This window comes from Salmo salar, chromosome 26, assembly GCF_965601325.2.
Source record: "Salmo salar chromosome 26, fSalSal1, whole genome shotgun sequence".
Classification (NCBI taxonomy): domain Eukaryota; kingdom Metazoa; phylum Chordata; class Actinopteri; order Salmoniformes; family Salmonidae; genus Salmo; species Salmo salar.
The window spans coordinates 30513752-30585840 of record NC_138316.1 but is presented as its reverse complement, the minus strand read 5'-3'; positions in this window follow the sequence as shown (position 1 = coordinate 30585840).

Sequence of the window (72089 nt, the reverse complement as noted above, 5' to 3'; positions counted from 1 at the left end):
TCCTGATTCCTGCTTACAAGTAAAAATTAAAGCAGGAAGCACCAGTGACTCGGTCTATAAAAAAGTGATCAGATGAAGCAGATGCTAAGCTACAGGACTGTTTCTGCTATCACAGACTGGAACATATTCCGGGATTCTTCCGATGGCATTGAGGAGTACACCACATCAGTCACTGGCTTTATCAATAAGTGCATTGAGGATGTCGTCCCCACATTGACGTACATACCCCAACCAAAAGCCATGCAGTACAGGCAACATTCGCACTGAGCTAAAGGGTAGAGCTGCCGCTTTCAAGGTGCGGGACTCTTATAAGAAAATAAATAGCTTATAAGAAATCCTGCTATGCCCTCCGACGAACCATCAAACAGGAAATGCGTCAATACAGGGCTAAGATTGAATCGTACTACACCGGCTCCGACACTCGTCTTATGTGGCAGGGCTTGCAAACTATTACAGACTACAAAGGGAAGCACAGCCGGGAGTTGCCCAGTGACACAAGCCTACCAGACGAGCTAAATCACTTCTATGCTCGCTTCGAGGCAAGCAACACTGAGGCATGCATGAGAGCATCAGCTGTTCTGGACGACTGTGTGATCACGCTCTCCATAGCTGATGTGAGTAAGACCTTTAAACAGGTCAACATTCACAAGGCTGCAGGGCTAGATGGATTACCAGGACTTGTGCTCCGGGCATGGGCTGACCAAATGGCAGGTGTCTTCACTGATTGAGTCTGTAATACCAACATGTTTCAAGCAGACCACCATAGTCCCTGTGCCCAAAAACACTAAGGCAACCTGCCTAAATGACTACAGACCTGTAGCACTCACGTCTGTAGCCATGAAGTGCTTTGAAAGGTTGGCAATGGCTCACATCAACACCATTATCCCAGAAATCCTAGAACCACTCCAATTTGTATACCACCCAAACAGATCCACAGATGATGGAATCTCTATTGCACTCCACACTGCTCTTCCTCACAAGGACAAAAGGAACACCTACGGGACAATGCTATTCATTGACTACAGCTAGCGTTCAACACCATAGTACCCTCAAAGCTCATCAGTAAGCTAAGGATCCTGGGACTAAACACCTCTCTCTGCAACTGGATCCTGGACTTCCTGACGGGCCGCCCCCAGGTGGTGAGGGTAGGTAGCAACACATCTGCCAAGCTGATCCTCAACACTGGAGCCCCTCAGGGGTGCGTGCTCAGTCCCCTCCTGTACTCCCTGTTCACCCACGACTGCGTGGCCAGGCACGACTCCAACACCATCTTTAAGTTTGCAGACGACACAACAGTGGTAGGCCTGATCACCGACAATGACGAGACAGCCTATAGGGAGGAGGTCAGAGACCTGGCCGGGTGGTGTCAGAATAACAACCTATCCCTCAACGCAACCAAGACTAAGGAGATGATTGTGGACTACAGGAAAAGGAGGACTGAGCACACCCCCATTCTCATCGACGGGGCTGTAGTGGAGCAGGTTGAGAGCTTCAAGTTCCTTGGTGTCCACATCACCAACAAACTAGAATGGTCCAAACACACCAAGACAGTCGTGAAGAGGCCATGACAAAGCATATTCCCCCTCAGGAAACTAAAAAGATTTGGCATGGGTCCTTAGATCCTCAAAAGGTTCTACAGCTGCAACATCAAGAGCATCCTGACTGGTTGCATCACTGCCTGGTACGGCAACTGCTTGGCCTCCGACTGCAAGGCACTACAGAGGGTAGTGCGTACGGCCCAGTACATCACTGGGGCTAAGCTGCCTGCCATCCAGGACCTCTACACCAGGCGGTCAGAGGAAGGCCCTAAAAATTGTCAAAGACCCCAGCCACCCCAGTGATAGACTGTTCTCTCTACTACTGCATGGCAAGCGATACCGGAGTGCCAAGTCTAGGACAAAAAGGCTTCTCAATAGTTTTTACCCCCAAGCCATAAGACTCCTGATCAGGTAATCAAATGGCTACCCACACTATTTGCATTGTGTGCCCCCAACCCCTCTTTTACGCTGCTGCTACTCTCTGTTTATCATATATGCATTGTCACTTTAACTATACATTCATGTACATACTACCTCAATTAGCCCGACTAACCGGTGCCCCCACACATTGGCTACCTGGACAATCTGCATTGTGTCCCGCTACCCACCACCCGCCAACCCCTCTTTTACCCTACTTCTACTCTCTGTTTATCATATATGCATAGTCACTTTAACCATACCTACATGTACATACTACCTCAATCAGCCTGACTAACCGGTGCCTGTATATAGCCTCGCTACTGTTATAGCCTCGCTACTGTTATTTTTCACTGTCTTTTTACTGTTGTTTTTATTTCTTTACTTATCTATTGTTCACCTAATACCTTTTTTTAACTTAAAAATTGCACTGTTGGTTAGAGCCTGTAAGTAAGCATTTCACTGTAAGGTCTACACCTGCTATATTCAGCGCACGTGACAAATAAACTTTGATTTGATTTGATTTAGTAGTTCTAGTGTAGAGAGAGGAGAAAGGCTGGGTAGTTTGTGTGTAGAGAGAGGAGAAAGGCTGGGTAGGTTGTGTGTAGAGAGAGGAGAAAGGCTGGGTAGTTATATTGTAGAGCGAGGAGGCAGGCTGGGTAGTTCTATTGTAGAGAGAGGAGAAAGGCTGGGTAGTTATATTGTAGAGCGAGGAGGCAGGCTGGGTAGTTCTATTGTAGAGAGAGGAGAAAGGCTGGGTAATTCTAGTATAGAGAGAGGAGGTTGGGTAGTTCTAGTGTAGAGAGACAAGGCAGGCTGGGTAGTTATATTGCAGAGAGAGGAGAACGGCTGTGTAGTTCTAGTGTAGAGAGAGGATAAAGGCTGGGTAATTCTAGTGTAGAGAGAGGAGGCAGGCTGGGTAGTTCTATTGCAGAGAGAGGAGAACGGCTGGGTAGTTCTAGTATAGAGAGATGAGGCGAAAGGCTGGTTAGTTCTAGAGTATAGAAAGCAGGCAGGCTGGGTAGTTATGGTGTAGAGAGCGGAGAAAGGCTGGGTAGTTATAGTGCAGAGAGAGGAGGCATGCTGGGTTGTTCTATTGCAGAGAGAGGAGAAAGTCTGGGTAGTTCTAGTGTAGAGAGAGGAGGCTGGGTGTTTATAGATTAGAGAGTCGAGTCTGGGTAGTTCTAGTATAGAGAGAGGAGTCTGTGTAGTTATAGTGTAGAGAGAGGAGATGGGGAATTATAGTGTAGAGAAGGCTGGGTATTTGTGGTGTACAGTGAGGAGGCTGGGCAGTTATAGTGTAAAGGAGGCTGGGTAGTTATAGTGTAGAGAGAGGAGGCTGGGTAATTATAGTGTAAAAGAGGCCGGGTAGTTGTGGTGTAGAGAGAGGAGGGTGTGTAGTTATAGTGTAGAGAGAGGAGGCTGGGTAGTTATAGTGTAAAGGAGGCTGGGTAGTTGTAGTGTAGAGAGAGGAGGCTGGGTAGTTATAGTGTAGAAGAGGCTGCATAGTTATAGTGTAGAGAGAGGAGGCTGGATAGCTATAGTGTAGATGAGGCTGGGTAGTTATATTGTAGAGAGAGGAGACTGGGTAGTAATTGTGTGGAGTGAGGAGGCTGGGTAGTTCTATTGTAGAGATAGGAGAAAGACTGGGTAGTTTTAGTGTAGAGAGAGGAGGTTGTGGAGTTCTAGCGTAGAGAGAGAAGGCTGTGTAGTTCTATTGTAGAGATAGGAGAAAGGCTGGGTAGTTTTAGTGTAGAGAGAGGAGGCTGGGTAGATCTAGTGTAGAGAGAGGAGGCTGGGTAGTTCTAGTGTAGAGAGAGGAGGCTGTGGAGTTCTATTGTAGAGGGAGGAGGCTGAGTTGTTCTAGTGTAGAGAGAGGAGGCTGGGTAGTTGTAGTGAAGAGAGAGGAGACTGGGTAGTTGTAGTGAAGAGAGAGGAGGCTGGGTAGTTGTATTATAGCGAGGAGAAGCTGGGTAGTATAAGTATAGAGAGAGGATACTGGGTAGTTACAATATAGGGAGAGGAGGCTGGGTAATTGTAGTGTAGAAAGATTAGGCAGGTAGTTCTATTGTATAGAGAGCAGGGTTGCTGGGAAGATCCAGTGTAGAGAGAGGAGAAAGCCTGGGTAGTTCAGTGTAGAGAGAGGAGGCATGCTGGGTAGTTCTGTTGCAGAGAGACGAGAAAGGCTGGGACGTTCTAGTGTAGAGAGAGGAGGCTGGGTAATTCTAGTGTAGAGAGATGAGGCTGGGTAGTTATAGTATAGAGAGAGGAGGATGGGTAGTTCTAGTGTAGAGAGAGGAGGATGGGTAGTTCTAGTATAGAGAGAGGAGGCTGGGTAGTTCTATTATAGAAATTGAAGGCTGGGTAGTTATAGTATAGAGAGGGGAGGCTGGGTAGTTCTAGTACAGAGAGAGGGGAAAGGCTGGGTAGTTCTAGTGCAGAGAGAGGAGAAAGGCTGTGTAGTTCTAGTGTAGAGAGAGGAGGCTGGGTAGCTCTAGTGTAGAGAGATGAAAATAGCTGGGTTGTTCTATTGTAGAGAGTGAAGAAAGGCTGGGTAGTTCTAGTGTAGAGAGAAGAGGCTGGGTAGTTTTAGTGTAGAGAGAGGAGGCTGGGTAGTCCTAGTGTAGAGAGATTTAAAAGGCTGGGTTTGCATAGTGTAGAGAGAGGAGGCTGTGTAGTTCTCGTGTACAGAAAGGAGGCAGGCTGGGTATTTCTGGTGTAGAGAGAGGAGAAAGCCTGGGTAGTTCTAGTGTAGAGAGAGGAGAAAGGCTGGGTAGTTCTAGCATAGAGAGAGGAGGATGGATAATTCTAGTATAGAAAGAGGAGAAATCAAATCAAATCAAATCAAATTTATTTTTATATAGCCCTTCGTTCATCAGCTGATATTCTCAAAGTGCTGTACAGAAACCCAGCCTAAAACCCCAAACAGCAAGCAAAGCATGTGAAAGAAGCACGGTGGCTAGGAAAAACTCCCTAGGAAAAACTCCCTAGAAAGGCCAAAAACCTAGGAAGAAACCTAGAGAGGAACCAGGCTATGAGGGGTGGCCAGTCCTCTTCTGGCTGTGCAGGGTGGATATTAAAACAGAACATGGTCAAAATGTTAAAATGTTAAAATGTTCATAAATGACCAGCATGGTCAAATAATAATAATCATAGTAGTTGTCGAGGGTGCAACAAGCACGTCCGGTGAACAGGTCAGGGTTCCATAGCCGCAGGCAGAACAGTTGAAACTGGAGCAGCAGCACGGCCAGGTGGACTGGGGACAGCAAGGAGTCATCATACCAGGTAGTCCTGAGGCATGGTCCTAGGGCTCAGGTCCTCCGAGAGAAAGACAGAAAGAGAGAAAGAGAGAATTAGAGAGAGCATATTTAAATACACACAGGACACCGGATAAGACAAGAGAAATACTCCAGATGTAACAGACTGACCCTAGCCCCCCGACACATAAACTACTGCAGCATAAATACTGGAGGCTGAGACAGGAGGGATCAGAAGACACTGTGGCCCCATCCGATGATACCCCCGGACAGGGCCAAACAGGCAGGATATAACCCCACCCACTTTGCCAAAGCACAGCCCCCACACCACTAGAGGGATGTCTCCAACCACCAACTTACCGTCCTAAGACAAGGCCGAGTATAGCCCACAACGATCTCCGCCATGGCACAACCCAAGGGGGGGGGGGGGGGGGGGGCGCCAACCCAGACAGGAAGACCACGTCAGTGACTCAACCCACTCAAGTGACGCACCCCTCCCATGGACGGCATGGAAGAACACCAGTAGGCCAGTGACTCAGCCTCTGTAAAAGGGTTAGAGGCAGAGAATCCCAGTGGAAAGAGGGGAACCGGCAAGGCAGAGACAGCAAGGGCGGTTCGTTGCTCCAGCCTTTCCGTTCACCTTCACACTCCTGGGCCAGACTATACTTAATCATAGGACCTACTGAAGAGATAAGTCTTCAGTAAAGACTTAAAGGTTGAGACTGAGTCTGCGTCTCTCACATTGGTAGGCAGACCATTCCATAAAAATGGAGCTCTATAGGAGAAAGCCCTACCTCCAGCCGTTTGCTTAGAAATTCTAGGGACAATTAGGAGGCCTGCGTCTTGTGACCGTAGCGTACGTGTAGGTATGTACGGCAGGACCAAATCGGAAAGATAGGTAGGAGCAAGCCCATGTAATGCTTTGTAGGTTAGCAGTAAAACCTTGAAATCAGCCCTTGCCTTAACAGGAAGCCAGTGTAGGGAGGCTAACACTGGAGTAATATGATCAAATTTTTTGGTTCTAGTCAGGATTCTAGCAGCCGTATTTAGCACTAACTGAAGTTTATTTAGTGCTTTATCCGGGTAGCCGGAAAGTAGAGCATTGCAGTAGTCCAGCCTAGAAGTAACAAAAGCATGGATTAATTTTTCTGCGTCATTTTTGGACAGAAAATTTCTGATTTTTGCAATGTTACGTAGATGGAAAAAAGCTGTCCTTGAAACAGTCTTGATATGTTCTTCAAAAGAGAGATCAGGGTCCAGAGTAACGCCGAGGTCCTTCACAGTTTTATTTGAGACGACTGTACAACCATCCAGATTAATTGTCAGATTCAACAGAAGATCTCTTTGTTTCTTGGGACCTAGAACAAGCATCTCTGTTTTGTCCGAGTTTAAAAGTAGAAAGTTTGCAGCCATCCACTTCTTTATGTCTGAAACACAGGCTTCTAGCGAGGGCAATTTTGGGGCTTCACCATGTTTCATTGAAATGTACAGCTGTGTGTCATCTGCATAGCAGTGAAATTTAACATTATGTTTTCGAATGACATCCCCAAGAGGTAAAATATATAGTGAAAACAATAGTGGTCCTAAAACGGAACCTTGAGGAACACCGAAATTTACAATTGATTTGTCAGAGGACAAACCATTCACAGAGACAAACTGATATCTTTCCGACAGATAAGATCTAAACCAGGCCAGAACTTGTCCATGTAGACCAAATTGGGTTTCCAATCTCTCCAAAAGAATGTGGTGATCGATGGTATCAAAAGCGGCACTAAGATCTAGGAGCACGAGGACAGATGCAGAGCCTCGGTCTGACGTCATTAAAAGGTCATTTACCACCTTCACAAGTGCAGTCTCAGTGCTATGATGGGGTCTAAAACCAGACTGAAGCGTTTCGTATACATTGTTTGTCTTCAGGAAGGCAGTCAGTTGCTGTGCAACAGCTTTTTCTAAAATTTTGGAGAGGAATGGAAGATTCGATATAGGCCGATAGTTTTTTATAATTTCTGGATCAAGATTCGGCTTTTTCAAGAGAGGCTTTATTACTGCCACTTTTAGTGAGCTTGGTACACATCCGGTGGATAGAGAGCCGTTTATTATGTTCAACATAGGAGGGCCAAGCACAGGAAGCAGCTCTTTCAGTAGTTTAGTTGGAATAGGGTCCAGTATGCAGCTTGAGGGTTTGGAGGCCATGATTATTTTCATCATTGCGTCAAGAGATATAGTACTAAAACACTTTAGTATCTCCCTTGATCCTAGGTCCTGGCAGAGTTGTGCAGACTCAGGACAATGGAGCTTTGGAGGAATACCCAGATTTAAAGAGGAGTCTGTAATTTGCTTTCTAATGATCATGATCTTTTCCTCAAAGAAGTTCATAAATTTATTACTGCTGAAGTGAAAGCCATCCTCCATTTGCGAAGGCTGCTTTTTAGTTAGCTTTGCGACAGTATCAAAAAGAAATTTCGGATTGTTCTTATTTTCCTCAATTAAGTTGGAAAAATAGGATGATCGAGCAGCAGTAAGGGCTCTTCGATACTGCACGGTACTGTCTTTCCAAGCTAGTCGGAAGACTTCCAGTTTGGTGTGGCGCCATTTCCGTTCCAATTTTCTGGAAGCTTGCTTCAGAGCTCGTGTATTTTCTGTATACCAGGGAGCTAGTTTCTTATGACAGATGTTTTTAGTTTTTAGGGGTGCAACTGCATCTAGGGTATTGCGCAAGGTTAAATTGAGTTCCTCGGTTAGGTGGTTAACTGATTTTTGTCCTCTGACGTCCTTGGGTAGGCAGAGGCAGTCTGGAAGGGCATCAAGGAATCTTTGGGTTGTCTGAGAATTTATAGCACGACTTTTAATGCTCCTTGGTTGGGGTCTGAGCAGATTATTTGTTGCAATTGCAAACGTAATAAAATGGTGGTCCGATAGTCCAGGATTATGAGGAAAAACATTTAGATCCACAACATTTATTCCATGGGACAAAACTAGGTCCAGAGTATGACTGTGGCAGTGAGTAGGTCCAGAGACATGTTGGACAAAACCCACTGAGTCGATGATGGCTCCGAAAGCCTTTTGGAGTGGGTCTGTGGACTTTTCCATGTGAATGTTAAAGTCACCAAAAATTAGAATATTATCTGCTATGACTACAAGATCCGATAGGAATTCAGGGAACTCAGTGAGGAACACTGCATATGGCCCAGGAGGCCTATAAACAGTAGCTATAAAAAGTGAGTGAGTAGGCTGCATAGATTTCATGACTAGAAGCTCAAAAGACGAAAACGTCATTGTTGTTTTTTTTTTTGTAAATTGAAATTTGCTATCGTAAATGTTAGCAACACCTCCGCCTTTGCCGGATGCACGGGGGGTATGGTCACTAATGTAACCTGGGGGTGAGGCCTCATTTAACACAGTAAATTCATCAGGCTTAAGCCATGTTTCAGTCAGGCCAATCACATCAAGATTATTATCAGTGATTAGTTCATTGACTATAACTGCCTTGGAAGTGAGGGATCTAACATTAAGTAACCCAATTTTGAGATGTGAGGTATCACAATCTCTTTCAATAATGGCAGGAATGGAGGAGGTCTTTATACTAGTGAGATTGCTAAAGCGAACACCGCCATTTTTAATTTTGCCCAACCTAGATCGAGGCACAGAGGCTGGGTAGTTCTAGCATAGAGAGAGGAGGATGGGTAATTCTAGTATAGAAAGAGGAGAAGGCTGGGTAATTCTAGTGTGGAGAGAGGAGGCTGGGTAGTTATAGTGTAGCGAGAGGAGGCAGGCTGGGTAGTTCTATTGTAGAGAGAGGAGAATAGCTGGGTAGTTCTAGTGTAGAGAGAGTTGAAAGGCTGGGTTGGTATAGTGTAGAGAGAGGAGGCTAGGTAGTTGTAGTATAAAGGAGGCTGGGAAGTTCTAGTGTAGAGAGAGGAGGCTGGGTAGATCTAGTGTAGAGATAGGAGGCTGGGTAGTTCTAGAGTGGGGAGAGGAGGCTGGGTAGTTCTAGTGTAGAGAAAGTAGAAAGGCTGGATAGTTCTAGTATAGAGAGAGGAGAAAGCCTGGGTAGTTCCAGTGTAGAGAGAGGAGAAAGACTGGGTAGGTCTAGTGTAGAGAGAGGAGGATGGGTAATTCTAGAATAGAAAGAGGAGAAGGCTGGGTAGTTATAGTGTAGCGAGAGGAGGATGGGTAATTCTAGTTTAGAGAGAGGAGGCTGGGTAGTTCTAGTGTAGAGAGAGGAGGCTGGGTAGTTCTAGAGTGGGGAGAGGAGGCTGGGTAGTTCGAGTGTAGAGAGAGGAGAAAGGCTGGGTAGTTCTAGTGTAGAAAGAGGAGGCTGGGTAGTTCTAGTGTAGAAAGAGGAGGCTGGGTAGTTATAGTGTAGAGAGAGGAGGAAGGCTGTGTTGTTCTAGTGTAGAGAGAGTTGAAAGGCTGGGTAGGTATAGTGTAGAGAGAAGAGGCTAGGTAGTTGTAGTTTAGAGAGAGGAGGCTGTGTAGTTGTAGTGTAGAGGAGGCTGGGAAGTTCTAGTGTAGAGAGAGAAGGCTGGGTTGATCTAGTGTAAAGAGAGGAGGCTGGATAGTTCTAGAGTGAGGAGAGGAGTCTGGGTAGTTCTAGTGTAGAGAGAGGAGGCTGGGTAGTTGTAGTGTAGAGAGAGGAGGCTGGATAGTTCTAGTGTAGAAAGAGGAGGCTGGGTAGTTCAAGTGTAGAGATAGGAGGCTGGGTAGTTCTAGAGTGGGGAGAGGAGGCTGGGTAGTTCTAGTGTAGAGGGAGGAGAAAGGCTGGGTAGTTCTAGTGTAGAAAGAGGAGGCTGGGTAGTTCTAGTGTAGAGAGAGGAGAAAGGCTGGGTAGTTCTAGTGTAGCGAGAGGAGGCTGGGTAATTCTAGTTTAGAAAGAGGAGAAGGCTGGGTAGTTATAATATAGCGAGAGGAGGAAGGCTGGGTAGTTGTATTGTAGAGAGAGGAGAAAGGCTGGGTTGTTCTAGTGTGGAGAGAGTTGAAAGGCTGGGTAGGTATAGTGTAGAGAGAGGAGGCTAGGTAGTTCTAGAGTGGGGAGAGAAGGCTGGGTAGTTCTAGTGTAGAAAGAGGAGGCTGGGTAGTTCTAGTGTAGAAAGAGCAGGCTGGGTAGTTCTAGTGTAGAGGGAGGAGAATGTCTGGGTAGTTCTAGTGTAGAGAGAGGAGAAAGGCTGGGTAGTTCTAGTGTAGAAAGAGGAGGCTGGGTAGTTCTAGTGTAGAAAGAGGAGGCTGGGTAGTTCTAGTGTAGAAAGGGGAGGCTGGGTAGTTCTAGTGTAGAGGGAGGAGAATGTCTGGCTAGTTCTAGTGTAGAAAGAGGAGGCTGGGTAGTTCTAGTGTAGAGAGAGGAGGATGGGTAATTCTAGTTTAGAAAGAGGAGAAGGCTGGGTAGTTCTAATATAGCATGAGGAGGAAGGCTGGGTAGTTCTATTGTAGAGAGAGGAGAAAGGCTGGGTTGTTCTAGTGTGGAGAGAGTTGAAAGAGTGGGTAGGTATAATGTAGAGAGAGGAGGCTAGGTAGTTGTAATTTAGAGAGAGGAGGCTGTGTAGTTGTAGTGTAGTGGAGGCTGGGAAGTTCTAGTGTAGAGAGAGGAGGCTGGGTAGATCTAGTGTAGAGAGAGGAGGCTGGGTAGTTCTAGAGTGGGGAGAGGAGGCTGGGTAGTTCTAGTGTAGAGAGAGGAGAAAGGCTGGATAGTTCTAGTATAGAGAGAGGAGAAAGCCTGTGTTGTTCTAGTGTAGAGAGAGGAGGATGGGTAATTCTAGAATAGAAAGAGGAGAAGGCTGGGTCGTTTTTGTGTAGCGAGAGGAGGCAGGCTGGGTAGTTCTAGTGTAGAGAGAGGAGGCTGGGTAGTTCTAGTGTAGAGAGAGGAGGCTGGGTAGTTCTAGAGTGGGGAGAGGAGGCTGGGTAGTTCTAGTGTAGAGAGAGGAGAAAGGCTGGGTTGTTCTAGTGTAGAAAGAGGAGGCTGGGTAGTTCTAGTGTAGAGAGAGGAGAGAGGCTGGGTAGTTCTAGTGTAGAGAGAGGAGGATTGGTAATTGTAGTTTAGAAAGAGGAGAAGGCTGGGTAGTTATAATGTAGCAAGAGGAGGAAGGCTGGGTAGTTCTATTGTAGAGAGAGGGGTCTGGGTAGTTGTAGTTTAGAGAGAGGAGGATGTGTAGTTGTAGTGTAGAGGAGGCTGGGAAGTTCTAGTGTAGAGAGAGGAGGCTGGGTAGGTTAGTGTAGAGATCGAAGGCTGGGTTGATCTAGTGTAGAGCGAGGAGGCTGTATAGTTCTAGAGTGGGGAGAGGTGGCTGGGTAGTTCTAGTGTAGAGAGAGGAGAAAGGCTGGATAGTTCTGGTATAGAGAGATGAGGACTAAGACTGGGTAATTATAGTGTAGAGGAGGCTGAGTTGTTATAGTGTATAGGATGCTGGGTATTTTAGGTGTACAGTGAGGAGGCTGGGTAGTTATAGTGTAAAGGAGGCTGGGTAGTTGTAGTGTAGAGAGAGAAGGCTGGGTAGTTGTAGTGTAGAGGAGGCTGGGTATTTGAGGTGTACAGTGAGGAGGCTGGGAAGTTATAGTGTAAAGGAGGCTGGGAAGTTATAGTGTAAAGGAAGGGGGTAGTTGTATTGTAGAGAGAGGAGGCTGGGTAGTTGTAGTGTAGAGGAGGCTGGGTAGTTCTAGTGCAGAGATTGGAGGCCGGGTAGTTACTGTATAGAGAGAGGAGGCTGGGTAGTCTTATTATAGTGAGGAGCAGCTGGGTAGTTTAAGCATAAAGAGAGGAGGCAGGGTAGTTGCAAAATAAGGTGAGGAGGCTTGGTAGTTCTAGTGTAGAGAGATGAGTAAGGCTGGGTAGTTCTATTGTATAGAGACCAGGGAGGCTGGGAAGTTCTAGTGAAGAGAGAGGAGGCTGGGTAGTTCTATTGTAGAAAGAGAAGGCTGGGTTGTTCTAGTGTAGAGAGAGGAGGCTGGGTAGGTTAGTGTAGAGAGAAGAGGCTGGGTAGTTCTAGTGTAGAGGGAGGAGGCTGGGTAGTTCTATTGTAGAAAGAGAAGGCTGGGTTGTTCTAGTGTAGAGAGAGGAGGCTGGGTAGGTTAGTGTAGAGAGAAGAGGCTGGGTAGTTCTAGTGTAGAGAGAGGAGGCTGGGTAGTTCTAGTGTAGAGAGATGAGGCTGGGTAGTTATAGTGTAGAGAGAGGAGGACAGGTAATTTTAATATAGAGAGAGAAGGCTGGGTAGTTTTATTGTAGAAAGAGAACGCTGGGTAGTTATAGTGTAGAGAGAGGAGGAAGGGTAATTTTAATATATAGAGAGAAGGCTGGGTAGTTCTATTGTAGAAAGAGAAGGCTGGGTAGTTCTATTGTAGAAAGAGAAGGCTGGGTTGTTCTAGTGTAGAGAGAGGAGGCTGGGTAGTTCTAGTGTAGAGAGGAGGCTGGTAGTTCTACTGTAGAAGGAGAAGGCTGGGTAGTTTTAGTATAGAGAGATGAGGATGGGTAGTTCTAATGTAGAGAGAGGAGAAAGACTGGGTAATTCTAGTGTGGAGAGAGGAGAAAGGCTGGGTAGTTCTAGTATAGAGAGAGGAGGCTGGGTAGTTCTAATTTAGAGAGAGGAGAAAGGCTGGGTAGTTCTATTGTAGAGAGAGGAGGCAGGCTGGGTAGTTCTAGTATAGAGAGAGGAGGCTGGGTAGTTCTAGTATAGAGAGATGAGTAGTAAGACTGGGTAGTTCTAGTATAGAGAGAGGAGGAGGCTGGGAAGTTCTAGTATAGAGAGAGGAGAAAGGCTGGGTAGTTCTAGTGTAGAGAGAGGAGGCTGGGTAGTTCTAGTGTAGAGAGAAGAGAAAGGCTGGGTAGTTCTAGTGTAGAGAGAGGAGGCAGGCTTGGTAGTTCTAGTATAGAGAGATGAGTAGTAAGACTGGGTAGTTCTAGAATAGAGAGAGGAGGAGGCTGGGAAGTGCTAGTATAGAGAGAGGAGAAAGGCTGGGTAGTTCTAGTGTAGAAAGAGGAGGCTGGGTAGTTCTAGTGTAGAGAGAGGAGTAGTAAGACTGGGTAGTTCTAGTGTAGAGAGAGGAGGCTGGCTAGTTCTAGTGTAGAGAGAGGAGTAGTAAGACTGGGTAGTTCTAGTGTAGAGAGAGGAGGCTGGCTAGTTCTAGTGTAGAGAGATGAGTAGTAAGGCTGGGTAGTTCTAGTGTAGAGAGAGGAGTAGTAAGACTGGGTAGTTCTAGTGTAGAGAGAGGAGGCTGGCTAGTTCTAGTGTAGAGAGATGAGTAGTAAGGCTGGGTAGTTCTAGTGTAGAGAGAGGAGTAGTAAGACTGGGTAGTTCTAGTGTAGAGAGAGGAGGCTGGCTAGTTCTAGTGTAGAGAGATGAGTAGTAAGGCTGGGTAGTTCTAGTGTACAGAGAGGAGGTAGGGTAGTTCTAGTATAAAGAGATGAGGAGAAAGGCTGGGTAGTTCTAGTGTAGAGAGAGGAGGCTGGGTAGTTGTAGTATAGAGAGAGGAGAAAGGCTGGGTCGTTCTAGTGTAGAGAGAGGAGGTTGGCTGCATAGTTCTATTGTAGACAGAGGAGGCAGGCTGGGTTGTTCTAGAACAGAGAGAGGAGAAAGGCTGGGAAGTTCTAGTGTAGAGAGAAGAGGAGAAAGGCTGGGTAGTTCTAGCGTAGAGAGAGGAGGCTGGGTAGTTCTAGTATAGAGAGATGAGTAGTAAGACTGGGTAGTTCTAGTGTAGAGAGAGGAGAAAGGCTGGGTAGTTCTAGTGTAGAGAGAGGAGGTAGGCTGCATAGTTCTATTGTAGAGAGGAGAAAGGATGGTATATGTTGTGGAGGCTGGGTAGTTGTAGTGTAGAGAGAGGAGGCTGTGGAGTTCTAGTGTAGAGAGAGGAGGCTGGGTAATTCTATTGTAAAGAGATGAGTCTGGGTAGTTGTAGTATAGAGAGAGGAGGATGGATAGTTCTATTGTAAAGAGAAGGCTGGGTAGTTGTAGTATATAGAGAGGAGGCTGTGTAGTTCTATTGTAAAGAGAAGCCTGGGAAGTTGTAGTATAGATAGAGGAGGATGGGTAGTTCTAGTGTAGAGAGAGGAGGCTAGGTAGTTATATTGTAGAGGAGGCTGGGTATTTGTGGTGTAGAGTGAGGAGGCTGGGTATTGATAGTGTAGAGGAGACTGTGTAGTTCTAGTGTAGGTAGATGTCACGTCCTGACCATAGTAAGCTGTTATTTTCTATGGTAGAGTAGGTCAGGGCGTGACAGGGGGGTTTTCTAGTTTAGTTTTTCTATGTTGTTATGTTCTAGTTTTGTATTTCTATGTTGGGTTGTTCTAGTTTTGTATGTCTATGTTGGACTGTGTTTGGGATGATCTCCAATTAGAGGCAGCTGGTCATCGTTGTCTCTAATTGGAGGTCATATTTAAGTTGATGTTTGTCCCACATGGATTTGTGGGAGAATAATTTTGAGTAGTGTATGTTTCACCTCTTCGTCACGGTTTGTTGTTTTTGTCATTACGTTTATTTATGTATTGCATAGTTTCACAGTATAAATACAATTTGGAACGACACACACGCTGCACTTTGGTCCGCTCCTCTCTACGACAAAATCTCCCACCACAAAAGGACCAAGCTGCGTGCCCAGGAGGAGCAGGGATCCTGGGCCAGGGAAAGGAGAGAGTGGAGGACATCCTGGACATGGGAGGAGGTAATGGCAGGGGACAAGACCCTGCCATGGAAGCAGGTGGAGACAGCGAGGGAGGAATGGCAACGTTACGAGGAACAGTCACGGCAACGACGGAAGCACGAGAGGCAGCCGGGGAGATTGGCAGAGTCAGGGTGGAGACCTGAGCCAACTCCCCGTGCTTACTGTGGGGAGTGAGTGAAGAAGCAAGCACCGTGTTATGCGGTGATGCGCACTGTGTTGCCAGTGCGCATTCACAGCCCGGTGCGATCTGTGCCCGCGCCCCGCATTTGTCGAGCTTGGTTGAGCATTCAGCCAGGATGGGTGGTGCCAGCTCAGCGCTCCTGGTCTCCAGTTCGCCTTCTCGGTCCAGGATATCCTGCGCCGGCTCTGCGCACTGTGTCGCCAGTACGCATACACATCCCAATGCGTCCTGTGCCCGCTCCCCGCGTTTGCCGGGCGAAAGTAAGCATCCAGCCAGGACGGGTTGTGCCAGCTCTACACTCGAGGCCTCTAGTGTGCCTCCACGGTCCAGTATATCCTGTGCCTGCCCCACGTCCCCGGGCTCCGAGGAGGCTATCCAGCCTGTTACGCCCTGTTCCTGCTCCCTGCACTCGCCCTGAGATGCGTGTCACTAGTCTGGCGCCACCTGTGCCAGCCCCACGCATCAGGCCTCCAGTGCGCATTCCCAGTCCAGAGCTTCCGGAGACAATTCCCAGTTCCCAGTCCAGAGCTTCCAGAGACAGTTCCCAGTCCAGAGCTTCCGGAGACAGTTCCCAGTCCAGAGCTTCCGGAGACAGTTCCCAGTCCAGAGCTTCCGGAAACAGTTCCCAGTCCAGAGCTTCCGGCGACAGTTCCCAGTCCAGAGCTTCCGGTGACGGCCTACAGTCCGGAACCTCCCGAGACGTTCCATAGTCCAGAGTCTTCAGCGGTGGTGTTTGTCCCACCTGGATTTGTGGGAGATTAATTTTGAGTAGTGTATGTTTCACCTCTGCGTCACGGTTTGTTGTTTTTGTCATTAAGTTTATTTATGTATTGCATAGTTTCACAGTATAAATAAAATGTGGAATGGCACTTTGGTCCACTCCTCTCTATGACAACCATGACAGTAGAGGAGGCTGGGTAGTTATAGTGTAGAGAGAGGAGGCTGGGTAGTTATAGTGTAGAGAGAGGAGGCTGGGTGGTTATAGTGTAGATGAGCCTGGGTAGTTATAGTGTAGAGAGAGGAGGCTGGGTAGTTATAGTGTAGAGGGGGCTGGGTGGTTATAGTGTAGATGAGACTGGGTAGTTATAGTGAAGAGAGAGGAGGCTGGGTAGTTATAGTGTAGAGAGAGGAGGCTGGGTAGTTATAGTGTAGAGGGGGCTGGGTAGTTATAGTGTAGAGGAGGCTGGGTAGTTATAGTGTAGAGGAGGCTGGGTAGTTACAGTGTAGTGGAGGCTGGGTAGTTATGGTGTAGTGCAGGCTGGGTGTGAACAGCAGGAGACATATCAAGGTGGTTAATACTCACAACAACCCAACCATCTCAGTCAGCTCATCTCCTGGTGTTTCTACTGACACACTTACGTCTGGTTGTGTGCTCATAACCTAGACAGGACCAATAGCTATTGACTATTACAATTATTAGGTGTGTTGTTATAATTGTATCACTTTTATAGGTTGATTAAAGAAACTGCCATTATCAGAGGTTGGTTTGTTATTATTTATTGTTATTTCTTACTAACACCTTTACATTTTACAGTAATATACATTTTGAAATTGGTATTAAGTGCAGAGCTACAGATAATTTATTTTATTCGGTTAACTGGTGGTAATTCAAGTTTTTGCAAAATACGTTATTGTCACGCCCTGACCCTTGGTTCTCTATGGTGTAGTAGGTCAGGGCGTGACTAGGGGGTGTTGTAGTTCAATATTTATATGTTGGTGTTTTGTATGGTTCCCAATTAGAGTCGGCTGGTAATCGTTGCCTCTAATTGGGGATCATATTTAGGTAGCCATTTCTCCCACTTGTGTTTGTGGGATATTGTTTGGTTTTGTGCTTGTTGCACCACATAGTCACGTTTTGTTGCTTGTTATTTGTTTTGTTGAAGAAGTTTCACTTTAAATAAATATGTGGAACTCAACTCACGCTGCGCCTTGGTCCGTCTCTTACAACAACCGTGACAGATATTGTAGATGATTGCAGTGATATGTTTATTGTATAGTATTGACATCTTGGTAAAATATGATATTAATTCATACATTCCCTGCTTATTGACCAATCTGAATGTATGTTTGGAATGCGTCACCATCCTTTGATTTAAAATAAATTGGAAATATTTGAAATGGTCCTTCCTTAAAATATATATAATGGTAAAGATAAATATTGTATGTTACTAATCTGTAACGAAGCAATAATTATTGATTGAAAATGGAAATGTTACTTATCGGGAGAAAATATTGGCATGTCATTTTTACAATTCATGGCACATAATAGATTTTTATCACATTGCATATATTTTAATTTCTACTTCATTTCACACCGTAAACCTTTAGTCATAAACCTTACCTGTCCGTAAAATCTATTATGTGCCATGAATTGTAAAAATGCCCAGGTGAATAGCTTTTGACTACATCAGATATTTGTATTCTAGTGTTTCTATAATATAGATGCCATTATTTTTCCAGCTTATCTGAATCTCACTTTACGAAGTGAACCAAGACAAGCGTGTTCATTACATCTGTTAACGTGTTAAGTCTTGTCCAGAACAGACACACATTTTACATTTACATTTTAGTAATTTAGCAGACGCTCTTATCCAGAGCGACTTACAAATTGGTGCATTCACCTTATAATATCCAGTGGAACAACCACTTTACAATAGTGCATCTAAATCTTTTAAGGGGGGGGGTTAGAAGGATTACTTTATCCTATCCCAGGTATTCCTTGAAGAGGTGGGGTTTCAGGTGTCTCCGGAAGGTGGTGATTGACTCCGCTGTCCTGGCGTCGTGAGGGAGCTTGTTCCACCATTGGGGTGCCAGAGCAGCGAACAGTTTTGACTGGGCTGAGCGGGAACTGTGCTTCCTCAGAGGTAGGGAGGCGAGCAGGCCAGAGGTGGATGAACGGAGTGCCCTTGTTTGGGTGTAGGGCCTGATCAGAGCCTGAAGGTACGGAGGTGCCGTTCCCCTCACAGCTCCGTAGGCAAGCACCATGGTCTTGTAGCGGATGCGAGCTTCGACTGGAAGCCAGTGGAGAGAGCGGAGGAGCGGGGTGACGTAAGAGAACTTGGGAAGGTTGAACACCAGACGGGCTGCGGCGTTCTGGATGAGTTGTAGGGCTTTAATGGCACAGGCAGGGAGCCCAGCCAACAGCGAGTTGCAATAATCCAGACGGGAGATGACAAGTGCCTGGATTAGGACCTGCGCCGCTTCCTGTGTGAGGCAGGGTCGTACTCTGCGAATGTTGTAGAGCATGAACCTACAGGATCGGGTCACCGCCTTGATGTTGGTGGAGAACGACAGGGTGTTGTCCAGGGTCACGCCAAGGCTCTTAGCACTCTGGGAGGAGGACACAAGGGAGTTGTCAACCGTGATGGCGAGATCATGGAACGGGCAGTCCTTCCCCGGGAGGAAGAGCAGCTCCGTCTTGCCGAGGTTCAGCTTGAGGTGGTGATCCGTCATCCACACTGATATGTCTGCCAGACATGCAGAGATGCGATTCGCCACCTGGTTGTCAGAAGGGGGAAAGGAGAAGATTAATTGTGTGTCATCTGCATAGCAATGATATGAGAGACCATGTGAGGATATGACAGAGCCAAGTGACTTGGTGTATAGCGAGAATAGGAGTGGGCCAAGAACAGAGCCCTGGGGGACACCAGTGGTGAGAGCACGTGGTGCGGAGACAGATTCTCGCCACGCCACCTGGTAGGAGCGACCTGTCAGGTAGGACGCAATCCAAGCGTGCGCGGTGCCGGAGATGCCCAGCTCAGAGAGGGTGGAGAGGAGGATCTGATGGTTCACGGTATCAAAGGCAGCAGATAGGTCTAGAAGGATGAGAGCAGAGGAGCGAGAGTTAGCTTTAGCAGTGCGGAGAGCCTCCGTGACACAGAGAAGAGCAGTCTCAGTTGAATGCCCAGTCTTGAAACCTGACTGATTAGGATCAAGAAGGTCATTCTGAGAGAGATAGCAAGAGAGCTGGCCAAGGACGGCGCGTTCAAGAGTTTTGGAGAGAAAGGAAAGAAGGGATACTGGTCTGTAGTTGTTGACATCGGAGGGATCGAGTGTAGGTTTTTTCAGAAGGGGTGCAACTCTCGCTCTCTTGAAGACGGAAGGGACGTAGCCAGCGGTCAAGGATGAGTTGATGAGCGAGGTGAGGTAGGGGAGAAGGTCTCCGGAAATGGTCTGGAGAAGAGAGGAGGGGATAGGGTCAAGTGGGCAGGTTGTTGGGCGGCCGGCCGTCACAAGACGCGAGATTTCATCTGGAGAGAGAGGGGAGAAAGAGGTCAAAGCACAGGGTAGGGCAGTGTGAGCAGGACCAGCAGTGTCGTTTGACTTAGCAAACGAGGATCGGATGTCGTCAACCTTCTTTTCAAAATGGTTGACGAAGTCATCCGCAGAGAGGGAGGAGGGGGGGGGGAGGGAGAGGAGGATTCAGGAGGGAGGAGAAGGTAGCAAAGAGCTTCCTAGGGTTAGAGGCAGATGCTTGGAGTTTAGAGTGGTAGAAAGTGGCTTTAGCAGCAGAGACAGAAGAGGAAAATGTAGAGAGGAGGGAGTGAAAGGATGCCAGGTCCGCAGGGAGGCGAGTTTTCCTCCATTTCCGCTCGGCTGCCCGGAGCCCTGTTCTGTGAGCTCGCAGTGAGTCGTCGAGCCACGGAGCAGGAGGGGAGGACCGAGCCGGCCTGGAGGATAGGGGACAGAGGAAATCAAAGGATGCAGAGAGGGAGGAGAGGAGGGTTGAGGAGGCAGAATCAGGAGATAGGTTGGAGAAGGTTTGAGCAGAGGGAAGAGATGATAGGATGGAAGAGGAGAGAGTAGCGGGAGAGAGAGAGCGAAGGTTGGGACGGCGCAATACCATCCGAGTAGGGGGAGAGTGAGAAGTGTTGGATGAGAGCGAGAGGGAAAAGGATACAAGGTAGTGGTCGGAGACTTGGAGGGGAGTTGCAATGAGATTAGTGGAAGAACAGCATCTAGTAAAGATGAGGTCAAGCGTATTGCCTGCCTTGTGAGTAGGGGGGGAAGGTGAGAGGGTGAGGTCGAAAGAGGAGAGGAGTGGAAAGAAGGAGGCAGAGAGGAATGAGTCGAAGGTAGACGTGGGGAGGTTAAAGTCACCCAGAACTGTGAGAGATGAGCCATCCTCAGGAAAGGAACTTATCAAGGCGTCAAGCTCATTGATGAACTCTCCAAGGGAACCTGGAGGGCGATAAATGATAAGGATGTTAAGCTTGAAAGGGCTGGTAACTGTGACAGCATGGAACTCAAATGAGGAGATAGACAGATGGGTCAGGGGAGAAAGAGAGAATGTCCACTTGGGAGAGATGAGGATTCCAGTGCCACCACCCCGCTGGCTCGATGCTCTAGGGGTATGCGAGAACACGTAGTCAGACGAGGAGAGAGCAGTAGGAGTAGCAGTGTTATCTGTGGTAATCCATGTTTCCGTCAGCACCAGGAAGTCTAGGGACTGGAGGGTAGCATAGGCTGAGATGAACTCAGCCTTGTTGGCCGCAGACCGGCAGTTCCAGAGGCTGCCGGAGACCTGGAACTCCACGTGGGTCGTGCGCGCTGGGACCACCAGGTTAGAGTGGCAGCGGCCACGCGGTGTGGAGCGTTTGTATGGCCTGTGCAGAGGAGAGAGAACAGGGATAGACAGACACATAGTAGACAAGCTACAGAAGAGGCTACGCTAATGCAAATGAGATTGGAATGACAAGTGGACTACACGTCTCGAATGTTCAGGAAGTTAAGCTTACGTTGCAAAAATGTTATTGACTAAAATGATACAGTACTGCTGGCTGGTGGAGTAGGCTAGCTAGCAGTGGCTGCGTTGTTGACTTTGAACGTGTAGCTGGCTAGGTAACCTCGGTAGTTTCAGTACTACACCTTGTCATGATACAAAGCAACTTTGTAGCTAGCTAGCTAACATAACACTAATCAAGACGTTCCTTGTAGTGTATTTAGTTTCAACAATGCTGCTCGTCGGTAATAGTTGGCTGGGTTAGGAAAAATGGCGTCGCGGGGGACGGAAATAGCTGGCTAGCTAACCTCGATGGCTGGCTAGCTAACAATTATCAAGCTATGACAAAGACAACTAAGTAGCTAGCTAGGTAACACTGCACTAGTCAAATCGTTCCGTTGTAAAGTATTAGTATCTACAGCGCTGCTAGTCGGTAACGGTTGGCTAGCTGGCAGTGGGTTAGTGATGACTAGGTGTGTTGAGTAAGTCTGGCGCCGCGTCGCGGCTGGCTAGCTCACCTCGATAATACTCAAACTCAAACTACACAATTATCTTAGATACAGAGACAGCAAAGACAACTATGTAGCTGGCTAACTAACACTAACACCACACTAATCAAGTCGTTACGTTGTAATGTAATAGTTTCTGCGGTGCTGCTAGTCGGTAGAAGTTGGCTAGCTAACAGTGATGACTAGCTAGCTAGCAGCTAGCAGCTAGCAGTGTTGACTACGTTAGGAGGACGAAGATAGCTAGCCTCGATAATTACTCAGTTACTCTAAACTACACAATTATCTTTGATACAAAGACGGCTATGTAGCTAGCTAAGAAGAATTGCTCAGATCAAACAAATCAAGCCGTTGTAATGTAGCGAAGTGTAATATTACCTGTGGAGCGAAGCGTGGTGCGACTGCTCGCTCCAAACCGGAAGCCGGAAATTCACACACACACACGGAAATTCACACACACACACACACACACACTGCTCCATCCTATGGTCCTCTCTTGGTTTGCATAATGTTCGGTAGTTACAGCGAGCGCAGGGAGAAACATCACTCTCTCTCTCCCTGAATGTGGATCAACCTGCTGATAGATGCATCAATCCCTCTCCAGTGAGAGCTGTGTGCGTGTGTCTGTGTGTGCGTGTGTCTGTGTGTGCGGTGTCTGTGTGTGCGGTGTCTGTGTGTGCGGTGTTTGTGTGTGTTTCCTCCATGTGTGTGTGTGCCTCCTTCATGCAGACCCAGGCTGGCTGTGGTCAGGTCAGGGGGATGGAGTGGGTTTAACAGTCCTCCTATCTGACCCTGCCCCCCACCTTTAAACAGATCCATATATTACCCCAGCCATCCCTCAGCCAGTCCAGCCCCAGTATGTCTCCACAGGACTGCAGTTTTAACCTTCACACCCCAGAGGTCCATATGGAGCATCATCAGGGCCATCACTGAACATGGCTTGGGGAAATATATAGCTGCTGGACTGGATGGGAGAGTGTGTGTGTTTGTGTGCATTGCCCTTTATGTTTTTGAAATCATTTGCATATCTCAATGTGTTTATGTAGTGTACGGTATGCGTGCATGCCTTATGGACATGTAGCGTTTGATATTTCTCTGTTAGTGCAAAGCAGTACCCACTCACTGAACTGTCTAATATCTCCTTTACCGACACATCCCTCCACTCAGACCTCCTCCCCCCACTCCACTCCCTCTTCATGGAAATGTCTCTGGTCCTCCAGACTATGTTCTCTTCCCAAACACTGGTGATTATACACCCTGATACACATCACTCACAATCAGCCAGGACACTTCAACTTGTATGTTTAAATGGCTCCCAACAGTATCCTTAATCTGACCAAAATCAATAGAGCTTTTACTGTCACGTCTTAAGGAGAGAGGGGAGGAGACTGGTATTGATGTTCACATGTCATTTCAGGAGGATTTGATGCCTTTGTGCATCCCAAATGGCACCCTACTCTCTATAGAGAACACTACTTTTGGCCCTGGCTCATAGGGCTCTGGTCAAAAGTAGTGGACTATTTAGACAATAGGGTGTCATTTGGGACGCAGATCCATCCTCTGTCTGCTCTGAGGAGATGGTGTGATAGATCAACTGATGTTGTCGGGGTATTCAGCCAGGGTTAGTGAAGCTTTGCGCTGGTTAGATTGAAAAAGACTGTTTAACTGAGCGACTAGAGAAACAGTGGCGCTGGAGAGAAGATGCTATTGATTGTCATTTCAAAGAAAAGCTCTTTGAATTAAAAACAACCATCTTAATGGGTTATCACTGTAAGTCCCTGACACAAGGCGACACCTGTAAAAACAACCATCTTAATGGGTTATCACTGTAAGTTCCTGACACAAGGCGACGCCTGTAAAAACAACCATCTTAATGGGTTATCACTGTAAGTTCCTGACACAAGGCAACGCCTGTAAAAACAACCATCTTAATGGGTTATCACTGTAAGTTCCTGACACAAGGCGACACCTGTAAAAACAACCATCTTAATGGGTTATCACTGTAAGTTCCTGACACAAGGCGACGCCTGTAAAAACAACCATCTTAATGGGTTATCACTGTAAGTTCCTGACACAAGGCGACACCTGTAAAAACAACCATCTTAATGGGTTATCACTGTAAGTTCCTGACACAAGGCGACGCCTGTAAAAACAACCATCTTAATGGGTTATCACTGTAAGTTCCTGACACAAGGCGACACCTGTAAAAACAACCATCTTAATGGGTTATCACTGTAAGTTCCTGACACAAGGCGACACCTGTAAAAACAACCATCTTAATGGGTTATCACTGTAAGTTCCTGACACAAGGTCGACACCTGTAAAACAACCATCTTAAATGGGTTATCACTGTAAGTTCCTGACACAAGGCGACACCTGTAAAAACAACCATCTTAATGGGTTATCACTGTAAGTTCCTGACACAAGGCGACACCTGTAAAAACAACCATCTTAATGGGTTATCACTGTAAGTTCCTGACACAAGGTCGACACCTGTAAAACAACCATCTTAATGGGTTATCACTGTAAGTTCCTGACACAAGGCGACACCTGTAAAAACAACCATCTTAATGGGTTATCACTGTAAGTTCCTGACACAAGGTCGACACCTGTAAAACAACCATCTTAATGGGTTATCACTGTAAGTTCCTGACACAAGGCGACACCTGTAAAAACAACCATCTTAATCTACCATTCAATCAGTAGAGAGATAGTTGTCTGTGGCAGTTCTCTCTAGGAGTATCAAGAAGAGGATGAGGATGAGGAAGAGAGAGGTATAGAAACCCTGCTGATGGAGGGTGAGGGGAACAGAGGAATGGGGAGAGAGAGACAAAGAGAGAGAGAAGAAGAGGTGGTTATAGAGGCCTTGTGTGACAGAGAGAGGTGGGGGGTCAGGCCTGCTGGAGGAGGAGGGAAACAGAGGAATGGGGAGAGAGAGAGAAGATGAGGTGGTTATAGAGGAGGTGGGGGGTCAGGCCTGCTGGAGGAGGAGGGGAACAGAGGAATGGGGAGAGAGAGAGAAGATGAGGTGGTTATAGAGGAGGTGGGGGGTCAGGCCTGCTGGAGGAGGAGGGGATGAACAGTCTAACAGGTGGAGGAGTGGAGGGGTGGGACTGTAGAGCTATGATGTGTCCTGTCCTCCTTTCCTTCTCTCTGTCCCTCTCTATCTATCCCTCCCTCCCTCCCTCTCTGGAGTCATTCTCCCTCCACCCTAGCTGACAGCCCCTGAGCCTTAGAGTCACATTACAGGCCTGGGTGGTAGTTAAAGGCCCATAATCTGCCCGTGAGCGGCCTAGGCGCTGCTGCGCGGCCCAAGCGGAAGGAAGCACATTATTGGCTTTAAGGACTCCTGCTGCTGTGGGACCAAAGACTAGTGGCTGGTGCTGCCTGTGTGTGTGTGTTACACAGAGAGAGAAAGTGGAGCATTATTTATTTAGTTTTTAAGTGTTTAAAGCGGAGGAGTCTACTGGGATAAAGCACAGCTGATGAAAATATTCTGTGGATTATTCTGTAGGGAGAGGGATGGGAATGGAGATTCAGAGTGGTTTCATATCACTGTGATGATATGGTAACCCGCTGCCTGTGATATCAGTATACATTGGACAGAAACATTCCCTCTTCATACTGATGTGTGTGTGTCTGCGATTGTGTGTGCTTGCATGCGCCTGTCTGTGATCACAGTAACAGACCAGTGGCAACAGTCCAAACATATTTGTTTTATGTGTGTGTGGAATGGGAGTTAGCTTGACCATTAATAAATCATCTTGAGGTTGCGGCCCCCTAAGATGAAGGACCAGGAGCAATTGGCCCCATTAATAACACCATTACTGGACTGGAGGGGCTGGTGGTGGCCCCTAGTCAGGTTTACCTCTGGGAGATCCTCTGTCTCTTCATGCCCTCAGCCCTGATCACAATAGAGAGATTGTCCATTTCACCACAGAACAGAGTAATGGAGAAAACACACAAGTCAGGGTAGAGTGGTATGTGGCTTGTAAGGCTACTGTGTGTGTGTGTGTGTTTGCATGAGCATGTGCGAGTGTGTGTGAGTGTGTGTGCGGGCGCATACAAGAGCCTGTGCATGTGTGCTTGCAAGAGTGTGATCCATTCCTGTAAAGAGAGAGAGAGAGAGATAGACAGACAGAGAGAGGTATAGAGAGGGGTATAGAAAGAGAGGGAGCGAAAGAGAGAGAGAGAGAGAGAGAGTGAACAGATTGAATGCCTAATGAAATGGGTACCTCCAGGCCTGAATAAATTCTCTGGTCTGGCGAGTAGAGCCCCCTGGATGCAGCCTGGCAGCCCTGGGAGATGAATGACCACTGGGCTCTGGCATAATGAGGTAGTGAAGCCTGTGTGTGTGTGTGTGTGTGTGTGTGTGTGTGTGTGTGTGTGTGTGTGTGTGTGTGTGTGTGTGTGTGTGTGTGTGTGTGTGTGTGTGTGTGTGTGTGTGTGTGTGTGTGTGTGTGTGTGTGTGTGCGTGCGTGTGTGTCTTGGCATTGCACTTGTGAATACATCACTTTGTCCACAAGTGGGCTGGCCCGAGCAGAGCGTGACATCTTTATAAATCCCCCTCTTTCTCCACTCCTGCTGCTCTAGCTGATTTATGGTTCCCCCCTCCTCCCCAGTTTTTTCCCCTCTCTCTCTGGGCCCTACCCTGCCCCTCTTGTCCTGTCTGGCCAGCCCACACACAGCACTAATCCAGGTCAATGCACTGATGGAGGGGAAATGAGAAGCTAATTAGATAATAGGAGGTGAAAATGGGCAAGAGAAAGCTGGAATCTCTCATCTCTCTGTCTCTGTCTGACTCCTGCTCTCACACACACATAGGCAGGCAGGCAATGTGCTCACACATGCGCATATACTACAAGTACACACACACATGCACACACACATACACACACACACGCACACACACCCTTTTACAGGGTGATTTATTTGATCACCCACAGTCACTTTTCTATGTGTGGGCACTGGTGGTCATTGTATGGGTTGGCGAGTAACCGATTACATGTAATCAGTTATATGTAATCTGATTACAAAAATCTGTAACTGGAATCAGTTACGATACCTGCAAAAATATTGTAATCACATTACAGATACTTCGATTACTTTTAAAATCCGAAATAATTTTTGTAAAAAAAATATACATTATGACACCTTTCTGTTTTTCCAATTCAGCATTGAAAAAATTTGCAAGTTTAAGGTCCACCTTTTCCACCTGTTCCACTTGAGAGAGTCTAACCGCAAGTCAAAGACCACTGTGATGACACACCACATGCGTGTGATGGATCCTTTTTGTCTTCTTCTAATGCTTCTTAATAAAGGGAAAGTAATCCAAAAGTAACTGAAGGTAATCAGATCATGTTACTGAGTCATGATTACAATTTTGGACAGGTAACTAGCAACTGTAACAGATTACATTTAGAAAGTAACCTAGCAACCCTGACCGGGGACAACACCAAACACAAACTAGTCCATATTCAGTAGGATCTAAATATACAAGGTCCAAGTGACACGTAAATATGTCTATACAGCAGTTTTATGTAAAATCACATTTGTCTTTTATATCACATCAAATGTGATGTATCTTAACTGTGTTCCCACCAAATTCAGTTTCTAGTTACAGGTCTTCCATAATCAGCTCCACCCCTGTTCCACTGCTAATGCACTACCACCACTGCCTTATATAGCAGTGATAATACAGTAATACCCAGTGACTGATGAGGCCTGTACTGCTCTATTGAGCCCATACAGTCTGTCTAGTTTAGCTGATAACTGGGAGTCAGTCCATATGGAATAGAAGCTTGCTGGGAAATTAATGGAGAACCATAAACCACATTGAGAATTACTCCCATTAAAAGGCATTTAATGGCATTCTCACTCAGTACAACCCAAATGTGTGTGTGTGTGTGTGTGTGTGTGTGTGTGTGTGTGTGTGTGTGTGTGTGTGTGTGTGTGTGTGTGTGTGTGTGTGTGCAAGTTTTCATGATGTGTCCATTCTCCTGGTGCCTCTCTATGCCAAGCTAAATCATGTTATGTCAGGGACTTAATGTAACGTAACCTGGTAAAGATTATTAATGAGCTCAATATTAAAGCAACCAAACGGGGAAGTTATGAAGAAGAAATAGCAGGAAGTCTAATGAGTATTTAGTTTGTTTACCTAGAGTGATTAGTCCTTGTCTGTTCTCTACTAGATATTTTGGCTAATTATCTAATGTCAAGACTGTCATTCTGATGAAGGCCATTGATGGATGAAACATCATGATTTTAACTTGAATTAGATTAATAAAGCATCAATATTTTCCATTGTGAGCTAGTCACGTCTATTCCTTCCAAGAGGCTTGAATTTCTTTCCCTCATTCTTTAGGAATGTCTTATCTTAATCTTCAGTGTCTTATTTTCTTGGAAGAAGGGATGAGGGATGAGTTGAATAATTGTACAGTTGACATCAGCTTTGACAACATCATCCCCTTAGTTTCCTGCTAATCCTACACCAAGATAACAATAATGGGAAAAAGAGGGGAGATGGTTTATGCAAAGGCAGATATGGACTTTAATTCATAATTAGCCACAGAGGTCAAAGAGTGGATCTGGCTGCTAGACGAGAGGATTTCATTTGAAGGTTATCCCTGCTTTCTTTTCTTATTTTTTCTCCCTCTGTTTTCCTGTTGTGAACCTTGTGAGTCAGATTATGACCTTCCAGTCTGAAGTGAAACGTTATTTTAGAGAGAGAGAGAGAGAGAGAGAGAGAGAGAGAGAGAGAGAGAGAGAGAGAGAGAGAGAGAGAGAGAGAGAGGAGAGAGAGAGAGAGAGAGAGAGAGAGAGAGAGAGAGAGAGAGAGGGCGGGGGGGGGGGGGGGGGTAAGGGAACCTCTGATATGTTACGCTCATGATTGCTTTGACAGGTTGAAAAGAAAGGTATATGTTTTGTGGTGATTGTAAGTGTAATTTATTTAGGGGGGTTATGCCCCCGGACCCCCTCCCATCTGTCCTCCCTAACTACCCCACTCCCTTCAAAACCAGCCTTGGGTGCCTTGCAGTTGCAGGAGTAGCCCAACCACTCTCACTCTCCCTCCCTCCCCCTTGCTGGTGTCTGTATTGATCCCTCCTCCCAGCCCATAATGAAGTGGAACTACAGCTCCATTACTGCCTGCTCTCTGATTGGCTAGAGGTAATATGAAATTAGCCAGCGTGCAGTGAGCCTGTCAGTATCGATTTCACCAGCCAGATTACTTGTTACAAAAGAATAGAGCTGTCTGTGCCATAATTGAACAAGTTAACTCCTTGTCTCATAAAATGTAAGCCCATATTGATTGTATTGTAAGGGGAGCTTGGTTATATGCAGAAAGAGAGAAAGTTGTATCGGTGTAAACTCTGGAGAGGTGCTGATGTTTTTCTTTTCTTCCTCCAGTGATGCGGGGTGACATATGGATCAAGGCATTCTTGCTGAATTGCACAAAAAGAACAACAAATTAGATGTTATCTTCTATCGGGTGGGTCTGTGTTACATTGTATGTCTTCAGAGTAAAATCAAGCAAACCCAGGTCCTTTTTCCCTTACAGTCTTTATTCTGGAATTGAACCCGAGTTGTATCTCAGATATTTTCCAATTTATTTGTCACTGATACATTTGTCGGTCCAGATATTGTGTGTGTGTTTGTGTGCTGTTTGTCTCTGTGCTGTGAGTGAACTACAGTAGCTACCTGTAAAGTAGGCCACCACCATGCCTCGGCTCTGCTCTGGGTGGGTTAGATAGATGATGAGAAATGATGGTTGATGATGATGGTGGCTGTACTGTAGCCCGGTTCTCTCCTTCTCTCTCCTGATGAATGGTAGCTTGCTGGCTTGGCTTTAATCACTGTTGGCAGATCTGTGCCATGGAAAGAGAGGTGTTTAACAGGCGTCCTGCCTCATTCATTAGTGTCTCCTCAGAAACAAGATGGAAGGAGGAGAACTGTGGTTAATAATTTAGATGAGATAAAGGCAGGTGTAAGAGCCTGGACCAGAGAGTGGAGATGATCTCTGGTCTTAGTGGATGGAGGGAGAGAGTGGGGATGATCTCTGGTCTTAGTGGATGGAGGGAGAGAGTGGATATGATCTCTGGTCTTAGTGGTTGGAGGGAGAGAGTGGGGATGATCTCTGGTCTTAGTGGATGGAGGGAGAGAGTGGATATGATCTCTGGTCTTAGTGGATGGAGGGAGAGAGTGGGGATGATCTCTGGTCTTAGTGGATGGAGGGAGAGAGTGGGGATGATCTCTGGTCTTAGTGGATGGAGGGAGAGAGTGGATATGATCTCTGGTCTTAGTGGATGGAGGGAGAGAGTGGGGATGATCTCTGGTCTTAGTGGATGGAGGGAGAGAGTGGAGATGATCTCTGGTCTTAGTGGATGGAGGGAGAGAGTGGGGATGATCTCTGGTCTTAGTGGATGGAGGGAGAGAGTGGAGATGATCTCTGGTCTTAGTGGATGGAGGGAGAGAGTGGATATGATCTCTGGTCTTAGTGGATGGAGGGAGAGAGTGGGGATGATCTCTGGTCTTAGTGGATGGAGGGAGAGAGTGGATATGATCTCTGGTCTTAGTGGATGGAGGGAGAGAGTGGGGATGATCTCTGGTCTTAGTGGATGGAGGGAGAGAGTGGAGATGATCTCTGGTCTTAGTGGATGGAGGGCGAGAGTGGAGATGATCTCTGGTCTTAGTGGATGGAGGGAGAGAGTGGGGATGATCTCTGGTCTTAGTGGATGGAGGGAGAGAGTGGATATGATCTCTGGTCTTAGTGGATGGAGGGAGAGAGTGGATATGATCTCTGGTCTTAGTGGATGGAGGGAGAGAGTGGGGATGATCTCTGGTCTTAGTGGATGGAGGGAGAGAGTGGATATGATCTCTGGTCTTAGTGGATGGAGGGAGAGAGTGGATATGATCTCTGGTCTTAGTGGATGGAGGGAGAGAGTGGAGATGATCTCTGGTCTTAGTGGATGGAGGGAGAGAGTGGGGATGATCTCTGGTCTTAGTGGATGGAGGGAGAGAGTGGATATGATCTCTGGTCTTAGTGGATGGAGGGAGAGATTGGAGAGAAGAGAAGGATACTGTGAGTGTGGTGTGTCTGGATGGATGGAGAGAGAGAGAGAGGGATGGAAGGATGGAGATTCACAAACACAGGTACCCACACATACACATACATGCACACACCGCACCCATTCACCACAAACACCTAGCCCCATTCCCAGCTACAGTGTTTCAGCTCTGCAGTGTAGTCAGTCAGTGAGGGAGTGTACCCAGCCCAGAGCCCCAGTCATTGAGAGCTGTGAGCAGCGAGCAGTGTAGCGCTCCATAAACAGATGACTGCTTATTCCACACACTTATTCCTAACGGGTAATTAGGAAATGGAACCCAGTCAACAGTAAAATGGATGGTTTATTGAAACAAATTCACCCAAAGTGTTCATTAAGGGTTAAAGAAAATTAAGCCCCTCTTTGACCCAGGAGGAGGGGGGCTATGGGGGAGCTGAAGGGGGTAATACATTGTTTCATCTGCGAGTTTAGCTGTTATGTTGTCCCTAACACAGACATGGAAGGTAACAGTGTTTTCCCCAGATAGGGTGAAGGGTTAATGAAATGCCCTCTTATTTCCTCCTGCTCTCTCTCTTCTGCTGAGTGATAAGTAGCTAACCAACCAAGCCTGTAATTACAATCTTACAGAAACCGGCCCGATCTGTATATAAATCTCACCATCCAATTACAAGATGTAATAATTCTGCACTCAGGCTGGTAATGAGGTCTAATACTGGCGCATGTGATAATCCCCTCTGGATGCTGGCTTGATCAGATGTTGGCTTTGTAATTAGACTGGCAGAAAATCATTATTTCATGTTCAGGAAAAAATGAGGTTGGTGGGAAGTTAATTTTCTCTCCATTCTCTGAAGCGTAGACAAGAATTTAATGATTTAATCATGATTGTTAGCTATTTTGCAATCAATTTGTAATGATTGTGTCGCAACAGAGGGTTTCTGGGAAGAGGGCCCTGTAAAGATTGAACGTGTCACTGATATGGCACGGCTGTGTTGTCAGATTGGCTCAGTTTAACAACCATACTGTTTAGGCTGCTGTACGTGTGTTGTGTGTGTGTGTGTGTGTGTGTGTGTGTGTGTGTTTAACATGCTTTCTATTTCATCTATCTACATCTCTCCCCTGTTGTTGAGCAAGCCAAACCTGAAGACAAACACTATTCTCTATTGTGTTCATATCAGAATATGCATTTCTTTTAAAACATTTACAACTGTCAACACACACAGTACTTAATTTAATATCTCCAAAAGACTGCTTTTGTCAAACTGTAACTGACTTGAAAAAAGGGTCCTATTAAACTGTACAACTATAAAACACATAAACTAATAAACTATAAAACATAATCTTCAATGATATAGTTACAATATTAACATTTCCCTCAAATGTCCTGGAGGATTTGGAATAGGGTTAACTCCTCGTTCACACTGCAGTACATTTCCCCTCCCTAACTTTAAAGTTTTCCGATTCAGGATTCCAAGATTAAGGAACTTGTTCAAAAGGAAACTCATTGAAAGTGACTGAATAATCAAACTTCAGTAGGAAAAAACTGTCTGAAACCCCCTCGTATCCTTCTCCTGCTGTTGTATGTAATCAGAGAATACCCACAGAGAGGACTGGAGAATAAAGACAGAGAAAGAGAGAGAGGAAGAAAGAAAGCGAGAGAGAAAGTACACTGAAAGTACATTATTCATCTGGTAAGCACACACTCTTAGTCGAGCCAGCTCACAACACAATGCATACAGTCTCATGTCTCCCGTCTCCTATGCTATGTGTGCCATCTCCCTAAGATAAATCCTTGTTTGGGGTATTGAACCATAGCCGTGCCACAGCAATACATTTAGATGTTATTATAAGACTATAAAGGCAGAACTTTCAGTGCTGTGTTTTCATCAAATGCATCAGTGGAGGCTTAGCTAGCTAATTCCCTAATGTCAGAACACCGTATTAGCAGAAGTGTGAGTAATTCCCTAACCACAGAACACTGTACTACCAGCAGTGTGAGTTCCAGTACAGTAGCTCTATGCATTTGATTGGAATGCCTTGTGTTTGATCATCACTAGTTTGCCGGTGCGGAGCGAGGCTGTAGATTTAGACAATCCAGTGGGTTTGCACTCCGGCTCTGCTCATCTCTCCACTAATCTCCAGGGTGATACTACGGTGAATTCTTTATTGATAGAGAATTAACTCTGGTCCTCTGAGGCTATGTTTATAATTGATACTGTTTGAAGTGGATCCCAGAGGGCCTGGCTGTTCAAAGGGATGTTGCTTTTTTGATCAATTATAATAAAGCACTATCTATAAGAATCTTGACTGCGCCAATACTACCTTGCAGGCCTGTTTTATTTAGCAAAGTTCTGCAGGCTACTGTCCACATAGAGAGTGGTATATCGCATAGGAAGATGCTCAAATTAAGGGCACTCAATAATAATGTTGACGCTCTGCTTTAGCCCTTGAGACTTATAGTTAGCCCTTCATGTTGATACCCTATATAGCCTCTAAGTAAGTCTGTATTTACGTATGTTTATCTGTTGTTTATATGGGTCTTCCATCTTTCTAGGTATGTGGTGTGTAGGCCTATTTTTGTGTGTAGGTTTGTTTCTAAGTGTGTAAACTTGCACATAACTGTCCAGCCATTCGCTCAACATGGGCTTTTTTAGGCAGCTTTTGAGGTTAGCCTGCTGCCCAGCCCCAATCCATCCAGCCCCGGCTCTAATCTTTTCAGCCCCGGCCCAGGGGGAGCCCTCTGGAGAGCAGCCTGATGGGGCTGAGGGGCTCTGGGCCTTTGGGCCTCTGGGTCATCCTCCTCCACTCAATGCTTTGAGAGAGAGATTGAGGGACGGAGAGAGGGAGAGAGGGAGCGACTCTCCCCTGCCCAGCCCAGCTTTCAGCCTCATCCCCTTTCTTTCTGCACTCTTCCCACCTGTTCAATACCTCAGAAGGACTTTCAAGTGCTCTTTGAAAAAAAAACAGAAATCAGAAAGCGTGTTCTTCCAGGCGCTCAATAGCAATGGCAACGCTAGCCCTCTCTGCTCCCATGACACCTCCCTCCCTCCCTCCTCTGCTCTTTTATTTTTCACTCCATTTCTCTCTCGCTCTCTTTTTTTTTACATAAAGTGCACCTCCCTTCCACCTGACTGCCCCCCCATCCCCCCGTCTCCTCCCTGGTCTATTGGCATCCGCTGAGTACTGTCACCATAAACCAGCCCAGTGGTTCTACAGACAGCAAGAGGGAAGGAGGGAGAGAGAGAGAGAGAGAGAGAGAGAGAGAGAGAGAGAGGAATAGAAAGAGACAAGGATACAGAGAGAAACAAAGAGAGAGAGAGAGAGATAAAGAGAGAGAGAGAACAATAGAGGGAAATAAAGAGAGAGTACAGAAAGAGGCAGGTCTTATGTACAGTATCAGACCATGCTACTATACAGTTACAGTCAGACCAGAAGTGGCCAGTTCACCAAGGCTTTTATGTTGGGATATAACAACAGAATGAATAAATCATAGCAGGGAATTACCTCTGTCATTTTGGCTATTGGGGGGAAATCAGAGATGAACTGGACTCTCTCTCCACTGGGAATAAATCTCTCCTCTGTGCTTGTTGTGCTATGATGCCCGCCGGCCAAGCTGGATCTTGCTGGGCCCAGCCCAACGATGCTCAACTTAAATCAAATATTACTGTGGAGCCATAAAGATAATTAGTCTTGTCTCATCTCCTCTCTCCATCGCAATTAAATGTGACCCGTATGTTTTATGTATGCCTGAATAAACCCCACGCAGCCAGAAAATACATCGTCGACGGAATGAAAGGGAGGGCTGTGTGTTGGAAAGTAATTACGACGTGATAGGACAATATTAACTTCAGGGCAGAGGGATGATATTGTTTGTGGCCTGGTGTCTTGTCCATCAGACAGACATATACACACACGCATGGACACTCACATTCACACACACAGCGAGAGCCAATAGTCTCCTCCTCTCTCTCAGATATCTTCACCAGTGTAAAGTCAAGGGCTTGGGAAAGCTGTAAATTGCGACATAAGACATAAGCCTCAGGCTTCTCATTTCAGCTCTACCAAGACACATTATAATGTCACTCCCCATAGCGATTGTCTTATCTTCCCTGCTATAACACTATCTGAGGAAAGTAGGACAGGGTTGAAGTTTGGAGTAATCCTTTTCCTTTTATTATTTTGTGAAACATATGCCCACTGTGGTAACAAGGGAGGAACTCATTCTAGACTGGTAATGGAAAGATAATGGTGTTGTACTGATTGCGTTGTGCCCAGGCCTGGGTTCTGTGTGAACAATAGTGGTTCTAATGACAGCTTTATCTGGCGCAGTGTTCCTGCCAACCTAAAACCCATCATTATGTAAGATGCCCGCAGAGCAGTGGGCATGTCGGGAACCAGCCAATGCCAGGGAAGGAATAGCCTTTTACCATGTGTGTTTGGGTAAGGTGGGTACATCTGTCTGTACTGGGGTATTTGTGGCATGTGATTCATACCACTTGCCTACAGTAAAAACAAACACAACACAAATACACATGCTACCAGGTTTATTTGCCTAGGATTGCTAAATTAGAACCCTTAGTGCCCTCTGTTGAATTGAGAACTAAAATGATTAAACAACAATTATACTGAATTCTACACAGGTAGGGATCGATATCATTCACATAGAATAGAATGATTCAAACTGGGTCATGGATTACATGTTCATATTGCTAGTTGCATTATGGACCTTTTTCCGACTGTCATTGTAAATAAGAATTTGTTTTTAATTTAATTGTCTCGCCTGGACAAATAAAGGTGATATAAAATAATTAAATGACAATGTAAATGAATATAAATTATGGAATCGATGTAATGTGAGTATGGTGGTTCAGTAAGCGAAAAGTGAATGAGTTGGAATAGTGTTAAACTCTCCTTGTTTTGTTGTTGTATACTGTTCCTCAGGGATAGTTATCTATTGTAATTTCTAATTGGACCCACGGCTGGGTAGACTATAGTCCATGCTGTAAAAACCCACCTGTTATAGTCCTTAAATGAGAAGTGGGAAAGTCAGATGAAAGCGTCTGTGTGCTTTTGTTCATGCAACCAGTGCTCTCAGTCCATCATCAGCTGCCCAGCTGTTGCTCCCAGATATCGGAGTGTTGAGTGTCTCTGCTAGATGGGTCAAGAGTACAGGGTACCTCCCTGTAGAGCCTGCACAGTGCTGAAAGCTTTTCTCTAACCCAGTAGGAACACAGCACAGTAGAGTATAGCAGCAGCATCGCTCAGCATCACCCAGCCGTGAGCAGCTGAAGGTCAGGTAGAGACACACACACACACACACACACACACACACACACACACACACACACACACACACACACACACACACACACACACACACACACACACACACACACACACACACACACACACACACACACACACACACATAGCAACCCTCCATTAGCAGGTTTCACCCTGGGTTAGGGCTGCATGGGGGCACATACGCCAGGGAACCAGGGACCTTGTGGCATATGCTGCAGCCCCTAGCAGCCCGTGACAGAGCACTTAGTAGGACCGGCACCCAGCGAGGGACTGCCCAGAGGCTGTGTCCCGGGGCATAACGCCCCTGACACCCTCCAACGCTATAGGGACGCACTATAGTACATCTGCCTGAGCATCACTATAGTACATCTGCCTGAGCATCACTATAGTACATCTGCCTGAGCATCACTATAGTACATCTGCCTGAGCATCACTATGTACATCTGCCTGAGCATCACTATAGTACATCTGCCTGAGCATCACTATAGTACATCTGCCTGAGCATCACTATAGTACATCTGCCTGAGCATCACTATAGTACATCTGCCTGAGCATCACTATAGTACATCTGCCTGAGCATCACTATAGTACATCTGCCTGAGCATCACTCTAGTACATCTGCCTGAGCATCACTATAGTACATCTGCCTGAGCATCACTATAGTACATCTGCCTGAGCATCACTATAGTACATCTGCCTGAGCATCACTATAGTACATCTGCCTGAGCATCACTATAGTACATCTGCCTGAGCATCACTCTAGTACATCTGCCTGAGCATCACTCTAGTACATCTGCCTGAGCATCACTATAGTACATCTGCCTGAGCATCACTATAGTACATCTGCCTGAGCATCACTATAGTACATCTGCCTGAGCATCACTATAGTACATCTGCCTGAGCATCACTATAGTACATCTGCCTGAGCATCACTATAGTACATCTGGCTGAGCATCACTCTAGTACATCTGCCTGAGCATCACTATAGTACATCTGCATGAGCATCACTATAGTACATCTGCCTGAGCATCACTATAGTACATCTGCCTGAGCATCACTATAGTACATCTGCCTGAGCATCACTATGAACATCTGCCTGAGCATCACTATAGTACATCTGCCTGAGCATCACTATAGTACATCTGCCTGAGCATCAGTATAGTACAGCGTTTCCCAAACTCGGTCCTGGTGACCCCAAGGGGTACACGTTTTGTTTTTTGCCCTAGCACTACACAGCTGATTCAAATGATCAGCTAATCATCATGCTTTGATAATTTGAATCAGCTGTGTAGTGCTAGGGCAAAAACCAAAACGTGCAGGACAGGGTTTGGGAAACCCAGATGTATTCAGTTGTAGTCGAATTGGAGAAGACTTTTATTTAGCAAATGTCGTGTAATGACTATATTTTGTTCCAATCAGGAAACACAAATGTACAGTATATCTTCGGCTCCATCTCAGTTTGTTTTTCAGTTATCTCCACAAATTCCCTCTTTACCAAAACAAGTGCATATTTTTCTCTGAGAGAAGCGTTTAGCTAGGAATGCTCAGTAAAACTGTTGAAACTCTCTCCGTATCCCAATGTGCATATGCATATTTTATGACTTCGTTAAGCTGTCATTCCTCTGCATTATTAATAATATGGGAAGAGATTTGCAAATAGCAGCACATCCCAATTTCTATAAAGAGTATGTTGGGAAAATGAACAGTGTTATGTAGCAGGGATACAATGTCTAAATGAAGCCCCAAACAAGTTCTAGCCTCAGGACAATATCCTCTCTAAGTGTTGTGGGCAAAGTTAGCTTCACCTAACAAAGTTCCATGTTTTCCTTCCTTCCTATATCCTCAGAAAATATATTCAGCAAATGTACTTGGTAAAGTTAGCTTCTCTCAAAGTTAGATGTTTGTTATTTCTCTTTCATATTGTTTTCCCTTCCACTGGGTGGATAGGCCACAGTAAGGGCTTATTACAGTATCAGTATGTCTGCTCCACCATGTTTCTAGACACCTTAGTGCCAAGCCATCTTCATTACAGTGCACTGGGCCTGAGTTCACCTGGCTGTCTGAGCGACTGGTCTGGATGAAGCTCTATTAGTTGGCAATATATAGAGCTCTCAGCTGGCTGCTTATTTACTGAGTAGTCTACACTACCCTGACCTCTCTCTCTCTCTCTCGTTCTTGTTCTCCCTCTCCCTCTTTCTCTCTCTCTCTCTTGGCTCCCTCTCCCTCTCCCTCTCCCTCTCCCTCTCTCTCTCTTTCTCCCACTCCCACTCCCTCTCTCTCTCTCTCTCTCTCTCTCTCTCTCTCTCTCTCTCTCTCTCTCTCTCAGCAGCTAGCTAACCCCCAGGGCCCCCTTATCTTTCAGTGGTGTAGAGAGAGCAGGGCCAATAAGACATGATGATGTTAGACTGGTCTCAGTAGCCCTTCAGTGAAGATCTGACATAGACCCTGTCCAGTACGCTACAGTTCAGTCAGTGATTAGCAGGTAGTTCAGTTCAACTCACTGTTGTGTTGGTTTAAAGATAGGAACTTTGGTCACCACACGTGTTGTTCCTGATACAACGTGACAACTACATGTTTACAGAGTATTAAGAGGTCATTTAGAGGTTATTGTAAGTTCTCAGGTTTTGATATGGTTGTGAGAGTGATTTGTCAACCAGTTCCATTATGATCAAGCTGAACTAAGCCCCGGATAGTGACCTGCACTCTTAGATAAAAGGGTTCCAAAAGGGGTCTTCGGCTTTCCCCATAGGAGAACACTTTTTGGTTACAGGTAGAACCCGTTGGGTTCCATGTAGAACCTTGTAGAACCAAAAGGGTTCTAGCTAGAACCAAAAAGGGTCCTTCAAAGTGTTCTCCTATTGGGACAGCCGAAGAACCATTTAAGGTTCTAGTCCGTGGCCGACATGAGTAAGACATTTAAACGTGTTAACCCTTACAAGGCTGCTGGCCCAGACGGCATCACTAGCTGCATCCTCAGAGCATGAGCAGACCAGCTGGCTGGTGTGTTTACGGACATATTCAATCGCTCCCTATCCCAGTCTGCTGTCCCCACATGCTTCAAGATGGCCACCATTGTTCCTCTACCCAAGAAAGCAAAGATAACTGAACTAAATGAATATCGCCCCGTAGTACTCACTTCTGTCATCATGAAGTGTTTTGAGAGACTAGTCAAGGATCATATCACCTCCACCTTACCTGCCACCCTAGACCCACTTCAGTTTGCATACCGCCCCAACAGGTCCACAGACGATGCAATCGCCATCACACTGCACACTGCCCTATCCCATCTGGACAAGAGGAATACCTATGTAAGAATGCTGTTCATTGACTACAGCTCAGCATTCAACACCATAGTACCCTCCAAGCTCATCATAAAGCTTGAGGCCCTGGGTCTCAACCACGCCCTGTGCAACTGTGTCCTGGACTTTCTGATGGGTCGCCCCCAGGTGGTGAAGGTAGGAAACAACATCTCCACTTTGCTGATCCTCAACACTGGGGCCCCACAAGGGTTCGTGCTCAGCCCCCTCCTGTCCGCCCTGTTCACCCATGATTGTGTGGCCATGCATGCCTCCAACTCAATCATCAAGTTTACAGACAACACAACAGTAGTGAGCTTGATTACCAACAACGACGAGACAGCCTACAGGGAGGAGGTGAGGGCACTTGGAGTGTGGTGTCAGGAAAACAACCTCTAACTCAACGTCAACAAAACAAAGGAGATGATCGTGGACTTCGGGAAACAGCAGAGGGAGCACCCCCCTATCCACATAGATGGGACAGTAGTGGAGAAGGTGGAAGGTTTTAAGTTCCTTGCCATACACATCCCGGACAAACTGAAATGGTCCACCCACACAGACAGTGTGGTGAAGAAGTGTTGTGAAATTGTTAGATTACTTGTTGGATATTACTGTGCTGTCGGAACTAGAAGCACAAGCATTTCGCTACACTCGCATTAACATCGGCTAACCATGTGTGTGACCAATAAAGTTGTATTTGATTTGAGATAGCACCTTTTTCTCTAAGTGTGGGAGCTTCTGAACACACCCAGGTACACACAGTGTCAATCTGCATCAGTTTGATGTAACAGACAGTTTAGCCAAACACCTCTGTACAGCTTTCTAAGTCTGTTTTGAGATGGTCAGACAGGCATGGGAGACATTGTTATCATCCTAAACCTGACCACTATCCTTCCTGCTCTGTGGCCTGGTCTGTGATGGCCTGTCCACTACAGTTCATACCCATGCCCACAATCCATCTCCCTAGAAAATAACAAAAAAGTGACATCCTCCTTTCCTTAAAAGATAATGCTCTTTAAAGCAAACTGTATAAAACGATAAAACAAGTCAGGGGAAAACTGCTTATAAACCCTCTCTTCACCTGATGGAGGTCTTGGTCAAGGTTATGCTGTACTAAAAGGATGTATACTAGAGTTGAATGAATGTGTTTTGATCTCTTCTGTGACACACTTTCAAGGGGAAAATGGCGTTTGTGGCATCGAGCTAGGCTAGGAAGTCTCGAGAGTATTTTTGTGTAAAGAGGTTAGCTGCATGTGTATGTTTGATTGGATCATGCTAGATTGGCCAGTTTAGCGCTGCCTGATGTCGCGTATCGAGGGTTGCACTGCTGAGTGCCCATCAAGCCCCTTCAAGTCAATAAGCTGCCGTCACCTCTCCTTGGCTGCTTAGAGTGATGCGCCATGGGAGAGGCGGCAGAGGCCCAAACCACATTCCCTCTGTCCTCACCTGACAGCCCAGCCCAGCCTACTGGGAATCAGCTGCTTCTCTCTTCACTTCACACTCCAAACAATAGAACCCATACGTCTAATATTGACAGGCTCCAAACCTGCACTTCTTAAAGTGTATTATCCTCTCATCCTGATGTGATTGAGGGGGAGCCCCCAGAGTGGCTTTTATTCGTCAGTCTGTATCTGCTCCGTTGGTGCTGTGGTGAAAAGTCCAATAGCTGTTTTTCTCTTGCAGTATAAGAGGAAAGGCTTGTGAATGACAGGGACTAACAGCATTTCACAATAAACAAACAGTGTTTTTCCCAGCTCTGGTACACAATCTTCAAGTGCACAATGGAGGGAATGCAACCTGGAACCAAGAGGTCTTAGCTCAGCAGAATCTACTGTAGCCGTCGCTGAAGTTTCAACGATGGGACTGTCTGTCTGACAACAACTACTATAGAATGGAATCTTGGGACATGGAAAGGATTTATTAGCAATTGAAATTAGTCCAAACGGTCCAGTCCTGTGTGTCTGTACTCTGTACTGAGACAGAAGTGATGAGTGGGCTTTTATTGTACAAGGGAGGGATACATACTGTACATTGGGGTGTAGTCTGAGGGATACATACTGTACATTGGGGTGTAGTCTGAGGGATACATACTGTACATTGGGGTGTAGTCTGAGGGATACATACTGTATATTGGGGTGTAGTCTGAGGGATACATACTGTACATTGGGGTGTAGTCTGAGGGATACATACTGTACATTGGGGTGTAGTCTGAGGGATACATACTATATATTGGGGTGTAGTCTGAGGGATACATACTGTACATTGGGGTGTAGTCTGAGGGATACACACATTGGCTGGTGTATGTATAGATTTGGCAGTACTTTGGAGACTGTGAGTCAATACTATAAAGAAAAACAAAACATTGATCAATTTTTTTTACTTCTCTCTCTGGAATGGCTTTTGAACATTTCCTCTTCAGGTCAGACATGGTGAAATGCTGTAACTGTCTCTGTGGTACACAGCACCCCCCCACCGCCCCTCCCCCAGCCACCCCCCCCTCCCCTCCCCTCCCCCTATTGGTCTCTCTCTCTCTCTCGCTCTATTTTTCTTTCTCTATATATATATATACTCCCCCTCTTTCTCTCTCGCTCTCCCTTTCCACTTTGGGAACTCTCCCTCCATCAAACTCGACCCGTCTGTTACTGTGCCAGAGTCTTCCTCTCCTCCTCCTCTTCCTCCCTCCCGCCGTCCCTCCTCTACCCCTGCGCCACATCTGTGGGATAAAAAGTGGATTTTGTGTTTATTTTGGACAGCTCTCCTCGTCCTTTAGTCCTTGTAGTCCATCAAAGGCATGGAAGAGAGGGAAGAGAGGAAGAGGAGGAGAGGAAGGAGAGAGGAACAAACGGTTGGCTTGCTGTGACAGTGATAGCAGACGGTCAGTCTTGGCTCTAGATGGCTGTTTCAGCTCTTTGTTGTTGAGCCTGTTCTGCTCAGGGACCGTGGCTGTAAGGTACTACTTCTTAGCATCTTAACAGGCTTACACAACTCCCTGTTTTATAGAGAAAGACCAGCAGGAACTGTATAATCCCATTTAAACACATCAAAATATAAAGAGTATTTATAGGGCCAATGAACGTTCAGACAAAATACAGTATATAAAGTTTTTCTTTGGCACAAGCTTACCTATGACTGTAATGTAGCCTTTTTTTTAAAATAAATTGAACTCAACTTAACATTGTAAGTGAACATAAAAACTACAGTAGGTACACCAGGATGGCTTTCATTCTCAACATGGTCATAAAGGGTTATTTATTGCAATAGGCAGGAACGTTTTCAGTTGGAACTCTCCAAGGCGTTAACAGGCTAGCTACATGCCCAGATACATGATCCTTTAAGGGGTTAATTATCTTCTCTAAGGTCATAGCTTTCCTCCTGGCTGCACGTTTTAAAACTGTATTCATTCTGAATATGCTATAAGTACGTCGATTGACTGACTGACTGTAGATTCCTTGTCTTTCTCAGCCATTAAAGTCCTTCAGTATTATGACGGGCCCATGCTGGAACTTGAAACTGATGATCTCAATATAGGAGATAAAATCCCCCCCTTCCTTCAAGCTTCAAGCTCATAAATTACCGGTGCATCACCCTGAACGCTTTATTCTATCAAGCCTGAATTTGTCTGGGCTTCTCCTCTTTCACCGGAGACAGTCCTCACAGTCAAAACAGATTCTCTGTTTAAGGAGTAGTGCTATGCGTTCCCATTGGGGATCTACTCCCCAGCTTCCTACAGTATGAGTGGGGCTCTTAGGCTTTGACTTCAACCGTGGGGTTGAGTAGGGTGGTGAACGCTGTCTGAATGCATCTAACTTCTCTGTCTCTCTCTTCTCTTCTCTGTCTCTCTCTCTTTGATTCACTCTCTCCTTCTTTCTCTCTCTCTCTCATGAGGCCTGCTCACCTGGCACAGTTCCCATATATTCAGGCTCAACCCGGTGGTGCTTCGTTCTCATTCTAATTCTCTAGCGTCCATCCCCTGAGCTATAGGGTCAGACTGGGGTTGGTGTTTATATGGATATGTTATGATGTTAGGCCTTAGTTCTGGTGCTGGACCATGAAATGTCTTTCCACTGTAGGCTTTGGGTCTCTGTACTACAATAGAAAGAGAGTGTCTGATGTGTGTACCGTATCTACTCTGTATACCTTTCAGCTCTCTAAAACGGCAGTCTCCTGAACATCTAACTGAACAGGGTGATGATCGACTGTTCCATTCCTGTTAACTTGATTGAAGACTATAACTAGAGTGTTTCTTGGTGTGTCTGTCTGAGGCCGTTGGCTGTCAGTGTGTGTTGTGTTGAAGGATTAAGACTGACTGCTCAGTGGTCAGACTGACTCCACCCTGTGGTAGAAGACGCCACTGCAGCTGCTTGCATCCTTCACATTCACACACTCACACACACACACACACGCACGCACGCGCGCGCGCACGCACGCACGCACGCACGCACACACACACACACACACACACACACACACACACACGCACACACACACACACACACACACACACACACACACACACACACACACACACACACACACACACACACACACACTGTGCCAGCTGACCGTTTTTCCATCGTAGTCCATCGAAGTATGATATTAATCACAGTTCTATCCATAATATTTTCTGGTGGCAGCCTGCTGAAGACGTTCAGGCTGAGAGTTCACCTTGCAAGGCCAGGACTCAACAGTTTCTTGACAGGCAGCTGGCAGGCAGGAGGGCAGGCAGGAGGGCAGGCAGGCATCATCTACTGTCTGCCCGTTCCAAACTGCCTCCAAATGGGCCTGTTTGACTGGGTGCCAGGGCCCTCTGGAGCTCTGGCCTCCAGGTTACTGCAATGTATCACAAGGGCTTCAGTACATTGGCCTTCACATGGATTTATGAGGTGGAACCAAACAGTGTTCTCTCCCTCTTCTTCTTTTCAAGTTTAATAGTTTGATGTTCCTGGACTGTCACCAGCATATGACTTGCAGGTAAAGGGTTATTATCTTTTAAGTTTAGCAGTTTGTTGTTCCTGGACTGTCACCAGCATACGACTTGCAGGTAAAGGGTTATTATCTTTTAAGTTTAGCAGTTTGATGTTCTTGGACTGTCACCAGCATACGACTTGCAGGTAAAGGGTTATTATCTTTTAAGTTTAGCAGTTTGATGTTCTTGGACTGTCACCAGCCTACGACTTGCAGGTAAAGGGTTATTATCTTTTAAGTTTAGCAGTTTGATGTTCTTGGACTGTCACCAGCCTACGACTTGCAGGTAAAGGGTTATTATTGCAGGGAAAACATTGGACTTGCTAAGAAAGCTTATGTGATAAAAGACAGTAAGTTGTGTGATTGGAATCTTTTACTGGCTGTGTCACGCCCTGATCTGTTTTTCACCTGTCCTTGTGCTTGTCTTCACCCCCCTCCAGGTGTCGCCCATCTTCCCCATTATCCCCTGGGTATTTATACCTGTGTTTTCTGTCTGTCTGTGCCAGTTCGTCTTGTTTGTTCAAGCCTACTAGCGTTTTGTCTCAGCTCTTGCTTGTCCTTAGTCTCTCTTTTTTTTTTGACCTTCGCCTGTCCTGACCCTGTTCCTGCCCGCCTCTGACCCTGTTCCTGCCCGCCTCTGACCCTGTTCCTGCCCGCCTCTGACCCTGTTCCTGCCCGCCTCTGACCCTGTTCCTGCCCGCCTCTAACCCTGTTCCTGCCCGCCTCTGACCCTGTTCCTGCCCGCCTCTGACCCTGTTCCTGCCCGCCTCTGACCCTGAGCCTGCCCGCCTCTGACCCTGAGCCTGCCCGCCTCTGACCCTGTTCCTGCCCGCCTCTGACCCTGTTCCTGCCCGCCTCAGACCCTGTTCCTGCCCGCCTCTGACCCTGAGCCTGCCCGCCTCTGACCCTGTTCCTGCCCGCCTCTGACCCTGTTCCTGCCCGCCTCTGACCCTGTTCCTGCCCGCCTCTGACCCTGAGCCTGCCCGCCTCTGACCCTGTTCCTGCCCACCTCTGACCCTGTTCCTGCCCGCCTCTGACCCTGAGCCTGCCCGCCTCTGACCCTGAGCCTGCCCGCCTCTGACCCTGTTCCTGCCTGCCTCTGACCCTGTTCCTGCCCGCCTCTGACCCTGTTCCTGCCCGCCTCTGACCCTGTTCCTGCCCGCCTCTGACCCTGAGCCTGCCCGCCTCTGACCCTGTTCCTGCCCGCCTCTGACCCTGAGCCTGCCCGCCTCTGACCCTGTTCCTGCCTGCCTCTGACCCTGTTCCTGCCCGCCTCTGACCCTGTTCCTGCCCACCTCTGACCCTGTTCCTGCCCACCTCTGACCCTGAGCCTGCCCGCCTCTGACCCTGTTCCTGCCCACCTCTGACCCTGTTCCTGCCCACCTCTGACCCTGTTCCTGCCCACCTCTGACCCTGAGCCTGCCCGCCTCAGACCCTGTTCCTGCCCACCTCTGACCCTGTTCCTGCCCACCTCTGACCCTGAGCCTGCCTGCCGTCCTGTTCCTTTGCTCCTGCTCTGGATTATCAACCTCTGCCTGACCTGACCTGTCGTTTGCCTGCCCTGGTGGTTACAATAAACATTGTTACTTCACACAGTCTGCACTTGGGTCTTACCTTGATTCCTGACAGGCTGACCCTTTAAGATATCGTCTGGGAAAAGGTGGTCATTGCTACAGTGCAACTCAGCTCATGTTTTTGATTCCAGAAACCAGGTATCTTAGTTGTAAAAAGTAACAAAATGTGTTTGGCTCTTTACAATCAAGACTAGATAACTATAATGGACACAAATATTGAGGCCATGTGTACTGTACATAACATACTCTGTTTTGATTGTTCTCTCAATGCTTGTCCAGGGTTAGTCCATGTGTTCTCTCTCTGTCAATCTGAATAAACCTCTCAGAGAGAGAACCTGACCACTGTGACTGACCCAAACTTTAGGAAAGCTTTGACGATGTACAGACTCAGTGGGCCTTGCTATTGAGAAAGGCTGCCGTAGGTAGACCTGGCTCTCAAGAGAAGACACACTGCCCACAAAATGAGATGGAAACTGAGCTGCACTTCCTAACCTCCTGTCAAATGTATGACCATATTAGAGACATATTTTCCTCAGATTACACAGATACACAAAGAATGAAAACAAACCCAATTTTGGGTGAAATATCAGTGGGCCATCACAGCAGCAGCAATATTTGTGACCTGCTGCCACAATAAGATGACAACCAGTGAAGAACAAACACCATTGTAAATATTTTTCCTTTTGTACTTGAACTATTTGCACATAATATAACATTTGAAATATCTTTATTCCTTTGGAACATTTGTGAGTGTAATGTTTACTGTACATTTTTTGTTGTTTATTTCACTTTTGTTTATTATCTAGTTCACTTGCTTTGGCAATGTTATCATGTGTTTCCCATGCCAATAAAGCCCTTACATTTAATTGAGAGAGAGAGAGAGGGGACAGTGGATGTATCGTACTGTTAGGGATGTTTTTGATCTGATCTGAGGCGCTGCTGGTGTCAGAGGTTAAAGGGCAGGATCAGGGTTTTTCCTGCATGTTAAGTTTCAGGCGGCAGGCTCTTCCTGGCGGGCCTTAGTACTTGTTACTCCTCAGGGGGCTCCCTGCCTCACCCCTCCATCCCTCCTCCGCCCCGGGCTCGCCACTCCAACACTCCTGGCTTACCCCCCCCCCCCCCCACCTCCTACGCCAGCCCCCGCCCCCCAGCTTGCACCTCTAATCAGCATTCAGCCCACTACCTCAGTCCTCTCATCACAAACCCTCCTGGATTTATTTTCATACTATGGGGGTATGATAGCCACTTAATAATTCATATTTAGAGTGAATACCCGTGCACTGAGAAATTCTGATTCATCCTGTCTTCCAGTAGCTTGGTTTGTCCACAGCATTCTCTTCTTGCATCATTTAAGCCTGATGGTTTTGCTTGTGTGACTTGGTTAAACTTGATTTGCGCCCTTTGCAGTACGGTTGTTCAGTTGAGCCGTCTCCATTTTGTTGGTTGGAAAGTTTGGGATGGAAAGGCGGCTGAGAGGATGGGCCGGCAGACAAGGTCTTTCTTCTCTCAAACAACATGCCACTTTAAAGCATTTGAACAGATTCCCAGATCCCAGATTGTACCTATAAAGTTTAAAGAGAAACAAGAACACAGGCAGAAGCCAGATATGATCTGACCCATGACTGTTGACCAGGGAGAACAGACTGATCCAGCCAGCCAGCCAGCCAGCCAGCCAGCCAGCCAGCCAGCCTCCCATTTTCAGATGGGGCTGTGTGTGAGATTAGAGGGGAACGTTCTGTGAAGGTGTTTGTGTGTGAAGGTGTGTGTGTGTGAAAGTGTGTGTGTGAAGGTGTGTGTGTGTGAAGGTGTTTGCGTGTGTGAGAAGCAGCCTGAGTAGCTGAATTCTTTCTATTCTTGCCCATAACCTGTTAGGGCTAGGGGGCAGCATTTGCACGTCTGGATAAAAAAATGTACCCGATTTAATCTGGTTACTAATCCTACCCAGTAACTAGAATATGCATATACTTATTATATATGGATAGAAAACACTCTAAAGTTTCTAAAACTGTTTGAATGGTGTCTGTGAGTATAACAGAACTCATTTGGCAGGCAAAACCCTGAGACATTTTCTGACAGGAAGTGGATACCTGATGTGTTGTATTGACTTTAAACCTATCCCATTGAAAAACACAGGGGCTGAGGAATATTTTGGCACTTCCTATTGCTTCCACTAGATGTCACCAGCCTTTACAAAGTGTTTTGAGTCTTCTGGAGGGAGATCTGACCGAACAAGAGCCATGGAACGATGATGTCCCATTAGACACCTGGCGCGCGAGTTCATGTTGGGTACCCTCGTTCCAATACGTTATAAAAGAGTATGCATTCGTCCACCTTGAATATTATTCATGTTCTGGTTAAAAAACGCCCTAATGATTTATGCTATACAACGTTTGACATGTTTGAACGAACGTAAATATATTTTTTCCCCTCGTTCATGACGAGAAGTCCGGCTGGCTTAGATCATGTGCTAACAAGACGGAGATTTTTGGACATAAATGATGAGCTTTTTTGAACAAAACTACATTCGTTATGGACCTGTGATACCTGGAAGTGACATCTGATGAAGAGAATCAAAGGTAATGGATTATTTACATAGTATTTTCGATTTTAGATCTCCCCAACATGACGTCTAGTCTGTATCGCAACGCGTATTTTTCTGGGCGCAGTGCTCAGATTATTGCAAAGTGTGATTTCCCAGTAAGGTTATTTTTAAATCTGGCAAGTTGATTGCGTTCAAGAGATGTAAATCTATAATTCTTTAAATGACAATATAATATTTTACCAATGTTTTCTAATTTTAATTATTAACCTTTACAAGCATTACATGGACAAATCAACCCTGAACAGATCACAGGAACTTTGTCTTTACTTGTCACAACACCAAACATCATTCCTCTGGCTTCTCAGATCATGCTGGAACATTGTGAGCCAATAGGAGAACTGGGTCTTGCCATGCTGAGAACCAATAGGAAAGCAGGTTGTTAACACTCACTAATCCAATGAGAGAACAGGGTGTAGATGGGCTCAGGGCCAATGACAGGAGAACGTCTGTCTTTGTTGCATGTGGTGTCCAGACTGATGTAAATGCTTTAACCTGTGTGAACAACATGGATAGGTCACACATCATTTACTCACATGGAAAGACTCTTTCAGATCGTTCCTTTTAGTTTTTTATGTTTTAGTTCAGAATGTCAGATTGTTATTTACGTGTGTGTGTGTGTGTGTGTGTGTGTGTGTGTGTGTGTGTGTGTGTGTGTGTGTGTGTGTGTGTGTGTGTGTGTGTGTGTGTGTGAGCAAGTGTGTGTGGCTATTTTTCCTGTTAGTTTTGCTTTCATGTTGCCATTTGAAGGTGATCAGAACTAAGTCAATCTAAATGATGGGATGGTATGTATACTTCTTAGGATCAGGCAGACATTTGCCTTTTCCCTTTAAGCATGTTCTTTTTGGAGTTCCACTTGTCAGGAGGGAGATAAATATAGTTTAGGACAAACCAAAATAAATGGGTGGGTTCAGCAATGCTCAGAGCAACAAGCCACAGCGGAAGATGTTACCTAGCAGCCTACACTGGCTTCCTCCCTCTCACTGTTATGGAAACAAAATGTCTGTATGTGTCCTAGCCTGTACTGTACCTTTACAGCTCCACCAGTAGACAGGAGCGCTATCCAAACTGGGGAGGAAGTAGCTGCTGCACCACCACATTAACCGGAGGAGAATACGGTGTTAATAATGATTAGTCACCCTGCTATAATGTGTGTCTCACTTCCTGGTTACATACTTCCTGGTTACAGAGTGGCAAGGCGGACTGTAGGCCCTAGTTACCACTAGGCAGGACAGTCTGTGGAAGAGCTTAATTCTACCTTTATGCTGTGTGACTCATTCAGGTTAAATAAAGACAGGTGCCATTTTAGTTTAGTCCTGATGGTGTTGTGCTGAAACATGTATTACACCCTGAGGACTGTGACTCCTGTAGAGTTTTTATGTATGGAAATGTCATTTCACCAAGCATACACTGTCCTCTCTCTCCACACAGATGTGTCCTGTAAAAGGTTTAAAATTGCACATTACAGGGAGAGGAAAAAAATCATATGAAGATATTACAGGTATTAAAACACAGAATAGGATTAAATGAAGGGAATGTATACTATGTTACCTGCAGGGTGGGAAACTTCACCATCTTGACTGAAAGGGGTAATAACTTTAGAAGAGGTAAACATATGGTCATTCCATTGTGGGGGTTGTTAGTAACCTCGTCCCCAGGCTATTGCACACAGTACATATAAAACTGGGATATCAACGATTCAAAGTTTTCCTTATTGGGAGGGACCATGTAATTCTATGGGAGTGACCAACTGGGTCAAGTATTTGTCATCATTTAATGTTTGTGAATCACACGACTGCAAGGCGTTATTTGGGAGGTGATTGGTTGGTAGATTAAGCCAACGCCTATGCATCGGGAGTTTCTCCAGGTCTTTCTGTATTGGCTAACAAAGGCCAAGTTTGACGTGTCTGGGAACAGGATTAGGTTTGTAGTGCTCTTTTTTGCCATTATCATGGGATGTTCAATCCAAAACCAACACACATGACCACGGCTCTGCTCACAGGTAGGTTGTGTAAGTGCAGCAGATAGGCCTAGCTCTCTCTTTTCTTACAGATGTGTCTGTGTGCATACAGTATTATTTTTATTAAAGTTTTTATTTATTTAACTAGGCAAGTCAGTTAAGAACAAATTACAATGACGGCCTACCCCGGGCCAATTGTGCACCGCTCTATGGGACTCCCAATCACGGCCGGATATGATGCACCCTGTCACTGTCAGTATAGATGCAGTGTCTTAGACCACTGCACCACTCGGGAGCCCTTCTCCAGACTGTCACTGTCAGTATAGATGCAGTGTCTTAGACCACTGCACCACTCGGCTAGAGTCAAGTGTAGAACAGAGGCCTGCAAAAAGAGGAGAAGAAGGAGAGGGATGAGGATGAGGAGAGGAAGGAGAAGAGGGAGAAAGAAGAGGGAGTGGAGGAGGTTGGAGAGGAGGAGAAGGAGGTGGAGAGGGAAGAGAAAGAGGAGGAAAAGGGAGTGGAGGAGCTGGGAGAGGAGGAGGAGGAGGAGGAGGAGAAGGAGGAAGAAGAGGAGAGGGAGGAGGCAGAGTAGAAGGTGGAGGAGGTGGGAGAGGAGACGGAGGAGGAGGAGGAGAGGGAGGAGGCATAGGATGTGGAGAGGGAGGAGGAAGAGGGAGTGGATGAGGTAGGAGAGGAGGGGGAGGAGGAGGAGGAGGAGGAAGAGGAAGAGGGAAGAGGAGGAGAAGGTGGGAGAGGAGGAGGTGGGAGAGGGAGGGGGTATGAGAGGAGGAGAGGGAGGAGGAAGAAGAGGAGTAAAGGAAGGGGAAGAGGAGGAAGAGGAAGAGGAAGAGGAGGAGGAGGTCCAGAGGAGGCCCAGAGGAGACATGATTAGGAGGTGAAGCAGTCAAATGCTATGCTCCTGATGTGCTGGCATGCCATCATAACCCCAGGCTGTTACTGTGCTGTTGTAGAGAGGGGAGGAGAGGTGGGAATAGTAGAGGAGAGAGGGAGAGGGAGAGGGAGAGGGAGAGGAGGAGACTGACAGCAGCTCATTGTGGCTCACTTCAGCCTGCTTACTCATCATATCACAGCCCCAACCCATCTGACAGGATACACACACACACACACACACACACACACACACACACACACACACACACGCACTCACACAACACATACACAGCTTACAGTTTATCTACAGGAGCCCACAGCTAACAACCAATAACCCAGTACTAAGTCTGGAAGCACACACACTGAGCCGACATGGTTAGAGACTATGTCAGGACTGGGCCTGATAACACTGTGTGTCCAACTGTCTGACACAGGTGCAAACTTTATTACATGTACGCACACACACACACACACACACACACACACACACACACACACACACACACACACACACACACACACACACACACACACACACACACACACACACACACACACACACACACACACACACACACACACACACACACACACATACACACACACACACACACACACACACCTCAACCATCCTAAATGTGCCGTGCAGGGCTCCTGAGAGACGGAAGAAGCACCTGGTTGCCTGCGGTGATTATCTTTCATTTAATTCAGCGTGTCTCAGATGACAAAACGGCCAGCTTTATTGAAACACCTTGGTGTTAACACCACTGAATGGAACCTTATTTTTTGCATTTCTGTGTTGTGTGAACAATGTTATGGTTTCCCTGACTGATAATTACTAGAGACTGAAGACTGGGCTGTTCTTTCTCGCTCTCTCTCTCTCTCTTTCTCTGCCTCTCTCTCTTGCTCTCTCTCTGCTTCTCTCTCTTTGTCTGTCTCTCCCTCCCTCCCTCCCTCCCTCCCTCCCTCCCTCCCTCCCTCCTCCCTCCCTCCCTCCCTCCCTCCCTCCCTCCCTCCCTCCCTCCCTCTATCTCTCTCTCTCTTCCTCTCTTCTGCTCCTGCCTGACAGGCTTATCTTCTCAGTTGGTCGGTGTGTGTATGTGGACCATGACAGTAACGGTACCTGACACCTACTTTAGCGCCTTTCACACACATTGAGACTATCATTTGCCAAACTTTCTTTTCTTTACTCCGGGGAGAGAAAAACCACCCGTTTGGAGCTAATGAAGGGTGTAGAAACGTTTCTTGTTTTTCTTCTCTGATAATTTGAACCAGGTCAGAAAATGAACGTGTTCTTATATAATTGTCAGGTAAGTGTTAAATGAGGCCCATGGGCTGTAGGGTTGTTTTCCTGCCCTCGGGGGCTGGGACTGTGAGGCCTTGATGGAACCTAATGTAACACATATTTATTGTGCTAGGTTGAGCTGAGGTGTGACGGGTTTGATGCTGCCTCCATTAGAGTCCTTAGTGGGGATGAAACAGCAAGCTAGCGGCCACTGAAAGCTGCTCTCTCTCCCCTGTCATCCTCTCTCTGTGTTCAAAGCACAAGCTGCTGAAACTGAAATGGCCATATGGGAAATTACCCTTTGGCTTCATGGTGAACGGATGATTGAGGCTTGATCTGTCAGTTGTCCTAGTAACACAATGCAATAACAATAATTTTACGCTGTGACAGTAAAGTACCAGGGTGTAAAAGCATTGGAGAGGAGAGGGCATGAAAGCACCCCTTCAGCAGACTGTCTAGAGTTTCTAGATCTTGCAGGTGACTACAATCTTATCTTGACACTCGCTTTACTTACGCCTGAATATGAGCAGTCACGGACAGCATGCTTGAGTGTTGAGACCTGAAAACTTTTGTGAGGATTAAAGCCTTATAGGAGAGAGTTGTGGTAGTGCTGTAATATTGAGGCAAGTTCTGTTGCTTGATCCGTGTCAGTGTGTCTAACCCTGTGATCCGTGTGCTAACATGACCCACTGGGGTAAGATGACTGCCTTAGCTCCCAGCTCCCTGTCTTTGTCGTCAGTGATGGCTTATAGCACAGACCCCCTGTTTACCCTGGCCAACACAATGGCCAAGTCTAAACTCCTTTTGTGGGGCGGATTATGAAGCAGATTTACCTCAATTTGATCTGGGAGGGCCCCCTTTCATCAGCCTGGAGGTCTAATGCCCTTAACTGGCTTAACCTGGCTCCCCTCGTAGCGACCAGGCCCCCTCCCCAGGGCCCCCATACCCACACCTCTCACCCCCTTCAAATACCCCCACCCCCCACCCTCCCTCTCACCCCCCTCTCATCGCCCTGTCACCCTTCTCTCCCTCATGCTTCCTCACCTCCCCCTCATTGCCTCTCACCCCCTTCTCCCTCCACTCCAAAGGCCCATGGGAACCACGGTGTCACTGGGGCTTGACCATGGCAAAGGCTTATGGGACGACAGGACCCAGCTGGGGACGACATCACAGAGCTCATGTTTTAATGTTCTACACGTCATAAACACACCAGGAATCAACATACAACACATATTCAGTATCTAAACAATGTGTCAACACTATGATCCCAGAGTGATAGACTTGGGTAGCAACAAGATATCCTTTTAGTGTTCTTGGATGTTTTGAATATGAATAAAACAGATAATTGTCTCTATTTGCTATTGATGGGATGGTTTTACCATTGCTAAGAGTGTTACGTTGTGAGTCTTGTCATGAATATTCATGACCAGAGTGATGGTGTTGTTTATGTGAATCCAAGCTCAAAGGTCATGCCGATATTGGACAGAAAAGTGCCCTTTCAGACAAGAGGTGTTTCTCCAGAAAACATGTTTTTTTTAAAGATAGGACAGTGATAAAAGTGTGTGTCTTAGCATGCCTTTTATCAGAGCTGCCACGGATCAGCATACACTTTTTATAGGAGATACTGTAGCAGCCTCATCCTGAGTTGGTGTGTGATCATCCAGACATGACTTTCCACAGTCACTGCTGGCTCTATCATCACTGTATGGATGTGATAGCTTGGGTAGAAGCTTCCTGATTCAATCGCTAGAGCCCAGAGACATTCTGCAGAGAGAGAGAGAGAGAGAGAGAGAGAGAGAGAATGGGATAGAGAGAGAGAGAGAGAGAGAGAGAGAGACAGACATAGCCCCAGGACAGCAACACAATTAGACCCAACCAAATCATGCGAAAACAAAAAGATAATTACTCGACACATTGGAAAGAATTGTTTGGGACCTAAACAGAGAGTACACAGTAGCAAAATAACTGACCACTGTGACTGGCCCAAACTTAAGGAAAGCTTTTTTTATGTACAGACTCAGTGAGCATATCCTTGCTATTGAGAAAGGCCGCCGTAGGCAGACCTGGCTCTCAAGAGAAGACAGGCTATGTGCACACTGCACACAAAATGAGGTGGAAACTGAGCTGCCTAACCTCCTGCCAAATGTATGACCATATTAGAGACACATATTTCCCTCAGATTACACAGATCCACAAAGAATTCAAAAACAAACCTAATTTCGGGTAAAATACCACAGTGTGCCATCACAGCAACAATATTTGTGACCTGTTGCCACAAGAAAAGGTCAACCGGTTAAGAACAAACACCATTGTAAATACAACCCATATTTATTTTTATTTATTTCCCCTTTTGTATTTTCCCTATTTGCACATCGTTACAACACTGTACATAGCCATAATATGACATGACATGTCTCTATTCCTTTGGAACTTTTGTGAGTGTAATGTTTACTGTTCATTTTACATTGTTTATTTCACTTTTGTTTATTATCTATTTCACTTGCTTTGGCAATGTTATCATATGTTTCCCATGCCAATAAAGCCCATGCCAATTGGATTGATTTGAATTGAAAGAGAGAGAGAAAGCAAGAGCGAGAGAGGGGGGAAGAGAGCGAGAGAGAGCGAGAGAGAGAGAGTGAGAGCGAGAGAGAGAGGGAGTGAGGGGGGAGAGAGAGCATGAGAGGGAGAGAGCGAGAGATAGAGAGAGAGAGGTGGAGAGCGAGAGAGAGAATGAGAGAGAGAGCGAGAGAGAGAGAGAAAGCGAGAGAGAGAGAGAGAAATATTCTCTCCCCATAGACCCCATCTTATCATCCTTTGTCCCCAGTCAACCACATCATCCACCACAAAATGAGCTCTCTGTACTACTACTGTCACCTGTGCAATACAGCACTCCCCCAATTCTGTATTCATGAGAGAGAGAAATATTATTTTCAAAAAAGGTTGTTATGAATTGCAAATTTGATCCAAATCAGCCCTAGCAACTTGGTGGAGTAGACTAGGCCAGGACACTGCCTGGCGCTTATCTCTGTCCCTATATAAGCTTAGTGAAGGCAGGGAGACTGGCTTGTGGCTTCTTCCCTGCCTGCCTACCGCACTCTGACATACGTGCCCAAATTGTCATGGCATAATTATGTAACCTAAAACCCTCCAGATTATTCAAATAGAGACGGGAAGTGTCATCTCAAGTGTGCCTGAGATGTGAGACATGTCACAGTGTGAATTTGAAATAGTTAAATAAAATCCAGACTGGGTCTCCTCTCTCCTCCCTCCTCCCCCTCTGCCGTGGCCTAATCCAGAGGCGTAGCGTCACCACCACAACGTCTGTGTTACCTTTGATGGACCGGATTAAAGCAAATCTCCATTGCTTTGGTGGATTTCAAACAGGGCCTGAACAATGATGCCAGCCAGGGGAGAGGTAATGAGGCCTGTACTGCTCTGCTGCTGATGGACTGACTGACTGACTGGTAACCACTCCACGGAGTGACTTTAAATCAAACTGATTAAAGAGAAAGAGAGGGAGACAGATATTCCCCCTCCTCTCTCTCTCTCTCTCTCTCTCTCTCTCTCTCTCTCTCTCTCTCTCTCTCCCCCCCCAATTCAATTCAAAAAGCTTTATTGGCATGGGAAACATATGTTTACATTGTGAAAACAAGTGAAATAGATAATAAACATAAGTCTCTCTCTCTCTCTCCATGTCCCTGATAGCATCCACTGTGGTGAGTGAGCCCTGTCTTAATTACTGGGCTGGAGTGTGAATGTGCCTTTCACAGGGTGTTAATGAAAAGATTTGCGCTCTCTCTTTCAGTGTATTAGTGACTGCCCCCTCCCTCTTTCAGTGTATTATTGCCTCCCTCCCTGACCAGAGGGATCTGTGTGTTATTATAGAGGCTGTTGACTCTGCAGCTTTAGGCTCTAGCTCTCTTGTTGTGCTGGATGATATCTTAATTAAACATGCAAATCGCCTCATCTACCACATTTACATCACTCTCTGTGTGTAGCCACCGTGTAATGTCAGATGGGTTTGTGTTATATTGTCATTGCCTAGTGTAATTCTCTTGGATGAACACGTTTGAGCTTGTATTTTCCCTGCTAACATTTTGATGTTGAAAATCCCTACGAATTGAAATGACTACATCATCTGTGTCAGATTACACCAAAGATGCAGATCATCAGAGCACTTTATCATGTTCACATTGTTCCTTTGTTGTGGGATAGATCCTCTCAGGAGTTCCCACTGCCACCACATAGTGAGTAGCAACACCATGTCATTTGTCACGTTTTCCATGTTGACACAGTGTGCAGGTGTGTCTCTATCACATAGACCGTGTTTGATGTAGCTGGTAGAATGGATGTTCAGGGTAACACAGGACTGCATTGTTTCTCCATGACTATGACCCATTCAGAGCACACAGTAGATTTATGCCAGTCATCTCTCCTAGAGAGTCTACGTCAGGACTGCTGTCACCCTAGGCTTGCTTCATGGAAGAAATGTTTTAGGTGCGTTATCCAAACAGAAGTGATGGATTGATAAGGGTCTTGGTGTGGTAGTTTGAGGACAGATAACAAAAGATGGATTGATAAACTAGAGAGAGGTAAGAGTTATTTCAACATAATGGCCACCTAATCATCCTCAGCTTCCAATTGGCTCATTCATTCCCACTCCTCTTCACCTGAGTGAAGGATTTATGGTTGGAAATAATGAAGAAAGAAGTACAGACTCTCAGTGCATAACAAACACATTGAATAGACCTCCAGTACCGGAGACTGTTCACCGTACTGGAGGGGATGCTGCCCCTGGGAAGAGGATGTTGGCATTGAAACAGAGGTATAACCCATCTCTCCCAGTCTCTGGTGCTGCTTGATGAAGCTGTCTCTCTTCCCAGACCGTCTCATGGCAGCACCCCAATAACAGAACACACTAATCCCATGTTGGAGAGGTGTATAATGATATCTTAAGGCAGTATGGATGTCTCCTCTCCGTGTGGTGCCAGTTCCCTGGGCCATGAGGAGCCTACCCCCTCCACCTCTCCCCCCAGCCTCAGTCACCCAGTCCCAGCAATAGCCCTAAGGCAAGCGGCAGGCTTGTAGGGCCCTAGCCTCCATCACATGCCACAAAGGAAAACACTAAGCATTGACACAAAGAGCCATTTCTTCGCCATCTCTTACTATTGAGCTAATTGAGAAAGGAGGGTGTCTGTGTGTGTAGGACTTAGGGTGTGGGGGGGGGATGAGAAAGTCAGGGAGTTGTCAAGGTGGTGTGTGTTTGCGTGTGTGTATGATTCTCTCTCCTTGATTGGTGGCGGGGTCCAGGCGGGACGGGGGAGGATGGGGGAGGCGGGGGTAGAAGGAGGCACTTGTGTGTGGGGCTAATCCAGGAGAATCTCCCCTCTCTCCCTTTGAAGGGGAACAGATGTAGATTTACATATGTGGAGGTCCCTGGTCCCTGGCCTCTGATGAGATTAGCTGGGTGGTGTGGTTTCATGGCGACTGGAAGGTGCATATTTAATCAATGCCTGAAGCTAAGGCTGGGGCTGGCTGGGCTGGGCGTCGTGGGCCAGGCCCTCAGAGAGGAGAGGGAGTCTATGGGACAATGGCAGACGAGACTCCACGTCAGCCGGGCCCAGACGGGAACAGGGTGGCTAACAGATTGCACTGGCCTTTGAGTGGGCCTGAGAGGGTCTAGGAGGAGCTGTGAGGGCCTAGGACAAGGATTTAAGGGTTTACATACAGGCAGGGAGTGTTTGGGGAGACACTTCTGCTGGATCTACAGCACCACAGTTAATAAAGGGGTTTAGGGCTTGTAGCACCTCATCTGCACATTTGTTTGTTTGAGCCGCACATGGATGTCTTTTGATGCAGAGAGAGGGGTGTGTGTGTGACTGAGGGGTGTTTGTGTTGTGTGTAGGAGCTATGGTGACATCACTCTAGAGCTCAGTGGATGATATTCAGAAGGAATAATAGATGATTCTGTTGATGTCACCAACGCAGCTGTCTCTGGTTAATAACCAGGTGTTAATGACTGAAAGGTTAACTAAGCCACAGATCTCTACTGACAGAATGAGTGGACATGACTTTGTATTGTACAAGACATCTGCAGGCTTCTTCATTCATAGCTTATCTGGCAAGACAGGCTAGTAGGAATTTAGCTGTTTTTTGAAGTTACTGTTGTTAAAAATTGTGCTTACACATATTGAAGCAAATTCATGTGTAGTCTTTTTACGTACAACTCAGAAGACAAGTAAAGAAGTAATACGACAACCCCAAAACTTGACTTTAGCTACCCACTATGTTATCCATTTCTTCAGATGCTGACATCTTTACATAGATGTTTTTGTTCAATACAAGCAGAACCAAGATACAAACATTTCCTCGACCTCTTCAGTCTTGTACTTACTGACTTTCTCAATAAACTATTCCCTATTTCGCTAAAACATGTCCATGCTTGTATTCAGAGATGGGAATGAAGAGGTTTGGGAGAGTGGGTACTCTTTCTTTATCTCTCCCTCGTTCCCTCTCCTTCCCTCTCTGCTCTCTCTAGAGCTGTGTTTCAGGTTGGACTGAGTGTGTCCACTCTTCATAGTTTGATCATATCTCTCTCTGAGGGAAGAGAGAACGAGAAGGAGAAGAGAGGTATGAGAGAGAAAACGAGAACAAGACAAGAAGAGAGGGCTGGACCCTCCCTCCCAGTGGTATATGCGAGCCCGGTGCAGCCCGGCATAATTCCAACATTTGTCTAAATATGAAGTGTTTTCCCTCACAAAGACAGTCTCCCAGGGTAAAGCTATGAGTTGCCCGTGGTGCTCAGGCCCTGCTTGTTTACCATGGAGCCACGGAGCTACAGAGCCAGGCTGGGAGATGGGGGCTGTTTTCTCTGAGCTCAGAGCTCCTCATCTGGAGGAACATTAACTAGAACAACACACAGCACCCAGGGGAGCAGCACGCCAACCTGGGACCTGACTACAGGGGAGGAGAGGAGTACAATAGAGAATAAAGGGCAGGAAGAGACCTGGGGTAGAAAGGCAGGAAGAGAGAAGGGGATGGGGAGAGAAATTAAGAGAAGGGGAGGCAGGGAGAGAGATAGAGGGGGAGAAAGGGAGGGGGAGGCATAGAGGGGCCGACCCAGTGGTTCTCAGTGGAGAAGGAAAGCCTCTATGGATTTCTCCACAGAGACACCCTCCATCTCTCTCTTAATGAAGCAGCAGACCTGGCTGGGGCTGGGTTGGGCTGCCTGGGATCCTCCTCCTGTAGTCTCAGGATGTCATGTGTCTCCCCTACGCCGCTCCCAGAACAAAGCACAGCACCATTAATATTGGAGTGTTCTTTTAATCTCTATACTAACGCTGCTCAACATGGTTTTTGTTAGGACACGAGAGACAGAGAGAAGCAGAGAGAGAGAAAGAGAGACCCAGAAAGAGAGAGATATTAGAATGCATCCTGTGTTTCTTTTGGGTTTTGTCTGTTCTGACAATTAGTCCCACTGCGTGAAGAGTAGTGGTCTCTGTAGACCAGGCCTGCTCTGTGTAGGAAAGACCACAATACCCTAACCCTTGTCCACTGCTCAAACCCCTGTTTACATGGCCCAGTTCTAGCTAGAAACTGTGTTTGTCAGATGCCTGAATGTATCTAAATGAATGCCATGCTGTCTCATTACTGTATATATGAGTGTATGTCCGCGCCTGATTTTGCGTATTTTACTTGTTTATCTCTTATGTATTGTCTTCCTATATGATACACACCCCTGCCATTGAAGGAAGAATCCATTGGTCTCAGTCAGCACTCCTATTCCTTAGCGTCCTAGCAGACTGTGTGTTGAACCGTCTAAGGCATTGGAGCATCTGTACTCTTATCAGATACTGCTGTTTTACATTTGCGGATGCTGCTGATCTTCACATTTTTTATATTTCTGGAGGCTGATCTGAAAGTTTGGAAGTCCCATCTCATATTTAGTTCCTATCTTTCCCAGTATACATACCTCCTCAGAGACTGGAGTGACTTTCTCTCTGGCTTTCCCTCCTTCTCACTTCTCTTTCTCTCTCTCTCTCTCTCTCTCTCTCTCTCTCTTGCTTTCTCTCTCTCTTGCTTTCTCTCTCTCTTGCTTTTTCTCTCTCTCTCTCTCTCTCTCTCTCTCTCTCTCTTGCTTTCTCTCTCTCTCTCTCTCTCTCTCTCTCTCTCTCTCTCACACACACATTGCTGGAGGAAGGTAGTTGGATAGACTCCCATCTAGCCCTCTCCTCTCCTAGATGGTAACCACACCAACCAACATCCCATAATTGCCTTTCTAATTGAATTATCACACCTCAGTTCCTCAGGGATGGAGAGCGTCCTAATAAACTACAGCAGCGAGGTAATCCATAAGAAAGTGTAGAGAAGAACAGAGGAGAGGCGTTTAGCCATGCCTATTAGATACCATAGACACTTAATACAATTAATCTAGTATTAAATGAAATGTATTATTTTTACACATCCCCAGAGAGGCTCGCTCTGTAATCACCTCATAGGTAGCATTACATTACAAAAGAAAGTCATTAAAATTGGACATGTATTCCACACATTACTGTACTGGGTAACAAAGGTCTGGGGAGTGTGAGCTGTGGCTCGACAATGGAGAGGCCTTCGTCCTACATACTGTCCCACCACACACACATTAATTGCTTCTTTGTACCCTGAGATGGGGAGCAGAGCGTTACCTGTGTGATGTTGGCAGGCAGGGCCAGGGGGGGAGGTAGAGGAGGGAGTCAGGGGCCCCCAGGGAGGGTGGAAGAAGAAGAGGTTTGGCTCTTTCGGGGGGTGTCGAGACTGGGGGGAGGGGTGATGGGGGTAGGTAGGGTGTAGGTGAGAGGTAGACAGAAGATCCCGGGGCGAGCGGGCGTGGGCAGTCGGCTGTGAAAAGCCATTCAGAGGGAAAACGCCAGGCATCCTTTATTTATTTGCGTGTTGAAATATTTATCTGTCACGCGGGCCGTTTATAATGGGGCTGTCAGTCTCCTCTGCCCAGTGAAGGATGCGGACATGTTGCCCTGAGCGGAGCCGGAGCAGAGCGCCCGCTGTGGATCTCCCGTGAATAATTGGTGGAATTTCACTTTTGGGAGCATTGCTCTCTGACCCTAAAGCTTGTTTTTATTCTGCATCAAGAGAAAGGTAGAAAGGTAGAATACTCAAAAGTATTTACTGTTTGATGGGCTTTTCAGGCATCACACAAACAGGAGAGCATCCAACCACACACACACAGCCTTCTATCCCCCCACACCCCCTTCATTATAAACCCCCACCCCAAACACCAACACATGCAAGGTAGCTAGGAAATAAATAATGCATCTCCTTAATCCAAGATGGAAACTCAATCAAGCTAAAAATCCTGTGTCCTGCTACACCCCTGTGCTGCCTGCCTGACATACTGTGGCTATGGGTTAATGTGCTGCCTGCCTGACATACTGTGGCTATGGGTTAATGTGCTGCCTGCCTGACATACTGTGGCTATGGGTTAATGTGCTGCCTGCCTGACATACTGTGGCTATGGGTTAATGTGCTGCCTGCCTGACATACTGTGGCTATGGGTTAATGTGATGCCTGCCTGACATACTGTGGCTATGTGTTAATGTGCTGCCTGCCTGACATACTGTGGCTATGGGTTAATGTGCTGCCTGCCTGACATACTGTGGCTACGGGTTAATGTGCTGCCTGCCTGACATACTGTGGCTACGGGTTAATGTGCTGCCTGCCTGACATACTGTGGCTATGGGTTAATGTGCTGCCTGCCTGACATACTGTGGCTATGGGTTAATGTGCTGCCTGCCTGACATACTGTGGCTACGGGTTAATGTGCTGCCTGCCTGACATACTGTGGCTACGGGTTAATGTGCTGCCTGCCTGACATACTGTGGCTATGGGTTAATGTGCTGCCTGCCTGACATACTGTGGCTATGGGTTAATGTGCTGCCTGCCTGACATACTGTGGCTATGGGTTAATGTGCTGCCTGCCTGACATACTGTGGCTACGGGTTAATGTGCTGCCTGCCTGACATACTGTGGCTACGGGTTAATGTGCTGCCTGCCTGACATACTGTGGCTACGGGTTAATGTGCTGCCTGCCTGACATACTGTGGCTATGGGTTAATGTGCTGCCTGCCTGACATACTGTTTTGGAACCACTGTTCTAATACAGAGTGTTGTCTGTCGACTCTCACAACAGAACAGCACCCACCTTATGTCTAAAGGAGTCATGCAGTCCTGAACATCAATGGGAGTTTTAATCTGCTATAATCTTCTAAATGAAAGCCTTCTGTGGTCTGCTCTGAAACTGTCTGTGTTCTCTAATTCAGACAGAGAATGAGGGGAATGGAAGAAGAGGATCCCTCTCGTCTCAGTCTTTTAATTGTTTCATCACTGCTGTGTCCTCGGGGAGCTGCTGTGAGGTTTGAAGTGTTGTCATGCGGATAAATAGACTACGTAAACAACAATAATGGAGGTGTGTTTGTGGCGAACAGCACAGTGCTGTAGTTGGCTGTGAGTAGAGGAGGGTCAGGTGGGATCCCTGTGTGTCATGGTGTATCTTGTCATCACATTGAGGAAACGCTTACCTAACGTCAACTTCGTGTTGCTCAAGCATATTGCACCCGCCACATGTTGTACTGTAGCTTCATTCAGCTGACTTCACTTGCCATATGTACCTATTATCTTCAAAATGAAGATGTTTTTTCATGTTCAAGATGGGCTTTTGTATGATGTCTTGCAGGTGCTATCTACGCATGTGCACACACACACACACACACACACGCACACACGCTTGCACACATGCACACATGCACACACACACACACACACACACACACACACACACACACACACACACACACACACACACACACACACACACACACACACACACACACACACACACACACACACTGAAATGCAATGCCTGTAGTCTGAGCATGCATAATTAAGGTGTACCTTGTTTGGAGAGAGTGCATGTCACCTCTCGATGTGCACGCCACATCCCCAGAAAGAAGCTTTGAATAATGAAGAGTGTCACCTATGCAAAATGCAGGAGATGAGGAGGCCTGCTTAAGAATGTGTGTGTGTGTGTGTTTCTGCATGCATATGTATATGTTGCAATGTGTGTGTGTGTGTCTACGTAATGTCTGTGCACCAGTGTGTGTGTGGCAAAGTGTGTGTGTGTGTGGTAAGGTGTGTGTATGTGGTAAGGTGTGTGTGTGACAAGGTGTGAGTGTGGTAAGGTGTGTGTGTGTGGTAAGGTGTGTGTATGTGACAAGGTGTGTGTGTGGTAAGGTGTGTGTGTGGTAAGGTGTGTGTATGTGGCAAGGTGTGTGTGTAGGAGGAGGGCTCCCTGTCATTTAACACAGCACAGCCAGGACACCCGGCCATATGTGATTGTAGTGAGCTGACAGCTGGGCCCCATGCTCCCCTCGCCCCTTTCCCCCCTCTCATCGGCCCTCTCTGACTGACGGCTCCTGTCCCGGGGAGCGGGGCGTAAATGGAGACATGGTCTGGGGCATCTGTTGGAGCTGTGTCTTCATCACAGCCTTTGTGCAGCAGCAGGAGCAGCAGCAGCAGGAGCAGCAGCAGCAGGAGCAGCAGCAGCAGGAGCAGCAGAAGCAGCTCTGGACGGGCCCACTAGACTAGAGTAGTAGACTAAGCCTGCTGTTACTGCTGCTGGTACTGCCCCTCTTAACTTACCTTCATTTAGAACAGAGGAACATCTTTAAATGGAACTTCAATTGTACATTTCAGCTTCACAGTGCTGGGGTAGTGATCAAGTGTTTTATTTCTTTCTGAATTGATGTTCAGTTAGTGTTTGTGTTGGTAGTTAATGGCTTATCTTGTTGTTATAGCCTTGATACAGTATTGTTGCAGGTGACCTTTCTAATCCTACACTAGGGAAATAGGATTGATATGTAGTGTGGGACCTGAGTGTTAGTACAGGGATGAATGGAGAGTACAGCACAACACATACACTAAGACAAGATGTCACCAGTCATGTCCCTTGTCCCCTGCAGTCAATCTCTCTTCCCTGGGGCCTTGACTGTTCCAAAATGGTCTAGCGATCCCCTGGCTAGCGATCCCCTGACTGGACAGAACAGGACAGGACAAGATGCCCCCTCTCTGTCTCTCTCTCCCCCTTCTCTCTTTCTCTTGCTCTCTTAGAATAGAAAGAGAGAGAAATATGAATTATTTACACCACAAGCTTAAGATGAAACAAACCAGAGGAACAGGAACCCCACCAAACTGAGACCCTTTTGATGCTACAGCGGGCCCACTAGTGCAGTAATTGGTTTTCGGGGTGCAGCACTATTGGGCCCAGTGGCGCAGGAGCAGGCTCCCTGGTGCATCGGGGGGTCCACTGGTGCAGGAGTGCAGCGGTGCAGTAAAGGGGCCCCTTGTAGTTGGAGTGGGCCGCCTGATGGGGGAGAGGCCCTTTAGTGCAGGAGAGGGCCTCATGGCGCAGTAATAGGAACTGGAGTCCTTGCTGAAGCTAGTTGGGAGAAGGTCAGTATCTGAGGAACAACAATAGAGACAGGGGCAGAGATACGGAGGTAGCTGAATGGTGGCCTCAGCGCTCAGGGGGTAAGTTGGCCATGAATAAGTAAAGTGGAAAAGTAGCTAATCGTGTTCAGGAGCTGGCTGGCTCTCAGCAGCATGTGGAGAGAACCAGAAGTGTTGAACACTGAGCAGAGCAGAGCCAGGTAAGAGCCTGGACAGGACAGGCCAAGACAGGACTCCATTTAGGCCATACAGTGGAGACACATGGAGAACCACACCCTCCCGCTGGTATAAACAGACCAGACCTACAGTACATCTATGGCAAAGAGAACATGTAAGGGTTAGTAGTGGTTGACTGTTTTTAGTTTGACCCTAGAATCAAATATTGCATTGGTCAATTCTGACTAGATGGTAAACTGGACCTGTTCACAAATACTACCGTTCAAAAGTCTGGGGTCACTTAGAAATGTCCTTGTTTTTGAGAGAAAAACTAATTTTTTGACCATTAAAATAACATCAAATTGATCAGAATATACAGTGCAGACATTGTTAATGTTGTAAATGACTATTGTAGCTGGAAACGGTTGATTTTTAATGGAATATCTACATAGGCATACAGAGGCCCATTATCAGCAACCATCACTCCTGTGTTCCAATGGCACATTGTGTTAACTAATCCAAGTTGATCATTTCAAAAGGCGAATTGATCATTAGAAAACCCTTTTGCAATTATGTTAGCACAGCTGAAAACTGTTGTCTGATTAAAGAAGCCTGGGACCTGTTGGATCGGAGAGTAAGGGCTAGTGCCATTCCCCCCAGAAATGTCTGGGAACTTGCAGGTGCCTTGGTGGAGAGTGGGGTAACATCTCACAGCAAGAACTGGCAAATCTGGTGAAGTCCATGAGGAGGAGATGCACTGCAGTACTTAATGCAGCTGGTGGCCACACCAGATACTGACTGTTACTTTTGATTTTGACCCCCCCTTTGTTCAGGGACACGTTATTCAAATTCTGTTAGTCACATGTCTGTGGAACTTGTTCAGTTTATGTCTCAGTTGTTGAATCTCGTTATGTTCATACAAATACTTACACATGCTAAGTTTACTGAAAATAAACGCAGTTGACAGTGAGACGACGTTTATACACTGCTCAAAAAAATAAAGGGAACACTAAAATAACACATCCTAGATCTGAATGAATGAAATAATCTTAGTAAATACTTTTTTGTTTACATAGTTGAATGTGCTGACAACAAAATCACACACAAATTATCAATGGAAATCCAATTTATCAACCCATGGAGGTCTGGATTTGGAGTCACACTCAAAATTAAAGTGGAAAACCACACTACAGGCTGATCCAACTTTGATGTAATGTCCTTAAAACAAGTCAAAATGAGGCTCAGTAGTGTGTGTGGCCTCCACGTGCCTGTATGAACTCCCTACAATGCCTGGGCATGCTCCTGATGAGGTGGCGGATGGTCTCCTGAGGAATCTCCTCCCAGACCTGGACTAAAGCATCCGCCAACTCCTGGACAGTCTGTGGTGCAACGTGGCGTTGGTGGATGGAGCGAGACATGATGTCCCAGATGTGCTCAATTGGATTCAGGTCTGGGGAACGGGCGGGCCAGTCCATAGCATCAATGCCTTCCTCTTGCAGGAACTGCTGACACACTCCAGCCACATGAGGTCTTGCATTAGGAGGAACCCAGGGCCAACCGCACCAGCATATGGTCTCACAAGGTGTCTGAGGATCTCATCTCGGTACCTAATGGCAGTCAGGCTACCTCTGGCGAGCACATGGAGGGCTGTGCGGCCCCCCAAAGAAATGCCACCCCACACCATGACTGACCCACCGCCAAACCGGTCATGCTGGAGGATGTTGCAGGCAGCAGAACGTTCTCCACGGCGTCTCCAGACTCTGTCACGTCTGTCACATGTGCTCAGTGTGAACCTGCTTACATCTGTGAAGAGCACAGGGCACCAGTGGCGAATTTGCCAATCTTGGTGTTCTCTGGCAAATGCCAAACGTCCTGCACGGTGTTGGGCTGTAAGCACAACCTCCACCTGTGGACGTCGGGCCCTCATACCACCCTCATGGAGTCTGTTTCTGACCGTTTGAGCAGACACATGCACATTTGTGGCCTGCTGGAGGTCATTTTGCAGGGCTCTGGCAGTGCTCCTCCTTGCACAAAGGCGGAGGTAGCGGTCCTGCTGCTCGGTTGTTGCCCTCCTATGGCCTCCTCCACGTCTCCTGATGTACTGGCCTGTCTCCTGGTAGCGCATCCATGCTCTGGACACTACGCTGACAGACACAGCAAACCTTCTTGCCACAGCTCGCATTGATGTGCCATCCTGGATGAGCTGCACTACCTGAGCCACTTGTGTGGGTTGTAGACTCCGTCTCATGCTACCACTAGAGTGAAAGCACCGCCAGCATTCAAAAGTGACCAAAACATCAGCCAGGAAGCAAAGGAACTGAGAAGTGGTCTGTGGTCCCCACCTGCAGAACCACTCCTTTATTGGGGGTGTCTTGCTAATTGCCTATAATTTCCACCTGTTGTCTATTCCATTTGCACAACAGCATGTGAAATTTATTGTCAGTCAGTGTTGCTTCCTAAGTGGACAGTTTGATTTCACAGAAGTGTGATTGACTTGGAGTTACATTGTGTTGTTTAAGTGTTCCCTTTATTTTTTTGAGCAGTATATATGTAGGCTTCACCACAGAGCAGCATTAATGTGTTTTTGCTTGTTTTAACCCCGGTGCTAAGTGCTAGCTGTTAGCTACTAACCCTGGGGTGTTTACCACTTCTTTAATCTCAACCATTTAACTGAGAGAGAGGCTCTCCGCTGCCCAGAGGGGCTTGCTGATAAAAATGGAAGATAAATGTTTATTTCTCTCTTTAACTTGGCCAGCAGGGAATGGTAATAACATTAATTAGACATAAGAGCAAACAAGGAAGTTAAAGCAAGGCTAGGCTAATGATCTCTCTCTCCCTTGCTCTCTTTCTCTTTCTCTCTCTCTCTCTCTCTCTCTCTCTCTCTCTCTCTCTCTCTCTCTCTCACTTCCTCTCCTCTTGTTTAATGAAAAACAAAGTGGGTCATTGTCCTAGTCCAAAGAGAGAGCAATAGGTGGGGAGAGAGACAAAGAGATTCATGGAGAGAGAGACAGATAAAGAAAGCCACAGCAAAGTGTTAGCATTACCATTCCATTAGCATGCTGTTATGTGTTAGGCTTATTGAGAATCAGTGCTGAGTTTAAGGTTCAGTGTGTAGCCGACACCATGGTGTAGCCGACACCGACACTTGGCTCAGAGGTGAGATCCCATCTTCTGTCCTCTTACTGTGATGTTTTATATCACCATACATACGGGTCATTCCATCAGGGGACACCCTCCCAAGCATCCCCCACCCCCCCAAGCCCCTCCCCCCAGGCCTGGATGTGATGTGGCGAATATCTTATCTAATTAAGTTTTAGAGCTGCATTTTCATTTGTTAATCACTTAAGTGCTTCCAGGATAACCTGATATCCAAAGGTCTGGTCCCAGTAGCTTCAAATGTCAAAATGCAATTATATGCATGATTAGCTTGACCCGTTTCCAGAGCCCCCTCCGCCTCCCTCCCTCCGTTCTCCCCCCTTTGCCTCCCTGCGTCTCCCTCCACTGCTTCCCTACGCCTCCATCTCCCCTCCACCTCCCCTCCACCTCTCTGGCCAGAAAAGCTGACAACTGCTGGCATGTTTATTTTGATGAGATTAGGTGTGGAGGAGGTAGGTTAGGCGTGAACAGCAGGGCACGGCACCCCCATCTGGCCAACAATGGAACTAACAACTAACTGCCAGCGAATAGAAGGAGCGAGAGATCGAGGGAGGGAGGGAGGGAGGGATGGAGGAAGGCGAATAAGCGCAGGTGAAGAGGAGAGATTCAGACAATCTCTCTCTAATGTCGCCTCAGGAGCTAAAAAATAAATATGTGGGGGAAAAAAAGAATAAAACAATTTATGCTGCTTAAAGGATAATATGATCAGGAATTTTTAATCAAATCATCTTGATCCGGGGCGGGCAGGGCTTTACTTTGTGGTTAGCGCTTAGCGTAGCAGCAATCCGCTCTAATCTGATTGTGTGGAAGATAAGACTAAGGCTTTAGCCCCTCTGTTGTTGCTACGCTGATTAGGGCCACTGTGGCACTCAGGGCCAAGTTGGGCTACACATACAAAATACACATCAACGAAACGCAGGTTTGCACGCAGACACACACATTCACACATACACATGTACGCAATCACACAGACACACACACACAGGCATGTACATACGCACGCACGCTTGCACATACAAATGAACAGATACACACACAAATGATCACACATTTACACACATTTCCATACATATAGAACGCTATTGTTTTATATATCTACATACTTTGAATTTATATACCTAGACCAAGTAAGAGTACCTCACCATTAAACAGATGGGACAAGGTGTTTATTTTAAACAGGACTTTTACCATTATGTTTACCTTTTACTGAAAAGCCTGTGCTTTTCCATTATTTTCTTTGGTCTATATTTGGGACAGTTAGGTAAAGTTGCTAAAGCAAGTCCTTCAGCAGAGAAGTGCAAATGCATTCCGTCTGCCAGGCAGCCATGCTGCAACTGCTTTGTCTCTGTGTGGGGTGGTCTGGCTAGAGGACAATACAGAAATACAAATCTACACACACTCTTACGTAAACAAATTTAGTCACACACACTACAAAAACATTCCTATCGCTGGTATCTCATGTCTTATACAATTCCTATAAACATGGCCTGCTTGTCTTAATTGGTACGGATCTATGTTTGTAGTTAATGGTATTGAAAAAGAATAACAGAGGAAGTGTGCATTTTGGCAAAGGCAGGAGAAGGATGCAGGACAGGGATGTATGGAGACTATGTGTCTCCAGAGATAGTGACTGGTCCCTGGGTAGCCCATTAGAGCACCCCACTAGTTTTCTCTTTCCCATGCTGGGATGGTGAAACCATGCTATGATGAATATTCATGTACACGCTTGCACACAGGTATACATACACAGGGGCAAATGTGTCACTCTCTGTTTGTCTGTTGGGCTGGGCATCATAGACCAAATTAAAGGGCCTCTCTCTCCCACAGGAAAACCTTCAGAGGTGTCTAAAGTTCAACAGACGTTTTACAGTGACAGACTAAAGAGAGAGAGAGGGGCGCTTGACCTCTGACTAAAGCTATTTTCACCCTCTCCTCAAAGGGACCACCTGGAAAAGCAATGCCCCACCACCGGTGGGTAGTTAGAGTACTGTATAACCACCACATTTACCTCTCAGTCCCTCATTTGAACAGCCCCTCATATGAGCACTGTTGAGTGGATACTCATCTGCTATGCAAATCAATATACAGTAGGAATTGAATTATGGCTGTTTCATTTTACACTCTGCTTGAAGCAATGTTTAGACAGTCTGAACTTTTCATGTCAGAAATGCACATATTCAAGCATACAGTACTGCTGTTATAATGACAGCAGTACTGTATATACATTACAGCAGAAGCTCTTATCCAAAGCGACTTACAGGAGCAGTATGGCTAAGTGCCTTGCTCAAGGGCACATCAACAGATTTTTCACCTAGTCGATTTGGGGATTCAAACCAGTAACATTTTGCTTACTGGCCTAACACTCTTAACTGCTAGGCTACCTGCCGCCCCTAAGGTTTGTGTTGACTTACAGTACCAGTCAAAAGTTTGGACACACCTACTCATTCAAGGGTTTTTCTTTATTTTTACTATTTTCTACATTGTAGAATAATAGTGAAGACATCAAAACTTTGAAATAACACATGGAATCCTGTAGTTACCAAAAAAGTGTGAAACAAATTAAAATATATTTAGATTTTAGATTCTTCAAAGTAGCCACCCGTTGCCTTGATGACAGCTTTGCACACTCTTGGCATTCTCTCAACCAGCTTCATGAGGTAGTCACCTGGAATGCATTTCAATTAACAGGTGTGCCTTGTTAAAAGTGAATTTGTGGAATTTCTTTCCTTTTTAATGTGTTTGAGCCAATCAGTTGTGTTGTGACAAGGTAGGGTTGGTATACAGAAGATAGCCCTATTTGGTCAAAGACCAAGTCCGTATTATGGCAAGAACAGCTCAAATAAGCAGAGAAACGACAGTCCATCATTACTTTAAGACATGAAGGTCAGTCAATCCGGAACATTTCAAGAACTTTGAAAGTTTCTTCAAGTGCAGTCGCAAACACTAAAAAAGCTCTAGAATGAAACTGGCCCTCATGAGGACCGCCACAGGAAAGGAAGACCCAGAGTTACCTCTGCTGCAGAGGATAAGTTCATTAGAGTTACCAGCCTCTGTCACAAAAAGAGCCGTGTTGAATAGACCAAACTGCAGCGGGAATATGGATGCTCATGTTTTAATAAAAAAAAAGGAGTAACGCATCCACTGGAAAACAATATACACGACAGGAACAGTTTTGCAGGCACACAACACGCAGTGCAAAAACAACTACCCACGAAAACCAAACAAACACACACCTACTTATGGGACTCCCAATCAGAGGCAACTAGAGACACCTGCCTCCAATTGAGAGTCCAGCACCCAAAACTACACATAGAAAAACAAACCTAGAACCTATACCAAACTAATACACCCCACTACACCACACACAAAACCCCATAATACAAAACAAATATACCTCTGCCACGTCCTGACCAAATATAATAGAAATAATACCTAAATATTGGTCAGGACGTGACATTACCCCCCCTAAAGGTGCAGACCCCGGAATGCACCTTAAAAGAAAACACAAAAAATCCCCATTACCCCAACAAAACCAAAAAGCAATACCCCCTAAACAATAAGGGAGGGAAGGGAGGGTGGCTGCCGTCAACGACGGCACTGTGCTACACCCTCCCTCCCCAACCCACCTATCCTGGAGGTGGCTCCGGTGCAGGACGTGGACCCTGCTCCACCCTCGGCGTCGCCCACTTCGGTGGAGCCGATAGCTGCGCCAGGCAGACGGACCCCTCGGGCTGGGCCGGAGGACAGGAGGGCCCCTCGGGCTGGGCCGGGGGACAGGAGGGCCCCTCGGGCTGGGCCGGGGGACAGGAGGGCCCCTCGGGCTGGGCCGGGGGACAGGAGGGCCCCTCGGGCTGGGCCGGGGGACAGGAGGGCCCCTCGGGCTGGGCCGGAGAGCAGGAGGGCCCCTCGGGCTGGGCCGGAGAGCAGCACTGACGACTGTTGACTGGCGGGCAGCTCTGGTGACTGTTTACTGGCGAGGCTGGGTTGACACACTAGACTCCTGAGCAGGAGGGCCCCTCGGGCTGGGCCGGAGAGCAGGAGGGCCCCTCGGGCTGGGCCGGAGAGCAGGAGGGCCCC